Below are 72089 nucleotides of genomic sequence, written 5' to 3'. Positions count from 1 at the left end.
GACCCACCGTTTTTCTTGGCCCCCACTTGACGAATCACCCTGAAACGTTCACGACAGAAGCTGAACTGACTGTCATATTAATTGTAAGAATTTTGTGGAGATTCGTCAAACAGCAGCAAAGTTATTGGCAAAACAAAAAATGCTTTTCCTATGGAAACTAGGTCCTAACTATAACCACCCACTGGCAACGCCGGAAGATGCATGTACGTGTATATATAGATATATATAGATATATATACATATATATATATATATATATATATACAGTATAGATATATCATCATCATCAAAGTTTTATTTTGGTTAAAGACCATAAAAGCACATATAAAAATACACAATAGTAAATACAGATAAAAATAGAAAATCATACAAAATACCGAATAATAATAATAACATTATAGGAAACGTTTATCCAATTTTAAAACATCAAACCTCTCTTCTTCCTGATAAGAGATACAATATATATCTACTAACTCCATATATTAAGGGTTTAGATGAATGATTGTGCAAAACCCTTTATGCTTCTGCGTACATTCTAAAACCCAGATTGCGACAAATTGGGTGTTAAACAAATTCCAAGAAAACGTGTTGATTCTGAGGTTTTCTCTTCCAGGCAACTCGTGATATGACATGGATTTTTCTGATATAGATGAGAAAACTGTCTTTTCAACCCAAAATTAAAAACAAACCTATCAAGGTTAGTTTAATAAGCTTTTTGACAAAATGATTAATGTGGTGATCTGCAACAAATCCAGAATTAGAGACCAGATCATTGTCTTAAATAAAACAAATATAAAATAAGAATATATTACCTTTGGCAAATTATAGTTTCTGGTCTTTCTGTGAAGGTGATTTCTCTGAACTTTATTTCCGTATGAACATTAAAAATCCCACCAATGAAGATATCTCTGTCTTGTGACAGTCCAGTCACCTCTGATCTTTGCAAATGACATCCCGTTATTGGGGTCTGACAGACATGTTGCGGCATCAGAGAGACCACTATCAGAAAAGGAAATATTCTTTGGTTTGGAGGAAGCTTGATGGATCTTTTTAAAGCCATGAGCTTCACTACATTGAGTAACCCTTTTTCAGTGTCATCAGCCACAAGGTTTTTATCCTTAACTTTAGCACGTACCATTCCTAGACAAACACAGCACATTCATTTCAGTAACAGCATTAAAATTAGTTATAAAATCTAAATTATCATTTTAAAAACTATATTGATAGCTTTGCCCTGAATTGCTAGGCCCCCAACATGTTGAGCCCTATTTTTATTGTTGAAGTTTGCTCTTACACTTTAATATCTTTTTTCTTAAAATGAATCCATACTACGTGTATGACCTTTTCCCTAGGTTGAGTGTAAGAAATTGGGGTATTTGTTGAGGGAGTGGAAGCCCTACTCCGATAATGGCCATAATCTTTGTCATAAACAACAACAAAATCAACTAAATTAACCTGGGCCCAACCCTCTGGTAGCTTGTTTCAAAAAGCAGGCAGGCTTGACTCAGAGGCAATGTCTAAAGTATTTATGCAAGACACAAACAGTGATAAAGTGAAAACACAATACAAACAAATTTTCTCAACCGATTTGGAGACATAGAGTACATTTTAATTGATAAAATGATACCAGAACAACAAAAATCCAACCAACAATAGTGTCAAAAGCACATAGCACCCACTGTGGATATCTAGTCATGCTGGAGTAGAACATTGGCACAAGTTCAGGCCAGCTGTGATAGAGTATCGACTGAATACAGGGACCAAGTCTGTCCTACAGAGAGTTGTACCTTATGTCCTTTTTGTGAGGATTTAGGATGCTCTAAGTCTTTCCAATCAGGAGCTGCCTGGTGCTGAGATGCAAATTCCTGCTTTGTGCTGCATCAGTTCCAATGAGGAACTGTGAGGGCTGCAATGTAAGGTCCTACATCGTGCTGTCATTTCCGGTGAGACTGCTGATCAGGAGCCGCAAGGGCCTGCGATGCGAGGTCCGATGTCAAGTTGCATCGCACTGCATCTGTTCCAGTGAGGCCATCGATGAAGAGTTGAGAGGTCCTTTGTTAAATTGTATCACACTGCATCAGTTCTGCTGAGGAGCTGCGAGTGCTGTGTCAAGTTGCTTTGACTGTGCTGAATTCTATGGAACTCACAGGTAGGGAGGAAAACACTCCAATGCCAGACATGGGTCCAGGACCTGAGCAGGCATCTCTTGGGGAGCCGGGATTCATTCCAGCAGAGGCCAGCAGGGCTCAGACAGGTCCATTTGCAGGCCCAGTGCAGCAGGCTGGCTGAGCAGTTGCAGTGCGGCCTCTGGAGATTGTTGTGTCTCTGTACCTCCCACTAGAGGTCAGCTAACTGACTGTTGGAGTCAGTCAAGTTAGACTAGTATGAATGTAAGCAGGGCCAATCTCCGTTGTCAGATTGCAAGGCAGTCCTTCAAGGCAGCAAGGCAGCACTCTGGCAGCAGGGCAATCCTTCTTCTGAAACTTCCATAGGTCTAGGAATGTTCTGTAAAGTGGTTCTGAGGGTCCAGTATTTATACCTGATGCCAACCTTTGTGTTTGGGTGTACACCCTGCCCTTTCCAGAATCCTGGTTCTAGAAAGTTCTTCGCTTCCTTTGTCAAGGCTCCAAATTGTCTGGGGTGACAAAGGCTGGTGTCAGGTTCCTTTGTGTGTGCAGTAAGCAAGCCATTTGAAGTGTAAGTGGGGCAGGGCGCAGAGCTCCATCCCCAGTCGTCTTGGTAGGATGGCCCGTTCTGTCCACAACTAATCCCCTTTGTGTCACTGTCTGGGAGGAATACCTAAACCCCAACAGCAGACCCATTCACAGTCACATGACCCAGGACGCTGGCAGAAGGCACAAATGGTATGGACAATAAAATGCCAACTCTCTAACAGTGGCCTTTTGAGAACTGTTACTTTAAATCTGACTTAATAGGATTCAACATAACAATTCATTTGAGTCTAGACAGTATATCTCCATCTACTCCCAATCTAAAGGTGATACTATTTCATTTAATAATGTAACCCAGTGTTAACCAATAGGAGAGACAGGTCTTACAATAGTGAAAAACAACTTTATGAGTTTTTCCATTATCAGGAAATGTAAAATCTAAACACATATGTCCTACTTGTTAAATACCAGGCACCCTGACTTAGACGCTTTTAGAGCCTAGCTTAGGGGTGGCATATAGGTATTATAAAGAAAGGTTTACTCTAGGCAGAGGGTATATTAGGCCAGGTTAAATGGGTGGTTTAAAACTGCACCACAGGCTGCAGAAGCAAGCCTGAAACATGTTTTAAGAGGCTACTTTAGTAGGTGGCACAAAGAGTGCATTTAATTTACAGGTCCTAAGCGGTGAATGCAGTACCATATACTAGTGGCTTGCAAGTCCATTAAATGTGCCAATCAGATGAAGGCCAATTTTAACATGTTTTAGAGAGAGAGAGCACTAGCACTTTAGCATGCGTTACCAGTGGTAAAGTAAAGAGTCCTAAAGCCAACAAAAATTAATTCAGCAAAGCAAGAGGGGTGAAGGCAAAACGTTTGGGGTGACCCTGCAGAGAGTGCCAGGTCCAACAAAGGACATTATAAACGTACCCAGGGTAAGAGATTTACTGAAGGTGATTGAGAAAATATCCAACATGTGGCAGGATGTTATTTTTACAAAAATGGGAATAAGTCCTGTGCAAGAATCTGTAATTTTTCTAAACATGGTTTCAACAAACTATTGCCCTCTTTTCAGCTTTCAGAAACAGGCAGTTTGGAAAAACAGATTTTTTTCACCGCAGTGTTTTGTATTTATAAGTGGTGGACAGTAGTTCCTATGTTTCCTGTTTGTACCTACATCTAGTTTTTAGAGAAAATATGTGTGAATCTCATGCAGGAATTTGGAAATCTACTCATTTCTGAGAACTAGAGGCAACTCTAGATTAAGCAAGGAGTCAGTTGTTTAGATTGCTCTAGTTTTTGTCAAAGAAACTATTGAATACAAAATTTGTGAAAGTAAGCAGTAGGAAAGAGCAGGATACAATGATTTCATCTTTGAGTTTTTGCACAAGATGTGGATCTGCAAATGTGTTTGACCATTACGTCATTCAGACTCTTCTCATTGAAAGGATAAATGGAGTACGTCATTGTTCAAAATAATGCAGTACACGGGGCCAGCAACTAAGTTGAAGCTTATAGTGTCTTTTCATTTTGTTTTGACTATGCAGCAATGCATAAGGAAAACTCAAATGAATAAAAAATTGCTATAATGGAAAGATATACATATTTGAAATGTGCCTAAGAATATCAATTTAGAAATGGGGGCTATTCTTTTCAGTATGAATTTGTGATTACCCGTAAGATCAGGTGAATCTAAGTGAGCATGTCAGTGTGTGATTTCTGGGGCACATTGACTTGCAAGTCAAAAATATAGAAAACTTCAATGGATAATAACAAATGTCTTACTGTTCTGTGCTCCCAATCCTCTCCTATTGAAAAAGGTACCCCAAATGTATAAATTGGTCCCTCACATATGACAGGAATGACACAATAATTTAGCCATGTAAATAGAGGGCATGATGTTTGGATAAGATAGACTTTTGGGGTGGTAGTTCTACGTGGTATTTGGGAGCAGGACTGTCTAGTGTCCATGAGAAATATGCAAATCCTAGATATTTCATAAAATTGAAAACCCGGAGTCCAGGATGGTGTCGCAAGCATGGTTGTTGTCTTGTTTTCTTACCCAGAGTATCTTACAAATGTCAATATGTGGGTAAATTTCCAGAACTTCCTTAATCTGCATGGAATGGCAAAATTCCTGCTGCCCTGTATTCCCACACTTAAAATAAAAATGGCACCCCACTTGTTTGGTTGGACGGGTCTGTGACTCAGAGCAGCGACAGTCCAAAAACAAGATTTCTCTTTTGAATTACATTGATTCTTGGGATGGGGAGAAGCGCAACATTTCAGTGTGAGTTCGCCAGGCACAGGGGTGTATCTTCAGGGCGGTGGTTTAGGGTGGACCCCTCCCTAATATATTTGTCAATCGGAGCCCGACCCAACTGGTCGGATTCTTTCTTCACATCACTGCCTGGCAGGGGGGCTGTCAAGGATAGAATGTCATATGCTTTGTGCTATCAGAGCAGACAAGGCAAGTTTAATTTAAAGTTCCATGCCAGCCGTCTCGCCCAATTATACTGAGCCAAAGCATATAGTAAAGGACTTGCACCGATCCTATTTTGGAGACACACCAAGGTTGGTGTCCTACTTACTTGTCGCAGCTCTATGAGCTTGTGACATTTGGAGTGATATTAAGTCATGTGTCTCCCACTACTACCGAAATGACTTTTTTTTAAATGTACTTACATCCTGTTCAGAAGTGGTTTGTGAAATAATTGTGATTTTTTTCATTGGCAAATATTTAACTCAGTAGTGCAATTTTATTCACACATGAAAAAATTCACAATCATTTCGCAAACCACTTTTGAACGAAGAGTATGAAGCATAACTACAGGAACCTTTTTATTGTCAAACAACAAAGCTTATGTTCCTTACTTGTGTGACACATTGGTATTCAGCTAACCTTTATAGATCCCAAGTTGTTCCTGTCAGGTTGAATGCTCTTAGGCAGTCATGGCTATTTATCCAACAGCACACTTCATGCTTTGATAAAACTCCATGTTTCAGAATGGAAGTAGATTTTTAAAATAAAATACTAACTAAAGTATTCCATGTGACATGAGACCCAGCTGTGATCCTGCACCTTCTCTTCAGACATCATGACATTACCCAATCTGTTGGCACTTTGTGCACATCAATAGTAATTATTTGTATACACTGAACATGTCTGTGAGAAATTGGGTTGTTGGTTGACTGGGTGTGAGCCCTAGTCAAGCAGCAATCACAAATATTGCCAGGGTAAGGCACAGTCAAATCCCAAGTTAACCTGTGCTTACCCTCTGGTACCTTAGCCCAGAGTGGCCAGGCTTAACTTAAAGGCAATGTAGAAATTATTTGTGCAACACTTCAAACAGTAAAGCAGAGAAAACACCACACAAAAGAAATCCCACATGGAATTAGAAAAATGGATAAAATTTAAATAAATAAAACAACGCCAAAATGACAAATGTTCAATTAGTATATTTTGAGTTATTATTTTTAACAAATAAACAGTAGTATAGCGCTAAAAACTGACAACCGGGGATATCTGGTCACACCAGACCGTGTCAAACTCAAAAGTTCTGACCGGCCGCGATGGAGCACGGGCCATGCTACAGGGACCCAGCTCTGCCAACTGAACAAACGACTTAAATCCTGGTTGCTGCGTGCTATGTGGATCCGAGTCAAAGAGCAGCATTGAGCAGCTGATGTGATCAGTTGGTTCCAAGATGTGGTGAGGATGAAGTGCAAGATCCTGTTGTGTCAATGTGAAGGATCCCCTCGGCAGAGCGTGCAATGCACAGACCAGTGTCAGGGATGCGTTGTGCAGCTGAGGAGATGCATCAGTTCTGATGAGCGGTGAGGCTGCAGTGCAGAGCTGTTGTGTCGTAGTCGAGGCTGCTGTCGATGAGGGATGCTAGGACCTGCTCTGGAGAAATGTTGTGCAAGGGTGTTTCTGAAGGCAATGCATCAAACCCAAGATGAGGGGGTGATGTGAGCCTTTTGCGCCAGGCCCAATCCACGCAGCAGCAGCGATGTGTGAATTCTAATTAAGGACATGCCACTCAGCCGAGGAGATGCATCGCTTCAGCAGGGGGACGTGCTGCTCAGCAGAGAGGATGCACTGGTTCAGCCAGGAAGCACCTCGTGCTCACTTCCAAGGGTCCGGAAGTGGGGTGGCACAACTTGGCAGAGTAGATTTACAGTCCAGGTGTAGAAGCAGGGTAATTGGAAGTCTTTTGTGCCCCTGAGACTTTAGATCAGGAGGCCAGCCAACTAGACCTTGGAGTCACGTTGGGTTCTGGGTTGGAGAGATGCAGGCCCAGTCGTTCTCACTCCCAGGCAAGAGGCCAGCAGGCAAAAGGTCAACACAGCAAAGCAGTAGTCCAGCAGGGGCCAGGCCAGCAGAGTGGCAGTCTGCCAGCAGTCCTTCTTTGGGCAGGGTCTCCACAGGTACAGATGTGGTGGTGTCTGAGGTACAGTTCTTATACTCATGGTGCCTTTGATGTGGGGGAGACTTCAAAGACATGCCTTTGAGGGCCACATATATCCTCCCCACCCTCACCTGGTTCCACACTAACTAGAGGGGGGCATGCAGCCCTTTCTGTAGGGACAGGACACAGTCTGCAAGGTGTAAGTAAATCTGTTTCCATCTCCTCCTTCCATCCTGCCCATAATGGCCCATCAAGTCATATCTAATCTCCTATTGTGTCTGGCTATCTAGGAGGAACACACAAAGCCCAAACGAAGGGGCTATCTCTTCCCATTTGGAAATTACACTTATACATTTGAATAAGGCAATTCCAATGTTAACCTATGGGAGAGATAGGCCTTGCAGAGGTGACAAACTAATTTAATAGTTTTTCATCACTAGGACATGTAAAACTAAAAGGTACATGTCCAGTGTTTTGTATCCATAGGACCCTGCCCCTGGAGCTGTCCAGGGTCTACCCTAGGGGTGACTTATATGTATTAAAAAGGAAGGTTTGGGCCTAGCAGAAGGTTTATTTTGCCATATCAGAATGGCAGTTCAAAACGTCCCACACAGGCGCTGCAGTGGTAGGTCTGAGACATGTTTAAAGGTTACTTAAAGGTTACTTAAATGGGTGGCACAAGCAATACTGCAGGCCCACTAGTAGCATGTAGTTTACAATCCATGCCCACACTTACGTCACTTTACTAGAGACTTATAAGTAAATTAAATATGCCAATGTTACCATGTTTTCGGGAAAGAGCTCACTGCATTATTTAATGGAAATAATTATTGTTTTATTCATGTTAACAACAATGAAAAGAAATACAGTTGGTATACATCCTGTGCACAGTCTCCCCATCCCTTGCATCTCCATCCAGTACCCGACACTCAGAGTCTATCAGCCCCCACTCATAACCATGCGGTACGTAGTGTGTCCACCATTTTCTCCAAATGTTCACATATTTATGTGGCTGTCCCCTGGCTGTGCATTTCCTCATTTTAGGCGCACCGGTCCATGCCATTGGTTCACCCTGCTATAGAAAGTTGCCTGCAAATCCATTGCCTGCCAATACCTTTTTTGGCCACTGCCGTGCCTGTTCCCGCCAGTGTCCTGTCACTGCTCAGCCCTCCCATGTCCTCCAATATTTCCAGCATTGCGATCTTGGGGTGTGTCTCAATGTGTGTCCCTACTACCACGGATAAGGAATCAATAATGGTACTCCAGTACTATTGTATAACTGGGCATAACCCATGTGGTAAAAGTCCTCTTGCATGTCCTGGCACCTATTGCATGCGGGGGAGGTACGATTAGCAGCCTTCCATAGCCGGGGGTGTGAGGTATCCCTGATGCAGGTATTTAAATTGCACCAGCCGGAACTGTGCAGATATTGCTAGGACATGTGAGGCCACACAGTCTGCTTAGCCCTGTGTTCCCACCCACCCCTCCCATTTCTCTCTCATTGGCCCCAACAAGTCAAAGCACACACACTTTTGCACTGGTTGGCATTGGCAAGTGCGAAGAATCCTAAGGCCAGCAAAAAACAAAGTCAGAAAAAAACAGGAGGTCTGAAGGCAAAAAGTTAGGGCAAAACCATGCCAAGGATGCCAGGACTAACAATGTCAATGCCTGTACTTTTGTCTTGACATATCTCTAGAGCCAATACTGTCACTTGATTGTCACTATAACAAAGCATTGTTACAATTACAAAGGCATTCAGGTAATACTTGAGTGTGCCACAAGTGAAAAATTGAGCTGTTGCTGTTATTGTACAGCCACAACTGAAAACTGGCCCTATTCTAAATGTGACGATTTTTAGCAACTACAGGACTACATTCTAGGACATGCAATTTAGCTTTTACCAATAAAATATGAATTAAAAAAATACCAGCCTGAAAAGTGCGGCTAGCTTCAATGTTGACACGATCAGGAACAAATATCGCATTGTGTAGCAGGGCTGTGTGAGGCTGCAAAGAAGCATTGCCTCTGTGATTAAATACCTACTTATTTTGCACTATTACTGCTTCATCCAGGCTGGGGCTGGAGTAGTTTATAAATGTTACCTATTTATCCTGGTAGAATTTAAATTTCACTTTTGTTTCTGGAAGGATCATTCATTATTTTAGCATAGTTCTTTGGTTTGGGCTTTACATTTTAATTAACCGGTTGAAGTTCCATTGTTCCGGCCTTGGTTACAGGGGCCAGATTACAAATAGATTTCCAAAATCACCTCTGCCTGAATAGCTGTAAGTAGCTCTGTGTTATCCATGACACTTAGCCAGTCCTAAGTTTTTAGCTAACTGCACTATTGATGATGAAAAGGAGATTTTCAAAATAACTACAAATATTTGAATACAACTTTTTGTTGCTAAAGAGTTATGACTGGTTAGATTTATCACATATAAAAGTAGATATTTAATAGCTATATCAGAGCCTTAGAGAGCCTCTGATAATCTCCGGTTCAGTGTCCTTGACCGTGTCTTTCCAGAGATAGAACAGTTTGAGTTGGATGTCGACACAAAAAGGGGGAGAAGAGGTAATACAGAGGCCACCTCAGTATTAAAACTGTAATCAACTAAGAGCAGGACAGGATATCCTTCATGTTTGTGATGGAGTAACGTCATTCACCAAACTCTAAATTAGACCCATGATGTCCAGTAAGGGAATTCATACTTCCATCCCTGTGTTTGCATTTTCAAATAGAAAACTGTTTTTTTTTAATCTGCCTGTGTTCCTTAATAGAACCAGTTCTTAAAAAAAAAAAAAAAGGTTTTCATCTTGAAAAATAGCAGATGGAGCAGGAAAACCACTGCCTATGTCCGCCTACAACCCCCCACCACCAACATTTTCCACTGCACCCATGCTCCTGTGTCATGTTGCGTGTGCTCCTGTCCAACCTCCAACCTCCTCTCTGCAGAGCCTCATTGTTTGACTGTCTACCCTTTCACTGAACCTCTGAACTGCACAGAGCCATGCCATCGCTGCAGCACAGGTTCCACCCCTCAGGGAGCCATATGTGGAGCGCAGCTGAGTGGCCATGGGTAAAGGGGGAGTGGGGTAAATAGGTGTCGCATAGCATGCAAACACTTTGCAGCTCTCAGAGCGGTGTGCGCTATTTCCTGTTTGGCCATCATCTGACTCCGTTTGGCTTCTAGCTGCAAACAGCTGGGCCTAGCAGGTGGTAACTTCTTGCTGGGGTTGGGATGTAACAAGTGTTTTTCAACCCAGCTAAAGTGGTGTCCTCCTAAAAGAGAAAAGTTTTTTCTCTGTGACAAGCTATTGAAGTGAGTTATGTTAGCTTGCTTTGATTTTTTTCTGTGACAAAAAGACGTCCCTGCCTTAACAGCTAACCCTCACACAGTGTTGCTCGTGAATTTATTACAATTATTTGTGACACTTTTTATACCCTCCTAGGCTAGAAATATGATTTCCAAAGGGGATTCAGTTATTAACTAATTTGAGGTGTCAGTATTGCGTCAGTGGTTGCAAACTATAGCAAATCGCAATTTGCAAGGAACACTCATTTTACATCACCCTTCCAAAATTGCAATTCTTATGGTTTGCAAAACCCATTTTACAAGTTGGAAAAACTTTTCCCTGCTCATAAAAACGGGGTTTGCACATTACGAAAATAAATTGTGCAGTCGCAAACCCAGATTTTGTGAATCACAAAGTTTGCAATTTTAAATTCCTTTAGCACGTCTGACCCAAGATGTGGTGTTTGAATTCTCCACCTTTTCCAACAGCTTCTACACGCTGTGCCTCGAGACATATATATTTTTAGGTTGAGCGTAAGCATACAACCTCTGGTATACTTTTCTGTGGGCTTCTAGCTATTTCTTTTGTTAGTTTCAGTGTCATTTAAAAATCCTTGCTTGCTAGTGGTCAGTCACACCTCTTTGTCCCTCCTTCTTTTCTGTGGGAGCAGGGACCTACTACTGTATAATTATGCTTTGTCCTCTTTATCCGGTCTGTACGGGACTTGTTTTTTTACTTTGTTTCCTGATCCTGTCCAGGAAAGCTTCCCTTTTCATTTGCAGTGCATTTTGCTCTGAGCTTAGCTGTAAACAAGGCTATAAATTAGGCTGTTATCTTGGTCACATTTGGTCTTTATGTGCTCTCTGCACCCTTACTTAACTTCCTGGCTCCCGCCCTTCCTTGGCTTGGGTTTTCTTTAGCAAGTGTGCCTGCCTGGAGGATCACTTGTAATTGCTTATAGCCTAAGCACCCAGCTATATCAGGGCTCCGCAATCCTTACAGACAGTGCCCACTTCGGCTCCATACTTGGATCCCACTTGCAGCTCCATCAGTGCACCTCATTTCACACTCTCCAAGCCCTCATCCATGCCAGTGCCAGAAACCCCACGCACGCTGTCTGCCAGAGCAGTTCAGTTCTTGCAGTCAGTACACACTGCTGTTCCGTTACTGAGACCTTGTGCACAGCTCCATCAGTGCACCTCTGTTTGCCTGCTCCATGCCCTCAGCCATGCCAGTGCCAGGAACCCCACACACACTGTCTGCCAATGCACCTCAATTCTTGCAGTCGGTACACTCTGCTGCTCCAGTACTGGGACCTCTGGTGCAGCGCCATCAGTGCGCCTCAGTTTGCATGCTCCAAGCCCTCAGCCATGCCAGTGCCAAGATCCACACACACACTGTCTGCCAGAGCATGTCAGTTCTTGCAGTCATGACACTCTGTTATTTCAGTACTGGGATCTCAGGCACAGCTCCATCAGTGCACCTCATTTCTTCCCAGGTGAGGTCACCTCCTTTCCTATACTGGGACCTGCTCACATACAGTTCCATTACAGCATTTCAGTTCTAATATTCAGTCCCACTGCCAAGACAATACTGGACCCAAAATGAGCAAAACACAGCTCAGCCAGTGTACCTCAAGTTTAGCATCCAACGACACTATTGATGGGAACCAGCACAGCTCTGCCAGACACTTGGCAACACTGGCACGCCAATACTAGGTTCCACACATAGCTCCAATGACATAACTCACTTCTGACTTTGTGAGCCCGTTACTATTCCGGCACTGCAGCCCACATACAACTCTGTCAGTGGGCCTTAACCCCTACCTGCAGTGCCCCATTATTCAAATACCAGGACTTACACAGTGCTCTGTTTCTCATTCCTCATCCGCTTTCTGTTATTCCAGCATTGGGCCGGGACACAGTTCTGTCTGCACCCCCAATCCTGATCTGAAGAGCTCCAATATTGCTGTATTGGAGTTCTCATACAACTCTGCTAAAGCACCTTCTGCTGTTATGCAGTGCCCCCTGCTGTTCCCCACTCTCAATTCTGTTTGAGGACGCGGGGAAGCCAATTAGATCAATTTTTAGCTGCCATCTTTATTTGGGAGGGTCTGTTTCACCTATGTCACTCCATTATTTCCTTTACTCAGTTTACTCTCAATGGTTTCTTTCTCCCCCACTTTTCTTTTTCCAGGTCTCAAAATCCACAAATTAACAGTTTTGCTCTTTCTTTGAACTGTTTATTTCAACTCCTCTCCTTTTTTTATTTCCCTCTTCCTCTTGCTACCTCCCCTTTCAAACTTGCAAAAACATGTTTTTTTCTTTTCTTGTTTTGTTTCTCTCTTTTTTCTTCATCAGGCATTCATTCTTTCACTGTTTTTTTCATCTCCCCTTCATTCTTTGTCTTTTTTATTTGCTCTTTCCTTTGACTTGGTATGCGTCTTTTCACTTTTTGTTTAAAAGATCTTTCTTCCTTCCTCTGGTGTTTTTCTTATCCTTATCTGTCAAATTCACGACTTACTATAAATCCCTCTTTTTCCCATCTATATGTGGAAGCCACAGGTTACTTGTCAGGACCTGAATTGTCAAAGTGGTTTTCCCATTTGGTGTCAGTGGGAAATGTCAGTGCATACATGCCCTGGCTCTTTCGCTGCTTGTTCCTCTCACCATCTCTTTTTTTCTCTGATGTTCATTTTTCTCTTTCACATGTCATTATTTTTCCCTCTTTGTCTTTTGTTCACCAGCTTCCTTTCCTTTTTTCTTTTTGTCTCACACTCTACGTTTTTGTCTTAGTTCTGTGTTCATTTACTCGTTCTTTCTTTCCCTTTCTTTTATTTCTTTGCAACCCCTTCTCTTTATTCCTTTTATCTGTTGTATTCCTTTTGGCTTCTCTTTTTCTGCCCGATCCGTTTTCTCTCCTGATGTCTAGTTATCGATGGGGCAACAGGTGCAGTGGCACCAGGGCCCAGAGGCCTACTGACCTCACTCAACACTAATTACTGCTGTATTTTCCTACTGAAACTACTGTCAACCATATTCCTTTCTTATTCCAGGGCCCATGACACGATTACTACACCACTCGTCCCCTCCATCTTTACTCCTGACTCTCTCTTTCCTTTCCCCCTCTAATCCGTTCCAAATTATATTTTTGTTATGGTGTTTTGAGCATTACACTCTAATGGCAAAAGTTTATTTCTGATAAAGGTTTCTATGATAAGTGTATATGTTTTAAGATACAGGAAGAAGGTAAATGGAAGTGCTTTAAATGCTGAGCCACTGGAATTATATGGCAGGAAAAGACGAAATTATGAGGCAGGGTTGACCAATTTATGGGGCAAGAAAAGTTCAGTTATGAATTTACAATGCTAACAGCTCTAACTCAAGAAAATGCGAGACCTATTGCATTGCAAATGCGTGTTTAATCTGCGGCCTCGAAGCGCATTTGGCAGGCTGGGAAACCTCATGCTACGTCTTGCGTGAAATACCCCGTTAGGGCCGACATCATAAATGCTAGATTCATTGAAAGCAAAAAGGCTGTTGCAGCAAATTGCAAAATACCCCGCGTGCAACGGCATGAAAAACAAAACGATAGAAAGCTATGTCAGCCGTGCGAATCTGCGGAAAGTATGCCGGGCGATGAACTCCCCTACATACAAGCCACGATGGCACATGGTCACACTGTACAGGCAAAGAGCATCGTTGTAAGGAACAGGCCCGCTGGTGCCCACGGATCCAGGACAAGCATTGAGAGAGCTGCCTGGAGTTTGCAGTTTCATCACCTTAAAAAATAATAATTTTAACAAAAAAAGATGAATCTCGAGGCGCGCTGGTAAGGGGTTATCGAGAATCAGTGCATAAAGATGACGTGCGAAAAAACGAACTTCATGATGGAATTGCAAGTATACGGAGGCGTGCCATGTGGGACAAAATCCATGCTCAGCCCAGTAACCAATCACAGCAACGGAATGACTAGTCTGTAGAGCAAAATCTGCTTGTCTCACCTGACAACCCCGTGCTTCGTCGTTGCATGGATTGCGCTCAGTGCTCAACCTTTGCCTCAGAAACCAGCTTCTGGGGTTACTAAACGTCCAGACTGCCGAATACCAAGGCAGCTTATTCCCCATTCCACCTCATGCCCCTTTCTGCCTCCGCCCCACTCTCCCTCCACCTTTCTTCACTTTAGAGTTTTAGTTTGTCTTCCATTATTTCTCCCTTTTACGAGTTCCAACTCTTAAATAAATGAGTGCTGGTGGGGCACCGGCACAAATTAAGCACTGTTGTTACTGTCACCACATGCACTGGCACACGCTCTCAAAATACGTTTGTTCACAGAAGTTTGGCCTCCTCTCAGGCCACACGGTGGCAGCCTACACACCACTAGTCCTTACTGGCACCGGCAGTCGCACAACAAGGACCTAGGCCATCATAACGGGGAAGGTATCAGGGTGTCTTGTTTGCTTTTCATGACTAAAAGGAGCCATCACGAGAAACTGCACTTTCCCAGTGATGTGCTGAATGGCACAGAAATGTTGAAAGGTCAGTCTGTTTTGTGACAAGGCAAAAAACAAAATGGGTGTTTAACATCACGCTCCGTGCAGAAGGCACAGACCCTGCTAGGTATTCTCCCCACTCTGCTCTCAAGAAGAATATTTTGCACAGAAAGTATTTCAGCCCGTCATGCCTCTTTCTGAAGTACACCAACCTGTTCCCTATTACATGCATGTATGAGGAACCATACATACACAAGTTATGCACCTCTAACATTTTCATTTGGTACTTGGTACAACCCCTTAAATCATGACGATGCATATCTCACCATATCCCCACCCAAAATATTTCTTATTAGCAGGGCCACTGAAATTAGGCAGGCAAGAACCAAATCATGCAGCAGCCGTGGCTACATTTTGTAGGAGAATACAGAAATTATGCAGCATAAACAGCACATTTGGGGAACGTATTTTGTCATTTATACAGTGGCCTTTGATTTATTATGAATAGTACCAGTTTGACACACACATACAACACTAAGCAACCAAAAGGTCCATATTCAATCTTTACAAAGTGCCTTCCAGTGCACAGAAGCACGTGTTGCCGCACTGTTGATCTATTAGAGCAGGCAATTATTTATTTGTAAACATCTGCAGACTGTCTAGCAGATGGGGGGTTATGTGCACAAATTCATATTTATGCAGAAAGCGCCACCGCCGCACAATTGCATATTTCCAGCGGCCAACACAAAACATATATACTGCCCACTGCAAATGGGATACATTGTGAATCCCTGCTTCTAAAACCAAATGTCACAGTATGTGGCAAAAGTAGAAAAATTAAACGCATTCTTCTTTGGTGGTGCACATTTCTAATTAATTACACATGCACTTAAATGCACAATTCATCAATCCATATCACATAAAACTTGTAACAGTCTGATTTGAAATGAAAGCATTAAGTGGAGTAAAGTTTGCCTTTGGTAGCCGTAAAGACGCCTCCTAACCGCACTCGTGATTTCTTACTCACAGACTGCTGGAATGGAGTCCAGGAAAGCACCGGCTTGTGCCTGAGTGAGACAGAAGAAAGACTTCACTCTGTGCCCTCATGAGCCGGGATTCTCTAACCCTCCTCAGGTCTCGGCAGAGGGCGCTCACAGCCTGGGAGCAGCAGGGTGATAACTCCATCTCATGGGCCTAGCAATGATCACGAGCCAAGAGGAAGGAAGACTTTTATATCTAATCAGGGTCTCGAGAGGAGGATACAGTGGCGAGGAGGGGCTGGTAGCTGCTTAGGTTGATGGGATGTGTAAAAGAAAATCAGCGCACTAATCACCTGAGGTTTATTTTGTCTTTACATTGGAGCACAACTCTCCGAGGCACTTAAGAGTTGTGCATAGTTCTGAGAGACAATTGTTTTCAAAGTTCTGTAAGGTCTGCAGTTGGAACAGCACTTATTTCAGGGCTTTGTGAAGTGCTCCCCAACTTTTCTAATTTTTCTGAAGAGCCCAGGGTTTTCCACTGTTAACTTGACAGTCATGCAAGCCCACCAGAGGGCCTCCATGTACTTACCATCATGTCAGGGGAACGCCCAACGTTTACAACAATGTAAATTAGAGAGTCTGCCCCACGTCAATCCAGGCTGTCCAGAGTGTCTCTCACACTGGTGGTAGCATTATGTAGTCAGGAACACTACCACTGCTATATATGCTCCTGACAGGAAACCTGTGTATGAAATCTACCATAGACAAGACCCATTCACTATTAAATATCTGGAATATGTTGATGGCTGCCTGATCTGTGAGTGCCTGGAGTCGATTGGACCCCACGTGTGTATGCTTCACAAAAATGGAGATGTTCTTTCAGTGATCTGGTGATTTACATCTCAGAAAACCTGCAGTAAAGGTCCCTTACCTTCATAAAACCTGTTTATAAGTTGGATAGGGGCGGCCCCCAGCCCTTTGTCTGTACATGTAGTTTAGATTTACTCAGTAAAACCCATCACTTCCCCATTTCCAGTGCCAGGGACATCTCTCCTGACAATAAAGATGGAGAAAGAGTGCAATATTTATTGTACCAGAGCCAGCTAAAACTGTTCTCAGTGTGGACACTGGCTGGGAGCAAATGCAATTTCACCTGAAACAGAAAGTGGAAACTTCTTCAGGATTGGAATAGGTGATACATTTTCATAAGTTGCAGAAGTCCAATTTGGCCACCAGGGAAGAGATGCATTAGCACTGGTTCCTTTATCCAGCACCTTTGTCTACCTGAGGAGACTTAAACACCTTCCTAAAAAGGAAGAGGATGGAGCAGTTGTGTAATCTCTCTCTATGAGGTTGCAATTCTCCCTCAAGACTGTGTCAACATGTGAGAATTGTGGAATCACCTTGCAGTTGTGACCTGGGCATATCCGGAAGACCCACTTTCCACCAGAGGATCTAAAATACACATGCTGAATGGACCAGATTCCCAAGAATACTTTGATAAAGCCCAGCTGACGGAAAGGGCCATCAAGAAGAACCAAATCCAAACCAGGTAGCAATGTATTAATTTAAAACCCTCTTTAATGGTAAAGTTGGATTTTAAGTTACAATTTTGAAAACTCCACTTTTAGAAAGTTGGCATTTTCCTTCCAGGGCTGTTTGGTGCCTTCAGACTGTTCCTGGCTCACATTACTGAGTGTAGTTTCCACCTTCAGGACTGCAACAACCGAAACACCACTTCCCTACTTGACAATCTCGCCACCCTCAGCCACAGACATCTGATCACTGCACCCACCCACATCGCAGGACACACACTAGACCCCATTTTCACCTCAAGCAACTGAATTACCATCAAGAATATCTCAACCCCGGACTTGACAGACCATCACTGCCTACACTTCTCTATCACTGCACCCAACAGCCACCACCGCATCCCGAGGGCACCCCACAGGAAATGGAACAAAATCACTGATGAGCAACTTACCACGACCCTTGCAAAATCACCCCCGCCCCCACCGATGACGTCAATGCAGCAGCACACAACCTCAACTCCTGAATCACTGAATGCACCAACACCTTAGCCCCCCCTCCGATTAACTTTGGTCAAGCACATCCTAAAAAAAGCCAGCTGGTTCACCACCGAACTCCAAGAATCCACACGTACCTTCAGGCGCCTGGAGAAGAAATGGAGAAACTGCAAAACCAGTGAAGACCGCGCCTCCTTCAGAGCCACCACTGCCACTCATCACCAACTCATCAAGAACACAATAAAGCCACACTCCGTGAATGCATCAACACCTCCCTGCACAATACAAGGGAACTCTTCACAGTAATCAACAAATTCACCAATCCTCCCTCCGAAGCCACCAACATTCCCCTGTCACAAGACCTCTGCGACAAACTGGTCACTTTCTTCCACCGCAATATTAAGGACATCTATGACCGCTTTCTCCCACAGAACCCGCCCAGCATCAGAACCTACGACCAACCCAGCCCCCCAGAACTCACCCATACCGTTCATAGCTGGTCCACTCTCACCACAGAAGAGACTGAAATCATCATAAAGAGCATTCACTCCAGAGCTCCCCCAGACCACTGTCCTCACCACATCTACAACAGAGCCAGTGCATCCATCGCCCCCGAACTCTGCAAGATGCTGGAAACACGCTGAAGTCGGCCCCCTCCTGGAGAAACCCACAGCCGATCCATCAGGGCTCAAGAATTTACGGCCAATCTCACTGCTACCCTACTCCGCCAAAGTCCTGGAAAAAGCTATAAAATCACAGCTGAGACAATTCTTTGAGGGCAACGCTCTGGATACCTCTCAGTCTGGCTTCCACAGCAAACACAGCATGGAGACAGCTCTTCTTGCAGACACAATGACATCCACATACTCCTCGACCGTGGCCACACTGTAGCACTCATACTCCTCTACCTCTCAGCAGCCTTCGACACGGACTCGCACAGCACCCTGTGCAGCAGACTCCACGACACAGGAATCTGCGGAACAGCCTTGCAATGGATTCACTCCTTCCTCACCGGAAGAACACAGAGAGTCAGGATCCCACCCTTCATATCCAAACAAACAGAAGTCAGCTGCGGTGTCCCTTAGGGTTCCTTCCTGAGCCCAGCGCTCTTCCACATCTACATGGCCCCGTTTGCAGTCATCCTCAGAGACCATGGAATGAACATCGTGTCATACACTGATGACACACAACTCATCATATCCCCCATTGAAGATCCGGACAAAGCTAAGAGGAACTTTTACACTGGAATGAGAGCCGTCGCCTCCTGGATGAGGGAGAGCTGCCTCAATCTCAACTCAGACAAGACCAAGCTCATCATCTTCGGAAACTCCACTTCAGCCTGGGCTGACTCCTGGTGGCCCGCACCGCCTACCCCGACTGACCACGCCCGCAACCTAGGAATCATCCTCGACTCCTCCCTATCAATGACCTGATAGGTAAACGCAGTCACCTCTTCTTACTAGCACACCCTCCGGACACGGGCTGACCCCTGGGGATCTCAAAAGAGTATAGTTTTCCCTGGGGGGGGCAATCAGGCCCCCCCAGGGAATATTTTTTTTAAAAATAGAAAATGTTGGGAGTCAGCCCTTAGGCTGACCCTCTATGGGGCCATTTTGTTTTTATATATGTGTGCTTTGCCAAGGGAAAGCATACATGTATGAACAAAAATAAGTGATGTAGAGAGTTAGTCTCTCTATCTATCTATATATATATATATATATATATGTATATATATATATATATATGACAAATCTTTATAGATATGTGTGTATATATATATATATTATTTTTTTTCTTGTGTTTTTTTTTCCGGGAGCCACAATTGGCCCCCCAGGGAAACCACACACATATAAAAGTGATATATATATCTTTATCTTTTGTGTAGTGGCAGTTTTGATGCCATAAAGTAGCGAAGATGGTTTATTGTCCTGCTGCAAAGGATATACATTTATATGTATTTAGCTGAGTGGATTAGTAAAGGCAAGCGTTACCTGCGCTTTAAAACAAATGATGTGCGAGGGGGACTATGGGGATATGAGGGGCACTTTTGCTGGGTGGTACTGAGGAAATTAGAAGAGGAGGTAATGGGAGGCAGAGCACCAAAAATGACTGTCACACTGGGTGCCACCAGCGCTAAAGGCTGTGATGATGGGTATGTGGTAAGGTGAAGTAATATTGGGGGTTATTACAACTTTGGAGGAGGTGTTAATCTGTCCCAAAAGTGACAGTAAAGTGACGGATATACCACCAGCCGTATTACGAGTCCATTATATCCTATGGAACTCGTAATACGGCTGGTGGTATATCCGTCACATTTGGGACGGATTAACACCTCCTCCAAAGTTGTAATAACCCCCATTGTGTCTTTTTTTATTTTTTCAGTGTCTTCAGAGAATCTGCCAAATCGGAGAAGAAGCGAAGGTAAGGTGACGACATTTCCTATTGGACACACAAACACACCCACAAGCAATTTTGTGACTATCTGCCTTCTACATAGGCTAGTAATTTAGAGGGACAGTTTAGCCAGTAGCAGAGATGGCGTCTTGTTGGATGACTGCTGCTCAAGCCCTAATTCAGGTTATGGAGGACAGTTCTAATGTAGAATCACAGACTGAGACAGCAGATACTGAGACAGCATCTGAGGGAGAGGACAATGGGGCAGAATCTTGGAGTGATTTTTCAGTCGCCGGAGTCCCATCCGACGACACCTCTTCCAGTGATTCTGAAGGAGACAATGACGACAGCCATGCTGTCCATTCGCAAGCACTATCTGTGAGTCGGGACAACGTTGGGTTAGCTGAACCCAGAGAGCAGGTGCATGCGGCCACAAGCACAGAGAGAGTGCTCTCTTGGCAGCCCCCCTGTTTAGTTCAGCCCCAAATTCCACCTGTTACTGGTGATGATGGATGTAAAGTCGATACAGCTAACTTTTTGCCAGTCTACTACATCCATCTATTTTTGGATGTTGACTTCCTTCAGGAAATTGTGCAGCAAACAAATTTGTGTGCAGACCAATTTCTGAGGGAGCATGGAGGCACTCTAGGGCCCCGTTCTAGGGCACACCAGTTGACTCCCACTTAGCTGGCGGAATTGAAGATATTTTTGGGCCTTACGCTCAAAATGGGGTTAGTGCAGAAACCCACACCTTGCAGTCCTACTGGACGACTTGCACGGTTTGGGTAACCCCCATCTTCGCACCATACATGAGCAGAGATCGTTTTTTGCTACTGCAGCGCATGCTGCATTTCAGTGACAATTCTGCTGCATTGACCCGGGACCATCCAGACCATGACAGGTTGTTCAAAATTCGGCCTGTCGTGGAACATTTGTCTGCCAGGTTTCCAGAGATCTATACTCCTGGAAAGAATATAGCAGTCGATGAGTCCTTGATCCTGTACAAAGGACGGCTGCTCTTTAGACAGTACATTGCGAGCAAAAGAGCTCGCTATGGCATAAAGCTGTACATGCTGTGTGAGAGCTCTTCTGGCTATGTGTGCAGCTTGAGAGTGTATACAGGGAAAGATTCTACCCTAAACCCGGTAGGTTGCCCTCCTGCGTTTTGGGTTACAGGTAAGATTGTATGGAACTTGTCCAGCCACTTTTTCACAAAGGTTATAACCTTTATGTGGACTATTTCTATACAGGAGTAGAGCTGTTCAGTGAGCTCTGCAAAGCTGGCACTGTGGCCTGCCTACAGTTTGTTGTAACCTCAAAGGATTCCCGCAGGAGCTTGTTTGCAAGAAGCTCCAGAAATCCCAGAGTACTGCATTGCGTTCTAACCAACTGCTCGCAGTCAAGTTCTTTGATAGGTGTGATGTATACATGCTCACTACAATTCATAACAAGAGCACTTCCCCCATCACGGTTTGGGCTCAGATGGCCGAAGTCCACAAGCCCATCTGTATACTTGATTACAATAAGCACATGGGTCGAGTGGACAAGAACGACCAGGTTCTTCAACCATACAATGCGTGTCGTAAAACTCACACTTGGTACAAGAAACTGTTTACCCACCTGATTCAGATGGCAACATACAATGTGTATGTTGTTTACCGTCAGACAACCACAGGAAGACTCATGACTTTCCTTGACTTCCAGTTGTCTGTAATTGAAAGCCTCACTGCTGTTACAGAAGCAGCAGCAGCCTCTACCTCATATGTTCTGGAGGATGTGGCCAGGCTGCAAGAGCGACACTTTGCTGATCGCATTCCTAAAACACCCAAAAAGGATCATCCATGTCTCGCTGTAAAGTGTGCTCGAGGCATGGAAAGCGGCAGGCGAGTTGGTATTACTGTCCCCAGTATCCATCACAACCATGCCTCTGTATTTCTACTTGCTTTACGTTGTATCATACTAAAGCAAAGTTCTGGGAAATCGACTGAGGTTGAGCTGCCGTTGGGTAATCCTTTCAGTGACAGTGCATGGATACTGCACGTCCATGGGCCACTGCTTCGTTAGGCAAGGAGCCACAGAATTGTACTTAATCATGGACTTCCTTATGGACTGCTTGAGAGCTAAATCCACCGTCAGAACGTGGAAGGTGTTCTGTTCAATTAACGTGCATTATATTCCCCCTACTGCATATACTAGTGGACAGAACATATGCCACATTGTCACGGAGTACCCTTTCTTCACCAGCATGTCTACCTTAGTTTCAACGGTAGATATGCTCACTAAGTTTGTGGAATCGCTTTGTATGGCATACTTGGACACCCCCAACTTGCATCCACAAACTAGTATCAAGACTCTGATGAGAACAGAGACATGAATGGGTAAGGAAAGCTTATGGTAGGCGTGCCTTCACAGGGATATGGCACAGGTAGAAGACAGATAGTAAAGGTAGTACAGATGTACATCATCTACACCTATGGATTCAAACCCATTGGTGCCACCCCAGCACTGAAGGAGAATGACTTGTATAGGTCAGTGTTTGACCTACTTTTCATGTTCATCCTCCATCAGAACTCAGTTTGCTTTATAAGTGCATTACAGTCACAGCACTGCACATAATGTTGGCTGGGGCATATGCTATGTTCTCATGGACTCCCCTGTGTGCCAAACACTACCCTTTTTCATAGTCTATGACCTTCTCTTTAGGGAACATCACGAGAAATCCCCTGCATGTCTCCCTTAGTTTCAAAGGTAGATATGCCTACTCAGTTTGAGGAATCACTTTGTACGGCATACTAGGACACCCCCAACTTGCATCCACAAACTGGAAGGAGTTGGATTTAGCACAGTGAGTGCGTTAAAGGCGCATGAAAAACATGTCTTCCTGAGCCTCCGGTGGCTGCCACAGGAGTCATTAGTAAACGTTTGTTAGGCATGCATTTGGTAATGTTAAGGAAGAAGGAGGCAGTTTTGACAGGTGGTAAAATGTAGTCAAACGTATTCCGTTCTGTGGTGTGTGAATGTGATGGGCCCTTGTCTGGCAGTGGTAAGTTAATGTGAGTGCAGTGATTGGTTGGATTGGGCCAGTGGGCGGTGGTATGAAAGGGTTGTTTGTTGTGCATGAATGCGGTGTGAATGGACCATAAATAGGTTGGTGCCTGGACGCGGCTTTATGGCCCACCTTCAGAAGGCTTGGTTTCAATATTCAGATACTTTGATAAGTAATCATGCTTTGAAACCATAATTTCTGGAGGTGCTAAAACCAACCAATGTGAGTGGTGGGTTAACTTTAACAAACTAGTACCAGGGAAGTCCAAGGGTGCAGCACGTGCATGGCTCTCACCAGTTTTCCTTCACCCAGAATCCCCTTGAAATCACAAAATGCATGGTCTGACTACAAATGTGCTTGTGAATGTTGTATAAATGCAGAAGGTAACACTCCACACCGGCTAGCATGCACTCACGCAACTTTCTCATGCTGTGAGGTGGCAGTAACTAATTGGTGATGCTGTCGGAATTTGGATGCCATAAACTCTGTTATCTTTTGGATTGCATTTGGTAGTTAAATCATACCTTTAAATGATGCCAGAGATTAGATGGCCACTCACACATAGCAAAACTCCAGTTCTGTGCTGTGTAAATGCTCAGGCCCGAATGCGTACCGCTTTATGTGGTGTGGGGCAGTAAACCAAAACTGATAGCCACATATCTTTGTCCCAGGTGGTAGAGGTCTTGGTTGCTATATGGATCAACATTTTGGTGGAGTTACGTTACAGAAGTTGTTTGTCCTTCCAAGGGTTGGGAATGTTACTGTTTGAGACAGCAGATGCTGTTTATGGTCTCATTGCTTCTGAGTGGAGTTGGTAGGAAACTGGAAATAAACTGGTGTCATTAGCATTCATTTGAAAACCATACTGCTGGATGATGTAGAACTTAGCCAGTTGTCGATTGGCTTTATTAAACAAAAGGTGATATAGTTTGAGCCTTGTGGGACATCGCACCTTTGTGCATGTAAGTGAAGCCAACTGGTCGCTGTCCTGATAAAGCCGACTCCCTCTAGGTGTGTTATTAAGGTGGTATGGTCGATGGATGGAAGGCTGCATAGAAATATATGCATTATTTGACATAGTCCTCTCCGAGATTGCATTTAGTAGCACATGAGGAGTCATCTGTATCTATCATTGCTGTTTTCTTGTATTAATGTGCATTGATGCTTTTTTTCTTTTGCAAAGAGGAAAGCAACTTAGATGCTGGTGGCAAAATGTCATTTTGGTATGCATTTTCTTCTGCTTACAAGAAATTAATGTATGTTGAAAAGAAGGCTTGGAAATTAAATGCCAACACACGTGACAATGACATTATTGATGGCATAACTAAATATACAGCATTATTTCTTTGTTTTGATATTTGTTGTTATTTAATTATGTTGTGGTGTAAATTATTGCTATTTATTAGTCATGCCTCGTGCTAAACTGAAGGGAGGGAATTAAATTAAATGAAAAATAATTTAAAAGAAAAACAAAAAAAACACATACCTTACTGCTGCTCCGCTCCGCCGTCTCCTTGCTGCAGGCAGACACAGGCTCCCAGACTGCCCTGCCCCTATCTGCTTAGAGCAGTGTCAGGATTGGCTGGGATCGCCCAGCCAGTGCACTCCTAGGCAGACTGGGAGCCTGTACCCATAGGGCCCAATATTATCCAATGAGGAATTTCACGGTGGTTCACAACCACCTACTGCCACAGCGCACAACGTCAGCAGAATTACCGCACTTCCACCTGTCCCTCCACACAGGACAGGTGGTCGCCATGTCAGAGGGGGGTGAACAGGCCTATCGATAATTGCTGGGATACAGGATAAATAGCCACATACTTTTAAATTACACTGTCCCAAAACATGATTGCATGATGTGGACTGCTGTTGTGGTATAGTTGTTCAAATTGTGACAGCGTATTCACTCTTGTGTCCCTTAGATACCTACCGCTGCGGATGAATAGGAGATGGAGACATACCCCCGCATGCAGCCCCCTTGTGGACTTAGCTATACTGGAGGATAGGCACAAAATACTCACCTATAGACTGGACAGGGCCACAATCACAGAGCTGTGTACCCAGTTGGAGCCCGACCTGATCTCAGCTATCCTTCATCCGACTGGGATCCCCCGTCTTGTGCAGGTTCTAGCAGTGATTCATTTCCTGGCAACAGGTTCTTTCCAAGTGGCAGGGGGCTTGGCAGCAGGAATGTCACAGCCAATGTTCTCAACCGTGCTGGCAAGAGTCTTGTCTGCCCTGGTAAAACATATGTGCAGCTACATTTCTTTCCCCTAGGTGGGAGATTTGGCCACTGTGAAGGCCAGATTTTATGCAATGGGACATATCCCCAATATTATTGGGGTGATTGATGGTACACATATTGCGTTTGTCCCCCCCGGCAGAATGAACAGGTGTAAAGGAATGGTATGAATTTCCACTCCATGAATGTGCAGATGGTGTGCCTGGTGGACCAGTACATCTCCAACGTCAATGTTAAATATCCTGGGTCAGTGCATGATGCCTTTGTCCTGAGGAATAGCAGCATCCCAAATGTAATGGCCCAACTACAGAGGCACAGGGTGTGGCTTATAGGTGAGCCTTGGTCCCCACCCAGTGTATGTTGGTGTATGCCTCTGCTGTTAGCCAAATAGGATAGTGTGTGGCTAAATGTTGTCACTCGATACTTGTAGGTGATTCTGGCTACCCAAACCTATTGTGGCCGCTGACCCCTGTGAGGAATGCCAGGACAAGGACTGAAGAACGTTATAATGAGGCACATGGGCGAACCAGAAGGATAATTGAGAGGATCTTCGGTCTCCTGAAGGCCAGGTTCAGGTGCCTCCATCTGACAGGTGGATCCCTGTGCTATTACCCGAGAAGGTCTGCCAGATAGTAGTGGCATGCTGCATGTTGCACAACCTGGCCCTCAGACGCCATGTACCTTTTCTGCAGGAGGAGGAGACTGGAGATGCCCCTGTGGCAGCAGTGGACCCTGAGGACAGTAAGGATGAGGAGGCAGAGGATGAGGATGTGAACAACAGAACATTAGTGATCCGTCAGTACTTCCAATGACACACAGGTGAGACAGTACAGCTTCACATTTTTATGACTATTGTTGTATTCTGTGTGACAGTGGCATGCTGGCATTACCCACTTGTTACCTCTACTTACTGTTACCTATGGATTATCATTTTACAGATGTTGGTGATATGACAACAATGTCATGGTGTGATAACTACAGCCAGCAACAGGTCATTCATTCTATGCTCTCACTATGTACAGTTCATTTGCAATGGATGTAGCTGTTTCAATCAATACAAATTTGCAATACATGAAATACTAGTTGTCGAGTTTTATCCAAGGGTATTTATTGTGGTGCTACAAAATAGAGGGGAAAGTGCAATGGAATGGGGTGATGATAGAGGAAAGTCCAGGGTATTTTTCCAGTATGTTTGTAGCACAGGTGCAGTGTCCAAGGGGACATAGGAAGAGGAGCAATGGCAATTCAGGGTGGACAAGGTGACTGAGTGGGACACAGGTGGGACAATCAGGAAAGTCTAATTTCCTGGCTGTGGTCTTGGCAAGTGTCTCTGGCTTCTGTCTGGGTTGCAGGGAACGCTTATGGGGTGGTTCACCTTCTGCAGGGGGAGGGATGCTGGTGGTCTGTGGGTCCTGTGGTGGGGCATCCTGGCCACTAGCGGCAGCGGAAGTGGAGGGCTGTTCAGTTTACTGGCTAGTGGTAGGGACCGGTTGATGTGCTGTTGCCTCCCTCATGATGTTGGCCATGTTTGCCAGCACCCCTGCTAAGGAGATCAGGGTGGTGTTAATGTCCTGAAAGTCCTCCCTGATCACCTGATACTGTTCCTCCTACAGCCGCTTGTTCTTCTGCACGTTGTCAATGGTCTGGCCTATCGTGTCCTGGGAATGTTGGTAGGCCCTCAGGATCTCGGAGAGTGCCTCCTGGAGAGTCGATTCCCTGCTCCTGTCCTCCCCCTGGCAGACAGCAGTCCTCCCAGTGTCCCTGTTGGCCCGTGCCTCTGTCCCTTGAACGGTGTGCCCACTGCCACTGACCCCAGGTCCCTGATTGTCTTGTGGGCGATGTATGGCCTGGGGTCCCGGTACAGGTGGGCACACTGTTGATTGATGTATCCTGGGGACAGAGGTGTGGGTACATTGAGTGGGTGCTGTGGCGTTGGTTCCTAATGGGGGAGGCTCTGTGGTGGTCTGTGAGTGGGCTTGGGTGACCGGCTGTCCAGTGGTCCCTGATGGGCCAGGTAGGTCCTTCAGATCCAGAAGTCCAGAGCTACTGTCATCACTGGGTGCCTCTTCTGTTGGGGAACTGGATAGTGGTGGCACCTCCTCTCCACTAACATTGGCTGGGGTACCTGTGGGGATGTAAGTGATGTATTATCCTTCAAGTGTATGACATTTGTACTTCCCTAGCTTCCCTTCTATGGTTGGTGTTGCCCTGCCAGCTTTTGCTCGTGTGTGGTGATGTATTGTGAGATTGTTAGTTTCCCTATGCTGTGCATGCTTTAGTGATGGGTGTCCATACAGGTCTGTCCGCAGACGTTTCCTGACCTTCCACAGGAGAAGACCTACACTGCATGTGCTGCTGTGACCTGTGTCTGGAACCTACCATGGCCGATGTGACCAGTGAATGGTCCCCAGCCTTCACTTCGGAGGAATTGGAGGGACTGGTGGATGGGGTCCTACCCTAGTACGGTCTGCTGTATGGGCCTCCAGACCAACAGGTGAGTACACTGTGGGCACGATGCATGTGGCATGGATGCATGGAGATGTGTGTGAATGCATCGTGTAAGGGTGGGTGTGGGGATTGTCTGTTGGCGGTGTACATGTTGGGAGCTGGCCTATGTGTGTGCCAATGGGGATGGGATCGGGTATGGTGGGCCATGTGTGTGACAGGCTGATTGTTTGTTTAATGGAGTTCTCCTGTATGTATTACCTCTGCAGGTCAGTGCCTTTCAAAAGAAGGGATTATGGCATGCCATCGCCAAGGACGTGAGGACCCTGGGGGCCTATAGAAGGTGGAGCACCCACTTTCGGAAACGGTGGGAGGACCTGAGACACTGGGCACGGAAGGCAATGGAGGCCCAGGTGGGGATGGCCTCCCAACCAGGAAGGGGTGCCCGTCAGACCCTGACCCCCCTGATGGCCTGCATACTGGCGGTAGCGTACCCTGAGCTGGATGGGCGCTTGAGGGAATCACAGCAGCCACAGGGGGGGTGAGTACAGTGGGTATCATTACAACTTATGGCTGGTGGGGTGGTATTTGGGTGGTGGTTGTGTGTTAGTGGGTGCCCCTAAGGCCAGGCCGGACATTGCAGCGTGGGTCCTCTGAAGGGTAGCATAGCAAATACAGGTAACTTAGCTTGTTAGTATTCACTTCTAGGCAGGACTACGTGGGTCCCAGGTGTGATGCAGTTGGCGGTGTCTGCTCCCCTCATGTCTTGGTGACTAGCCATTTCGCTGGTAGTGCAATGCATAGTGTGTAGGCCTGTTCCCTCTGTGTGAGGGTGCTGTGTACACCAACAGTGGTGTTGGTGCAGTCATTGACCTATTGTATCCTTTGTCTCTCTCTCCCCTTTTTTGTTTTGTCATCCTGTCCTTGTGTCCATTAGCATCATCTGGCGGAGGAGCAGGGGCACCGGCAACAGAGGGAGCTGCATCCCACAGGACCCTGGAAGCAGAGTCCACCGACACCGAGAGAACAAGTGGGACAGAGGGTGAGGGGAGCACCATGGCAGATATTGGAGGGGACAACACAGACTCTGATACCTCCTCTGATGGGAGCTCCCTGGTGGTGGCGGACACCTCTGTGACCACCCCAGCTGCAGGTACAGCCGCCACCCCCCATACCAGCACCGCCCTCCAAGTAGCCCCTCAGCGAGTTGCCCGTGTCTGCTCACCCAGGAGGGTGGGCATCTCCTTCGCCCCAGGCACATCAGGTCCTGCCCCAGTAAGCCCTGCTGCCCTGAGTGAGGAGGCTAGTGACCTCCTGAGATCCATCTCTGTAGGGCAGCCAACCATTGTGAATGCCATCCAGGGGCTGGCATCCCAGATGCAGCAATGCAATGCATTCCTGAGGGCATTCATGGTGGTTTGGCGGCCCAACAAAGGATTCAGGCTCTGGCCTCCTCTCTGATGGCAGCCATTGTCCCTGTTTCTACCGTCCCCCCTCCAACTTCCACTTCCCAGTCCCGTTCTCCTCAACCCCAACCCATCCCAAGCACACATACAGACGAGCATGCACACAGGGCAACACACAAGAGTGGCACAGCCAAACACAAGCACCACACTTCATCCCACAGGCACTCACACAAACACCATACCATTGCAGACACGACAACATCCACTGTCTCCACCTCCTCCTCCTGCTCCACCTCCCTCCCAGTCATGTCCACACTCACACCTGCATGCACTACATCTACATTCACTATCAGCATCACCACACCAAGCAGAACACACACCTCACTGGCAGACACCTCCACAACAGCCATGCACGCCTCCCCTGTGTCCTCTCCCACCGTGTCTGTCCCCCCAAAGGACACAAACGCAAACGCTCTGACACCCAACAGCCATCCACCTCACATCAGCATACAGCCCATGCACCTGCACCAAAATCCAGCAGACATAGACCTCCAACAACCACCACTCCCATTACTCCTCCCTCCCGCCCCAATGCCCCTAAAAACCTTCACTTTCCCAAATTGACCTCTTCCCTACCCCCGTCCTGCACGTATGGGCAGGGTACCAAGGACACAGCCCAGCATCTCAGCCAAGCAGTCCACTGGGACAGTGGTAGCACCACCTACTCGTGGTGGTAAGGATAGCAACCCTACGACATTGAAGGGGAAGGAGCCAGCACCAACAGGGATGAAAGGGAAGAGTCCTAAGGGGAAGGGGAAGGAGCCTGCACCATCTGTGAAGAAGGGGGAAGGAGCCTGCACCAGCTGTGAAGAAGGGGAAGCAGCCTGCACCAACAGGCAGAGAGGGGAACAGCCCATCCGCCCCTGCCAGGAAGGGTAAGGGATCCCCGAACCATGAACAGGAGGTGACAAGGCACTCTACGCCGGCCAAAGCTGTCAGGCTAACACCGCCACCACCACCAGCTGTCACGTGACCCCCACCGCCAGCTGTTGATGTGTAGCCATCAGTGAGTGCAGGGGCTGCCCAGGAGCCTCCTCCAACCTCCACCACAGTGCAGCCATCACTGTCGGAGGACGCTGTGTAGTCCACTCTCCAGGGGCTACTGTGCGGGCTGCCCCCTCCATTACCAGTGGGCAAGTCACCCACTTGAGAGACTGTGGCCTTGCACTCCCCAGGATAAAACTATGGGCATTTTGCCCCCTCCAGAACCAGTGGGCTTTTTCCTGCATCTGGCTGAGGTGCCCACCTATTTGCAAACTGATGCCCTTGCAGTGTACTATCCAGATGTGGTCAGGATTCTAGTTGAGCCTTAGACTGTGCCCTGTGGCCATGTGGGCCCTTTGAACATTGGACCTGGCAGTTTCCCTTTGTGTACATGTGTACATATCTGTTTCATTGAAAAATCAAATTATTAATTTTGAATTTGATCTGATTACAATCATGTTAGTCTATTCCTGTTGTCCTTGCATTATTCTGCTGTTTTTCGGGGACGATTGTTTTTCGTGTGCAGCTGGTTGGGGGTATGGTGTGTGTGTGTGTGTCGGGTGTGTGTCGTGCATGTGTGTGTCACTATTGTTTTCCTCCCACCCTCCCTTGTGTGCTAGGCGGCTGTAGATAACGTAGAAGATCATCGGGAAAACTTGCAGTTCGGGTTCCATGGCGGCGTGGTTCTCCTCTGTGTCTCCAATGGTGAGTTCTTTCACTTCTGAGCTCTGTTTCCGCCAGGCTTTTGTTGGCGTTGGTACTGCCCCGGAAAAGGTGGCGGATTGCAGGGTCAAAATATGGTGAGCAGCATTTTGTCTCCCGCCTGGCTGTTGGCGGCTACTGACGTGGTGGCTGTTGTTTCCTCCATGGCGGTTGGTGTGGTACATTGGCTGTCTATAGGAGTCATCACCGCCATGGTCATAACTTGACGGTACTTACTGTCAGCCTGTTGACGGTATTACCGCCACTTTATCACCCACCGCCAGGGTCGTAATGAGGGCCTTAGTGCCATAAATTCCATAAAAGGTCTCTTTAACAATCATGTAGTTATACATGTATTATTTTCATATCATCCATAAATGAAGTACATGAAGCGACAAAATAACTTAAAAACATGAGTGATAAAGTGCAGACAATGCACTAAAAAAAGTTTGTAGTGTGCATGGCATAAAGAGATGAAAATAGTGTCAATCACGTGGTAGCCTGAAAACCAATAGTATATAATACAAATTCCAATGTTTTTCTTTACCAAGGTATCTGTTAATTATGTCAATGTTTGGACCCCAAATGTGACAGGGTCAGGACCTCTCCTAATGCCAGGTCCTGCACCAGCATACATACCTCTGAGCCAGCTGTGTATGGCCTTTAGTCGTACCCTCTGGTCCCTGGGAACAGGGCCTGGCCTTTTGACAGGATATGAGATAGTGTCAAAGTTTGCAATGTTTACTGTGAAAGGCCTTTCTTCATGCATAATGGTGCTGTGATTTTGTTGTTGTTTTAATTTCAGGATTTAAACAAAATCACTTCCATGAAACGTTTAAAAAAACGCAGGTTTATTCATGTATCATTTATCTGCTAATAGATGTGTGACAAAAAACAGAGGCCCATATTTATATGGAATGGTGTAGGCCAGTGCAGCAAATCTCTAATCTTTCACTCCAATTACAACTCCAATTACAACTCTGTCTTGAGTTGTAAAACACATTCAGATGGAACAAGCAGAGTTAATCCTAGTCATATAATGTCTTGCTCTATTATTCATAGAGCAGTTTGTAAATTCCATCGCTCACAAAAGTTAGTACTTTCCGTTCTCTTCAGGATCCAGTTTCATTTGCTTCTTTTTGTCTACATTGTTAAGAGGTCCATCGGGCTCTCTTAATTTATTTAATTTATATCTCAAGTTCCCAGACAGTAGAAGCACTTTTAGTTAAGTTGGGTCAACAAGAAAATAGGGGAAACGCCTTCTAAAAGTGCTCTGGGAAAATGAATATGTATTATGAGGTACTCCTTTGCATAACATTTGTTGTGCACTAAATGGGACTGGGCTGTTCCTGACACATTTCTAAATTATTCAGGTTGTCAGTGGTTGGGTTTTCTTGAATTCTATTTGGACGAGGAGTTGTGAAGTTGGTTAAAAATTGAATTATGATTTAGTAACATTTTCACTGTGGTGCACAATAACAATGTGGCTTTCTCTTTTTTATTAGCTTGGTAATTCTTCTGTTATTAGCAATGGGACAAAGAAGTCATATGAGATGACAATGTTCTTCCCAGTCTTAAGATGTCTCTCTCCTTCAGGTTTGCTTCCCTTGCAGTTTAGTATTACAGGATATGACAAGTGTCTAGAAAGAAATTTAAAGCCAAGTGGGATGGTCTGGCATAAAAATGAAAATAAAAAACATGAAGGGAGCAAGCCTGTAGTGTATCTTCAGCTGCAGGCTCTAACTTATTTGGTATAATTGGGAAAAGAAAGTCTAGACTCAATAAAATGACAATTACCAGTAATTGATTGGTTACATGACCTTTTGCTGAACATGTCCAGGCTGGCACTAGTTTCTGCTGAGGATGTAGATATTAGTTGTGCTTATTGCTGGGAAGGTGAAGGGTTACTCGAGGGCTATCATCTTGAAGGTTGGCTTGCCTACCACAGGATGTATGCAGAGTGCCAGGAAATGTTGGGCATGGTGTGTAGCAGTGTCTTCATTTGGATATATAGAGAATTACATTTTCGGTTGTCAGGATTATGGCTATTCCATTTATCTATTACAGGACATTTAGGGAAGATTTAAAAATTAATAACACAACATCAACCAAAACAAAGTTGCTGCCCTGGATTGTACCAGAAGAATACAGCGGTTCAGAGATATATTTACTAAAAATGGCCTGCTGAAACTCCCTTTCCATGCACTTGTGCACAAACAGGATGCCTAGCACCGCACACCATTGAACCATAGTGCATAGTTCTGTGCATGCTATCTAATTATAACTACTCTATCAGTACATCTTATGCTTATACAATTTTTAACATACAGGTACAGTGTGGCACTCATCCAGTGACTGAAATGTTTATAGAAATTTAACTTTTCTCCTGCTTTACCCCTGGTGGACGTGGCCCTCTCTGCAGGACAATCCCCAAACTTTTACCCTTAACCCTCCTGTTTTCTGAACCTGTTTGTGTAGGTTATTAGGATTCTGTAAACGTTTCCACTGCCAACCAGTGCTAAGGTGCTTGTACTCTCTCCTTTAAACATGGTAAAATTGTCTTACACCCAGTTGGCATATTTCATATATTTCTAAGTCCCAAGTAAAGTGGCAATACATGTAAATTAAATGCTTTTAGTGGGACTGCAGGACATATTGTGCCACCCACTGCCATTTTGACATGGCAGAATAAACTTTTTGCTAGGTCTAAACTTTTATCTTAAATATATATATATATATATATATATGTGTATATATATATTTCACTTGTAAGGTACGCCCTAAACAGCCCTTAGGGCAGGGTGCATTGTATCTAAAAAGTTGGGTATGTACTATTGCATGTCCTGATAGTGAACAACTCAAAAATGTGTTTTTCACTATTGCAAGGCGTGCCTCTCCCATGGGATAAAATTGGGTTACCTTATTACATTTATTAAATGATAACATTTGTGTGGGAGGGGGCAGGCTGGTCATGCTTGGTGTCTGATGAATTGCAATTTTAAACCCTCTTTAATGGTAAAGTCAGATCTTAAGTCACAATTCTTAAAATGCCACTTTTGGAGAGTTGACTTTTTCTTGTCCTAAACATTTGGTACCTGCAGCCTGTTGTTGAGTCACGTAATTAGATGTAGTTGGCAGTTGGGCTTTGTGTATTCTTCCTAGGCAGTATCACAAAGAAGGGTCAGGTGTTGGCATGATGGGAGATCTCTGACTTGATAGGATGGCAGAGCTGTCACCTACCACACTTGCACTTCAAAGTCAGTGGGCTCAGCTCACATACAAAGACTCCACACTGTGCCCCCAGATAGGCTGGGACCAGGGAGAGGGAAACTCAAGAAGCCTCTACCACTTCAAATTGGGCATCAGGTCTAAAAAGGGGACACTCATACCCACTCTTCAAAACACTCCTGGATCTCTGGATACTACAGAAGAAGGACACCTTGCTATCCTGCTGCTTGAGGCCTTTCCTGCTTGCTGAGTAGAACAGCTGGACCTGCTCCGATCCTAGGCTGATGTGGTTCCAAGGGTCAGCGGGCTGACGTCCTATTCTGAGCTACAGGAATATTACAGGGTCCATAGGCTTCTCTTCAACAGACCAGCTAAACCTGCTGCAACTGGACATGCAATTGAACCTGCCTGAGCCCTGCTTGACTCTGCTGGAGTGAGTTCCTGATTCGCAAGAGTTGTCCCTTGTGTCCTGGACCTTTGGTGTGGCATCAGTTGAGCTCCTGTTCAAGGAACAGCTGAAATCCTTAAGTTTTAGGTTCTTTGTGACCATGAACCAGCCCATTCACACCAAGATCTTGCATTATCACTGAGTGTCAACACAAAGGGCCTTCCACTAGAGAGGATGCCATTACCATGCTTTCTTTAATAGTGTGTCCGTTACAATGCATATGCCTTTACCATGCATGCATTTACCACACAATATTTTACCCCGAATATGCCTTTACCACTCATGCCTTTAAATGAAAATGTTAATATTTTGCAGATAAGTAAAGGAAAATGGATGCATGGTAAAGCTATTGCAAGGTAACGGCCACGTTGTAAAGACTGTTTCCCCAGAGGAACACGTGTTGTACATTTTAGTAAGTTTTGCTTGATTCGTTTGACCTAGACACAAATTTTGTTTTCCGTTTATACAGCAGGTGATGAATTATGTGGCAAATGCAGCAAATCTATAATAATGCCGAAAAGACGCAGCTGCAGAATCTTACAATTACAGTGGCCCTGCCTGTATGGCAGCTGTTCTGCTTTTAGGGAGGGGAGGAAGACAGAGTGGGAAAGAAGAAGCAAAGTATACAGCATTTCTTCTTATATTTGTATTTTATTTTTCAGAGAACAAATAAAGTGCAGCCATTCACCTTTATGCCTATGCATCCCTTCTGTCCCTCTTCAGCAAAACAATCTGGACTTTCAGACTTATGTTTAGCAAGCTTGTGAAAATTTAACTTCTCTGTTTTCTTAAAAATCCATCTTGCTGTTAAACTTACAATTTTCTATTATTGACTATTTTTCTGTAAACAAATCTATTTTGTGAAATATTGAAAGGTGCATTTTTCTCTTGCTGGAGAGTGGAGTAGTTGAATATGCTTATTGCCAACTGCCTTGTTTGTTCTGTGTATATTTTATGAATTAATTATTGTTGTTTGATTGGCCAAATGTATGCATTAGGTCTCGCCTACCAAACAGCTTTTAGCTGTCTAGTATGTGAAACTTACAATGGGCTTAGAACCCGCCCACTGCTTACCCATGTTTGGCTTTATTGTCAATGTAATTCATGACCTTCTTATTGGATTGCTAACCTTCCTCTTCTTGCATTTGTCTCTTCCCTGGAGCATAGCTTGTTTTGTTAACCATGCTTTGGATTTTCTGACTTGTATCCTTCAAATTCTCACATCACATTCAGGGAACCATTTTTGTATTTTTAATTTAGCACTCCATGACGCTGAAAATAATTTCTGTCTCTCTCCCTCTTGTGCCTCACCTGCACCAAATTCCTTCCTCCCACTCAGTGTTTTCATCATTGCTCATATTGCCTGAATTCACAGACCTTGGCATACAAAGGCTTTTATGGTGCTGGATGAGGGGCTGGCTGTTGCACTCACTCACCTGGCCCTTAAAGTAGCAAGTGTACATAACATGTCTGAAAAGTAGAAATCTCTTCTCATAGAGCCCATTAATCTATTGCCTGGGTGCAGCAAAATGCCTCTTTTCACATGATCACCTCCTTGTCATTTTGGACTGATGCTGTTGGATTTTTGACTCTGTGCACCAGGATTCTTCTAACCAGGGCCCGTGCATGGACTCTGACCCCTGAAGACATGTTATATTACCTACACTTCTAATCAAATTAGGCCTTAAATGCCATAAGGAGTGGTGTACGCTATTTAAATGTAGGACTTTTTAATTTTAAATGTAATTTAATTTTATTGTTAAACATGTCCTTACAGTGACAATGCACCAAAAGCTGTTAATACTGTGGCAGGCTTAGCTGTACCACAGGAAAGCAGTGAAGTACTTTTAGAAAAAATTTAATAAGTTATCTCCACTTGGGAGCCAGATAAAAAGTTAATTTTTTGACTTTTTAATATTTTTATTGAACATCCAAATCATTGTAAGGGAGGGTGAAGAACTCCGCTCCGCCGGCCGAGTTCACAGAGTTTTGCCACTCCGCCTGTAGTGCAGGGTTCGGCAAAAACTCTGGCAACCCCAGACGTAGCAGAGTTTGCTGGTGCGCTCTGAATCAGGAATCCCCCGGCCTGTAGAATGAGCACCTAACTTGACTTATTTGACCCTTTGTAATTTGTATACTTCTCTGTTTGCTCCAGCCCCCAAGGCAAAGTGTCTCCTAAACTATAGTCTTTTGCCAACTGAAACTCCTTAAAAGAAAAGTGCTCACTGAATACCCAATTACTGAGGGCAAAGGGGAAAGGGTTTGCCACGAGTTGCAAGAAGATGGGGCCCCAATGGAGTCATTGGTGAAGCCACATAAGTTTGACCTTCTGGCCTTGGCTATCCTTTGCGATGATCCAGAACTCATTGATGGCGCTGTCAAGGGTGCTGTGGGATGAAGATGAAGCGGCCTCATCATCAATGGAACTTAGAATTGTGCGCAGAACATAGAGGGAGCTACAGCGAAGTCTGGCCCACTGGAAAGGGCACCCTTGGTGGATCAGCAGGCAGGTTGGGCCTGGTTCCACAATACTTCATGTGAAACTTAAGCAAAAGTTTTTAAGTCCCAGTGTTTAGAGCTAGGCAGGAGGATACTCTGACACTAGCCAAGGGTCTTAGGAGCAGTACTCGGGTGATCAGGACTCGCACTGACACATGTATACATTGTATTTTATTGTATTAGGCACTTATAGTGCGCATAGCTACCCTAGGGCATCCCATCGCTATAGTGTACTACACATTACACAGAGGTGACAATGTTAAACATCTGCGATCAAAGCTAGGTTGATCAACAGGATTGTGCGAACGGCCAAGTCTTTAGCTGTTTGCGGAATGGCAATTCCAGTTCAGCAGTCCGCAAGGTAGTAGGCATAGAATTCCATAGCTTGGATACATTGTAGCAAATTTGTAACATCTAACAAGTTATATTTAACATGTTACAAATTTGTAAAATTGTAACATTGTAACATGTAACATTTGTAACAAATTCAACTTAACCAATGAAGTAGGCCTGGGTGGAGCTCGCTGAGTTTCACTCCGTGGACCCGAAAACTCCGCCAAATTCCCTGGAGTTCCACGAGCGGGTGGAGTATTGCTCAGTCACCCGCGGGTTTGCCCTAATGCGGGATTCCGAGTTCTGTGGTAAACCATCTTTGCCTGTGTTTTCTTCTTGCTCTTGCCCTGCATAGTAATTAATGACCACAGAGGGGCAGCATTTACTTGTATATGGAGTGACAATGCGCTTTCCACCAAGTATCCTTTTCAACCAGCGTAACCCCTTCGTACATGGACAGAAACAATGTGACATTTGCAATTAGGAATGATTACGAGATGTTGATAATGTCTTATACAAATTTGAAGTTAGAAAACCGGGAAGTGGTTAAAATGTCAGCCCTAATAAAACCTAGATGGAAAGCATCTGTGTTTAGCACTAGCAGCAGCTCCAGTAAAAGCTTGGTGATTTATATAGTTCAGAATATCAGCATTTGTTCTGTAACAGACTTTCTCAGGCTCTGTGCGCACTTTTCTCCACTGTTCACGCTCATCGGACTGCCTGGGGCTCTGTACCTCAGTACGGACTTCTTTCCCTGCCCCCCTTCTCTTCCAGAATGTCTATCAGTGATGCGCTCCTGAGATCTGTTCTAGGGTCCCGTCTCTCTAGAGGAGGTCGATGCCTGGGCTTTGTACCAAGATTATGTACTTGTGCACCATTTTAGACACTGCACCTGTGTTCTCTCTACATCCCCCTACATCGGCCACATCTGTGTACCTGTGTGATCCATTTGGGCTCAGTATTTGGGACCAGATGTATCAAGACATTTTGCATTCACAAATGGTGCAAATCGCAAGATTCCACGGTTTGTGAATGCAAAATCGCCTTTCACGATGTATGAAAGGCATTGCAGTGCAATTTTAGGGAATCACATTTTTTTGTGATTTCCTAAAATTGCGACTCTGAATAGGGAATCGCACTTTGCAATTCCCTAAATAGGAAATCGCAAAGAGGGAATACCTATTTGCGATTATCTATGCACATGTATCATGCATTTCCTAAATGCGAAGTGGATATTTAGGAAATGCAATTACCACCAACTCAAAGTTGGTGGTCACCATGTGCAATTTTAAAAAATACATTGAAAATGTATTTTTTAAAGTGCCATATAGCGCACACATGCCCCTGGGGCATGTGTGCTCTTTGCATGAGCACATTTTTTTTGGGGGGTGCATCAAATGGGGCCTTAGGCCCCCAGAACCCTTGGATTTGCATTACCTAAGTTGCACTACCTAAAAGGAATTCTCAAATTAGGAAATGCAAAAACATTCTCACCTATGGGCCTGAAGGCCCATAGGAACGAAAGGAGTTGAATTTCTTAATAGCGATTCCCTAATAGCGATTGCGACTCTGTGGGAATCCCTATTAGGGAACTGCTATTTTCTTACATGCCATTTTGCATTTTTTAAATAGTGATTTCTTAAAATTTGCTATTTAAGAAATGTGAAACCGTACTTTGATACATCGGACCCTTAGACTCTAGACAGTGTATTCCAATATAGAACTGAAGAAATTTCCGAAGAGCATCACACCAATGGCCCTCTTTACGAGCAGCTCAGTAATGTTCATGGTAATTTCAGCCCCTGGACATGCCAAGACAGGGATAGTGTATCTGACAGTCAGAGAAACCAGCCTATCAACAGCTGGAAGTTTGGAGGTCTTGCTAGAATGTGGACTAACCAGAGGTCCACTTTACCACATCCAGTGGCCCTGTTTTTTTTTCTAATTTGTGGTCGACTTTCGCCTGGAAACTCCAGCTTCTTCTGGCATCTCTTGTAATGGGGCTCTCCCTGGTGTACAGAGACTTTTCTGAAAACTATTTCCTGCATTTCGGGAGAAGACGGTGGAAGATACATGTGCTAGTTATCGAGTTGTCCTCTCTTTATTTTGTTAAATCGTGGTCCCTGTGACCGCGGCCTTGGGTCAATGATTTCATTGACTTACTCACTGGTTCACAGTAGTTCTGACATCACCGGTAATAGGAGATACGACCACATTAGGGTGAATGAATTAATGATACTGTTTCTAGAGCACACGTCTATTCCTAGGAGCGTCTCACCTCTGAAAGTCACCAAATTCTCATGGTGAAACAGCAGCATCAACATGTGAGAGTGGGCACTCAAACATGAATTCTGCATGATATGCCCCAAAATGTTATGATGGGGAGCATTTCCAGCGCCCCTGAGTTACTGGTACCCACAGTATGGGTAACTCTGCTGCGGAGGGATACATAACAGGCTGAATTTCACGTGCCTTGGAAGTGTGACTCTCTTGGGGTTCAGAATGCTTTTCTGTTGGAAACTGTGAAAGGCCATAATTATGGAACAGATGCTGTACTCCCGTATGCCCTCCCCAAATAAACCCTCCTAGGCAAGACTGGTGTTTATATAAGGGCAAAGCACCTTCATATGCTTCGGAAATACCAATGCCACTGGCAGGAAACTGACATAGTGCCATGCCTCAAGGTTTGTACATTTACAAGCACAAATAAAGGGCACACCTAAGAAAGGCTTTGGCATCTGAAAGACCTGATATTTTCTTTTACCCAATCCAGCCCCCGACTTTGCCTTTAAAGGGCCTTGACCAATTGATTATGTGATGATGTCTGGATCAGTTTCTTGAGCAAAAGAAAAAGGATACGGGTCTTGGCATTTCCATCTTGGTTTATACTAGCAACAAAGCCGCCTAAAAGACCCACAGGTCACACAGCCCTCGCTGATGTGCAAAGCCACAACAGCACGTGTCATTCAGAATACAAAACCAATTTAATGTCGTCATAAGAACAGAGTAAGACCCTTTTCCCCTTGGAAACCGATCCAGCTGTGCAGGATGTGCAGTTTCCACCCGATCACCACGGATGACATTTTCGCACGAAGCCACCGTGTGTGTTTTATTTCTCAGATCTCTCTCTGCGTGCTCATCCACTCTCTGATGCCAGCATCCGTGGCCCAGAAGATGGATCCTTCCTGCCAGATTCCCACCCCAGAGGTCAACCGGGTCACGTAAGAGGGGGGCATTCTGTTGGGTGGCATATTCCCACTCCATGATAATGCAGAATTCCGCGAGGCCACGTTCGATGTTAAACCTGCTCCTGTGACCTGCCAGAGGTACAAATTATGTGACAGCAATCTCTGCTCTTTTAATTCAAACCGGCGAGCTTTCCCTGCTTTCTTTAGACTCTTAATCCCTTTAGATAATTTTCAGATGTGGTTTTCATAATTTCAGAGGTTATGGAAGATTATTTTATTTCTATGTTAGGGGTCAAAGGGGCGATTTGAACCTGTGCACTTAGATACTTGGGAAAAGATGAAATGAAAGATATGAGGAGGATGTAGAACCAGGCGGCGCCCTGTGCGACAATGATGGTTGGCAACCTCCCCCCCCCCCCCCATGACCACCTCCGTCACAGATTCCCTCCCCACCCCGTTTAACAGTGCCCCTCAAGTCTCCATAACTACTTTTTTTCAGATGCTTTTAATTTGCTTTGTAGCGCCACTCATTCCAGTGTAGGGTGTCAGAGCACTTTACATCACACACACTACACAGAGTCATTCAATCATAATTCTGTAAATCAGTGTATAAGAAATGATACATAAGACAGAGCACTACAAGATGTACAAGTCACGTGTCATCCATACTGGAAGGCTGTATGGTTTAGGAGTGCCTGGTCTGGAGAAGCACAAACTCAGAATTTAAAGTATAACACCATGGTTGGGGGGTCTCATTAATACAAATAATTGATTTCTACCCAAATGAACCCCTTTTGCAACATTAGGATAATGAAAAACAGGAAAAAATTATAGTTCTAATGTGTGCCTTGAGGAAAGCACGCAGCTCTTTGATGACACTTAATAGCTAACTGTTCTATATCAGGAGTTTAACTTATAAACTGTAAGTAACAAAAGGACCTCTCTGACAAAAGCAGTGACCCGCTGATCCATTTGTTATATGCTCTTTGTGATCTGCATGGTACATGTTCTTTGCAGGAGACATATTAAAACTTCCACTAGAGAAAACTCCAAACTCTCTCCAGGCAGAACATTAATCACCAAAGTTATCTTGACATTTTAGTTGCTGCCCGAAAATTACTGAAAGCAAGGCATTCCGAAGCAGGGACTTTTAAAACCATAATATATTTGCAAATAGGGCGCCGACTCCCAGAGTCAGCATCCGGTGCAGTGTCACCGGTCGCCCCGCTGAAGAGCTGACCCTGTGAACAACATTATTTTACCGGTGTAAAGACCTACAGTTAGATAAATCACAAGCTTTTTAACCACTAAACAATGCCTCCCAATGTCCAAAGTGAACCTTGTGGTTCAGAAATGTCTGTTCGACTCCCAGAGTACAGTGCGCAATCCGTACTGACTTCCAGTTATGGACTTTGCCTCTCCTTTGTACAAAGTATGAATGATTTGTGACTGCAAAAACCATTGCTGTATCACTGATACCCAAAATGGGGTGACAGCATCTTTGAAACCTGTAATAAAGTGTTTAAATTGAGCCGGTGGTTGCTGGTGGGGGGCACCAGCGTTTATGTTTGAGGGCCGACACTTATTTTTCTGTATCAGTAATTTACTGCGAGCAAAAGACGCATATGGGAAATCGGCTGAAGAGAAGGACAGAAAAGCGTCACAAAGGAAGAAAGCTGCAAGAGTGAGGGGGCAGGGAGTGGCTGTGCATGGATTAAAGAGGCCCAAGATGGTTTAAGGATTATGCTGCCTCGGTATTCCGTGTTCACACATTTAAATCTAGAAGCTGCGTGTTTCAGAGGAGAGCCTTGGGCATCAGCACGTTTTTATTTATAAATTAAGCCCTGGTGTCCGGCCGTGGGAGAGCAGACAGTGGTCCAGATCTCCCTAATGTCACTCACTGGAAGACATGGTTAAAAAAATAAAATAAAAATCATGCTCGGAGTTTTAAGAGCAGGCTCTGATTTAACCAGAAGGGCAGCATGCAGTGAATATGGATGCAATGACGTGTAAAAGCATGACACTCTTCAAGATAGGATTGGGGTACACTAGCAAAGCTTTTTGCGGGTTCAGGGCAGGAACCACAATAGCAAAGTGGGATGCAAGCCACGAATTAGTTGAAAGCAGCAGTATGTGTTTTTCTCAGTACTGGACAGGCGGGGGGAGTTGTTGTTCCCGAAGATCAGTATCTCGGTTTTGTCCCTGTTGAGCTCCAGGCTGTTGTTCCTCATCTAGTTGGTGACACTGGTCATGCACTTGTGGAAGCTGGTCCTAGTGGTGGTGGAGTACTTGGAGAGAGAGAGGCAATTACAAAGTAAAGCATATCTCCACAAAGAAACGGTAGAACCAAAGAATTCTTTGGTCACAGTATGTCACAGAATGTGTACTGATGTCTGATGATATCCTTTTAATATAGTACCAAAAAAAGTGAGTTTGAAGTTTATTAACCATATGTCATGGTCTGATTGTGGTTCCACCATTGGTTTATGAACCAAACACACACTTCAACAACTTACCCTAACCAGGCCTAAGTGAAATTTGGTTTACCCCGTCACAATCTTGTGTAATCTGTGGCATTTTGCATTATGGTTGTTACATAAAGTGCCTAAGATTATGTCATTATGCCACATAGTATAAGTGAGATTCAGGGTGGGAATAAACCTATAACAGGTGCAATCGAACACAGCCAATGGACTGAATATGAGCAACATCCTTTTGTGTCACGTAATTTCATTTTTTTTATTTATTTTTTAGCGAGGCTACATTTTGCATTAAAAATAGCACAAAATGCACTTTATGTACTTTTTGCAAAGGAAATTATGAAAATGTCATCCAGTCTTAAATATAAAATTGACAGGCTGGTGAACCTAGAGAGGGGAATTAATAGCAGGAGAGACCAGATGGGGCTATTTTGAAATCTCTGTAATGCATTTGTATGCATTAGGGATTCATTTAATGGTAAAATATTGTGGGCAATGCAATGCTCATGGGATGTTCCATGACGTGTGGTATTCATTGTGTTTAGTTAATTGCAGAATGGCTTGAAGTTTTCTTAGTGAGGGGTTGTGCTGAAGTACTTGGATAATTTTTATTTTCTAAGGAATTAAGGATACACTATTTGATGGTTGATAACCACCCTAAACATGGGGGTTTGCTGCCTCAAATACAACTGAAAGTTTGTTACTAAAGTTGTAAAAAAAAAGATGGCAACATTTTAGTAGGACACGTCATTTGGGACCCTTTTTAAACATGTTGACCTCTTGAGACCAAATAGTGCTCTACCTTTTCATGGAGATGGTATTACAGCCCCCCATGATAGAATCTCATGTTCAGAGCAAAACACCTTCTGGCTCTTGGCAATCCTGTACCTGGTGCTTTATCTTAGTAAGAATGACTGCAATTTGGTGGTTTAGCTTCAGAGCAAAGAGGGATGACATCTCCGGCAGTACAAGGTGAAACACTCAAAAGGACCTATGTATGAGAGAGTTATTAGAAAGATGGAAGAAATAGTGCCTTATGTTATACGTATTCCAGAGACCGCAATATAGTGTAGGGGTGATATATTGTATAGGTGTATATGCACTATGTAGGGGGTATAAATGGGTGTAGTAGAGTGTATGTGTACTATATCGGTCTATACTGTACACCACTAGCCGGTAACGTGGGGCATTTATTTGTTATATTTATTTAAAGTTTTTACATAGTACCTTGTCGCCAGACAAGTATTAAGGTGCTTTACATGAAGCCAAAAGTTTTACATGAGTAAGTCAGAGAACACCAAGAGACAAGAGTAGGTGAGAGAGGCTGGCAGGGAAGGGGCAGTATAGTGGAACACAGTGAGGCCAACAATATTAAATTTCCGGATACGTCTTATAGTCTCTTCAGGTGTGAAAGTAGGAAAAATATGATGGCGTGTTGAAGGTGGTGTTTGATGGGGGCCGCCAAGAAGGTTGTTTAGTCATTGAAAAGTTACGCTTTAAAGCAGTACATCTGATGCCTTCTTGAAAGAAAGGGTAAGATGGTTGTGTCTTGAAGATAAAGAGGCAGAGACTTGCTTCAGTGCTAAAACACACGTGATTTTAGGTGTTTTTAAATGTAAGGAAGTCTTGCTTCTAGATAACCTTCTCCCTCTAGACCAGGGTTATGCAAAGTCGGTCCTGGAGAGTCAGGTCCATGCCAGATTTTTAGCATATCCACATTTAGAATAATGAAGATTTCGGACATATCTTTTTTCTAAATGTGGATATGCTAAAAATCTGGCATGGACCTGGCTCTCCAGGACCGACTTTGCAGAACCCTGCTCTAGACAGAATGAGGAGGTTGGCTAAGTATGCAGGTATGTTGCAGTGCAAGATTTTGAAGGTGATGCAGTCTAACCTGAACTTGAGTCAGCCACTGGTGGTCTCTCAGAATCTGGAATATATGGATGAATCATTTTTTCTCTGAGATGAGTCTGACGGTTGAATAAAAGATGGCTTCGAGCGGCACCAATGTTGAGGTAGGAATTCCTGCTAGGATACAGTGGCCTGCTTGAGATTATGACGGCAAGGGTTGCTAATTTTAGCTGGTCAGAGGAGACAAGATGTTGCATTTTTTGAAGCTGGTGGTGGTGGAAGCTGGCTTATTGTGCCATTTTGCTCACGTGTGCTGACAAAGGGAACAAGGAAGCCAGCGTAAAGCTAAGAGATTTGGCTGTGTTGCTCTGAACTGGTTGAACTCCCATAAGTATATTTCAGTGAGTACAGTAAGATTGATTTTGGAGGAGGAGCTGCAGGAGACTGGGAGAAATTCTATTTTGACTGGTTCAGTTTCCCTGCTGGAGGAGTTACAAAACAGTGACTAAGTGTGAACAAAGAAATCTTGACTATGCGAAGACACCAAAAGTGTCTGGCCAGGAAGGGACCTTCTCTGACTGCGAAATATAAACTTCTCTCTCTTGGAATTTTCCCCTTAGCCAACAACTTCACTAGCACCTTTATCTGATTGCAATCCGACTACCCCGTTTCTAACAACTATTGTAACATAATGTTCAGAGAGGTGGAGATAATAGGAACAAGAAACCGTGTGGAACCCCTGCACAAGCATACAAACAATGGCATACCTAGAGGCTGTGAACAATTGTTCTAGGTACCAAGGAGGTGATTAAACCAAGGACCCACCAGCTCAGACAAATACTGCTCCGAAAAATATATCTAGAGGTACTGGAAGACTAGCAGGAAAAAGACTACTTTTTCAGCTATGGCAAAACATTTGTTTTAGACATCCACAGGGAGCTCATAAGACGCTATAATGGAACCCAGTCACAGGTGCGATAGGAAAGTTCATCATTAATGTAAAACATTCTTTAGTCATTTTTTAGAACATCAGGCATAATGTAGATGGTGGCCTATTTGCCCGGGGCTGCAACATTTGGACACATGTCCCCAAAGATTACTGTGAGTTGTAAGGTAGAACACGCCCCCTCATATTGCATTGTTGATGGTGGGGGAATTGTGCCAAAAAGGTCATCAATATCTTTCTTTGCCTCTAATAGGTTCACCTGCAAGAATTAACTCTTGGTTTGCACTGGCCTAATCCAGCACCAATATGTCTTTGGGGAATAGGCATGATATAAAGATCTGTACTTCAATATAGCTTGGATCACAATTTTCTTTACAATTCAGTCCTGCTAAAAAGTACTACTTAAACAAATTTGTTTTTTTAATTGTGAGTTCTTTTTCTGTACTTTCGTAAAGGTGCCATCAGCCACAGATCATTAGTCTTGCAACATGTTTGCTAAATATTGGGATATATTAACGGAAACAGTAGCTTCAGAGGTGGTTTGTCTCACTTTCAAATAATTGGGGACAGAGAGCAATTGACCTTTGGAGGCTGCATACTGATTAATTATTTGGAATAAATTCACAGGTAAAGCAATAGATGTTATGAACTTTATAGATGTACGGCCTAAAGCTATCCAAGAAGTATTGGGGCACTGAACAGAATAGTGAAGGGGAAAGGGTACCTAGTGAGGATGAAGAAAGTGTTAAATGAAGAGATGTGTCTTCAATTTCTTTCTGAGTTGCAAAAAGGGTGGGGTAATTTCTGCAGCAGGTGGGGCTGGTGGTACCGGTACTTGGTGTGTAGAGCAAGTAGGCCTATCTCCTGTTATGTTTTCTCCCTGGGTTTCCTCGTTTACAGTCTGGTGATGTGTTGGCTTCTAGTGATTTATTCTTCACCTGAGATTGCTAGCTTCTCAGCCAATTATGTCTGTTTTATGGGCAAGGATTTCTCATGATGAAGTGAGATGCGGCATGTAAATAATTTTCACTGGTCCCAAAGGAAGGATCGGGGCCTTTGCCAAGTTGGAGAGAAGACTAATGAGTGGATTGTTGCTCTAGTATTTGTTTTGGGTAGGAAGAGTCTTAACTTTTACTGGAGGAAGAACTGATACCATACTGCATTGGTTTTCTTTGTTGTGTGTTCCTTGAAAGTGAGCTATTTGTTGAGTTGGGTATGAGCTGGGGGGCCTTAACATCATGAAAGTTCATGTCTGCTCAGTTTTACTTTGCACTCTTGGAGAACAGGAGATATTTTGCCTTAGCTGGGTTGAGAGTTGGGAAGTTGCTGAGTTCTGAATTATTTTCTGTGGGCCAGGTGAGTGTTAACCTTTTTGTTTTAGAGCAGTGGTGTGAAGCGAGGCTGGTTCTTGATCAGCTGAGCATTGAGGAATGCCACATCTCTTCCCACGCTGCACTCTGAGTGCACCTGTAGGCTGGGGCATTGCTGCCTCTGTTATCTCAGCAGAGTGCTAGCAGGGGAGGCTGTTTCCTGGTTGGCTTGATGAGAAAGGATTGTCACTGCTCAGGACTATTTGCCTATGGGGAGTTCTGAGAGACTGGTGTACATTGGTTGGTCCTTTTGTCTCAGTAGAGTGGTGGAAGGGAAGCCAGTACTGATTGGCTCAGGAGTGAAGAGCATTGGTGTTCTGACCATGCAGTGATCTATGGGGATCTTTTGTTTTCTTGCCCAAAAGTAACCAGTGCTTTGCTCTCAACATGGACAGAATCGATTATCTCCAATTTTACGCTAAGTAGAAGATGCATGCTGCATTCACTTGCTACACAAGCCACTAAGAAACTGTAAAGTCTGTAAACAAGTGATCTCTCTATTAATATTTCAGGTTTGTCTCCAGAATTACGAATCACTGCAAGCCATGGTTTTTGCTATTGAGATCAACAAGAACCCGAATTTCCTACCAAATACCAGTCTGGGCTTCCGTATCTATGACTCCTGTCGGGTGATGCAGCGGTCTCTTGAAGGCACCCTTTGGTTCTTCGCAGGGTGAGCACAGCCTATTCCAAACTTTAGCTGCCAGTTTATGCTCCCACTTATGGGTATCATTGGTGACGCTGGATCCTCTTGCTCTATTGTCATGGCCCGAGTACTGGGCTTGTACAGGTTTCCTCAGGTAATTTTCAGAATAAAAATGTATATTGTAAATAAACAGTGCTGTTGGTAGCTGTTGGCCCACGTGGTAAATATAGGACAGAGAAAACACTTTATTTAGAGCAGGGAAGTAAAGGCCATACGTTGAAAATTGGAATGTTGAAAGTCCTATTCACCTTGTACAAATTGTGGAGCATATGGGATATAATTATTCTCGAATATAGATTCCGTCTATGAGGGTATGGTACATGAATTAATAAAAAAGATAAGAGATCCAGCACCTCTGCTACACCAGATATACCATAGATGGCACCCCAGGGTTTAAATGAGGTCCAACGTTAAAGTTGAAATTCACTTCTGCTAACTTCAGGAGCTTTTCTTTTTCAGTTTCAGCATCTTCACAGTGTTGTACCGTAAGATGTCAAAGAATTTTTAAAAAAATGGAAAGCTTATATTTTGAAGGGGATGTCACTTGCAAAATATATTTTTGCTCAGGAAAAACCTCTAAAAAGTTGACAGATTTTGCAGTTGTGCAAAATCATGAGAAGATGTTAACCTTATACACATCTATACAACATTTTAGTTCACACTTATTTAAGGCAACTGGAATACCTGAAATACATTTTGAATATGTTGTACTGTTTCAGGATTACAAGCTAATGCTGTGATGTCTTGCTTCCCTTTATAATGCTAAAAGGCATAATCCACTGTTGTCTGAAAACACTAGCCATTGAAAATTGGTTTCCAATGGGCAATCTGTCTGGCAAAATAATCTTTAACTTGCTATCCTTGGGGGCAGAGTTAATTCCACTGATGGATATTACTCATAACATAGGAGTTAGAACTTCCTACATAAGGGTTTTCAGTCACTACCAAGTGTCCAAATGAAAGAGACTAGTACACGCAATCAAAGTAGGGTCAAATTGGAACATATTTCAATCAGTAATAGGGGCATTCTAGGATGTAACCACAACTAGATGTATTCAATTTAAGTTGGAAAGCATTTATTTTTCTAGTATCTGTTGTTTAGGCATTTCAAGTATGTTCATCTTGTTAACAGTAATCAAGTTTTTGATGCTCCATTATGCTCTTTTACAGATCAGTTTCGTTTCAACAAGTCCACTCCTGAGTGACCGGAAACAGTTTCCTTCATTTTTCTGCACCATCCCCAATGATGACTATCAGTCCAGAGGATTGGGCAAGTTGTTAATACACTTTGGCTGGACGTGGATCGGTCTGCTGGTAGAAGATAATGACTATGGCCAACAAGGTGCACATGTTTTGAAGGAAGAACTGGACAAGGCCGGTGTTTGTATTGCCTTCTCTGAGAATATCATTCTGAGCCAAGCCTACAGGAATGCTTTCCATATTATACAGGTGATGAAAAGCTCAACAGCCAATGTCATTGTCATCTTCTTCAGTGATGCTGGTCTTGGTCCTTTAGTAGATGAGATGATGAGGCAGAAAGTGACTGGGAAGGTATGGATTGCCACAGAAGGCTGGTCTATATCTGCCCCATTAGCTATGGGGATGTACTCCGGTTTTCTTGTAGGCACCATTGGGTTAGCAAGCCGCAATGGTGAAATGCCAGGGCTTGAAGAGCATCTCAACAGTGTCCATCAGTCAAGGTCAACAGAGAATGGGTTTCTCCCAATTTTCTGGGAAGCAGCTTTTGGATGCCAGTGGATAGGTCAAAAACACTTAAGTGCAGTGGATAATGCATCAATGTGGTGCACAGGAGACGAGAGACTGGAGAGTGTTCAGAATGACTACAACGATGTGGCTAATTTACGAGTAGCTTATAATGTCTACAATGCAGTTTATGCCACCGCTTGGGCTTTACATGATTTAAATTCTGAACGGGCAGTACAGCTACAGCTCCTTAATGGAACCTGGAAAGATATTGCTGGTTTCAAGCCATGGCAGGTAATATAAGACGTTTTAGTTGAAATAGTTTTAGACTTTAAATGTAATCAATAATGAAATATATCACTTGGTGATGTGAATCTAAAATGAATGCAAAGTGAAAGAATGGGCAATTTACATAAATTGTTAATGTGCACTTATGTGAGAATGCATACAGAATAACACTTCTCCCTGGAATGTTTTTGAGAAAGACCAACATCAGACAATTATTCATCTCCCTTAAGGATCGTGTCGAAATATGAATGTGTAGGAAAATAATGAATGATGCACAAATGGAAATATGACTTCCAACACACATATACCACTATCATTATTGAATATCACTCACTGTGAGATAGGCAAGGAAACTTAGGTTTGAAATGGGTATATTTAAAACCTTTGACACCTATTAGTACATTTCTCTGCATGCCCATTTTAATTCACATGGGCCCTCCTGCTGTCTTCAGGTGGCCCAGACTTTTCAAGATTTGGTGATCCAGGACAGTCTGAAGTGCAAATCTTTCCAAGACTTCCATCTCTTCCAAGATGTGCGTGAGATTTGGTGGCACTATTGGATGAAGTTCTATTTAAATGACACCAAGGACCCTATGCACGGCTTCTAACCTTTGGAAAAGAGAGCCTTGTTGCTTCAAAGCCTGGTGCTCCTAGAAGACTCCTGTGCAGTCTTAATACCAAAGGCAGTTGTATGAAATTTTGTTATTGGTTGAGGGGATTAAAACCCTTCTCAATTTACTACCACAATCCTTGTCGAGGTGAACCACAAAAGTCACTAAATTAACTTGTGCTTAACTTTTAGGTAGCATGCCATAAAAGCAGTCAGGCTTAACTTAGATTTACTGTGTTAAGTATATTTGCAGCACACAAACAATAATAAAGTGAAAACACAACACCACAAAAAGCCCAAACCAATTTAGAAAAATTGAGAAAATTTTAGTAAATAAACGGACGCAAAATAACAAAAAGTTTTTGATGATAGTGTTTCACTTTCGTTGTTCTACCCTGATTCTCCTCTGTGTGGAAGTACACATTCGAGGTTTCTCCAGCCTAGCGCATGTATTGTGAGAGTGCACCGAGATCCAGTGGGAAGAAAACTTAAAAAAATTAAGGCACTTCAGAAGACAACACCATTCCCTGTCCCTCACCCTGCCCTGTCACCATCAATGCCCACAATGAGCAGTGTGCAGTGGTGGCAGCAGGATAAATGTATGGTGGAATACACTTCACTTCCCATTTTACAAGCAGCTTTAGCTGGACTGGGCGTGACATTAAGGGGGTCATTATAAGTTTGGCGGACTGAAAAGGCCATCCGCCAAAGTCCCTCGATCAGGTTGCGCCTGAGCGGCCCTTTCCCGCTGGCTCCTTTACAAGTTCCCTGCTGCATCAGGGGGTGGAAATAGTGCATGGCCAGTGCAGGGCCCCCCTCCGAGTTCCCCCTGCACCCCATCTCCACCAGCCGTTACATGGAGGTGCTACCACCATGTAAAAGCTTGCGGAGGTGGGGGGGTTGTAATCCCCAGGGCAACGCTGCTTGCAGCACTGCCCTGGAGGATTAGGACCACCAGCACTGCCAAGCCCGCTCCTGTAGAGGTAAATTGACGGTGCTGGCATTCTAACTATGGCCCAACCACCACGGTCATAATGTGGTGAGACCACGGCCAAAGTGGTCAGACCACCGCTCTGGCAATGGTCAGACCACTACTGTGACCCTGGAGGTCTAAAGACCACCAGGGTCTTAATGAAGCCCTAAATGTCAAGAAATTTAAAACATATGTTAACAGAATAAGGTAATCAGTTGACCATTATTTTTATATGTATACATTGCAGAATTAATTTTGGAAGCAACAGAACCTATAAGATGATAAATCACATAGCACACGTCAGCTCACTATCAACCACTGGAGATATCCTTTGTGTCTTATTTGAAAGTTTTTGGAATTAACAACTTCTGAAGTATTATGAAAAAAGAAACAAAATGAAAGCAGGTGAGGGTCAGTACAGCATAATCTATTGTTTATTTCTTCCACCAATGTAAATAAACATAGCACATTCCACCAACAAAGCATTCTAATGCGACAATGCTGCATAAAGGCTGAATGAACCAATACACACTAAGTGACAACTATTTCGTTGGAACAAAGTATTCTCCACCAATTTCAGTCTCATGCTTCCAACGATTTAAAAGATTCTTCACCTGATGGTAGAAGTGCATGTTAATGTAAGTTCTAGAAAGGCAATGTGACCCAAGTCCCCGATAACAAAAAAAAATGCATTCTTAAATATATCTGTGACGCACAAAAACTTATATAGAATTCAGTGTCCCACATCTTTATTTTATATTATGTTCCAGTGATAGCTGGGGACTTTGATGCAAAAGTATACAACTAAACAAATCCAGCACTTTGCATTACCATCAAAAGCAAATAACAATATTAAAGACATTATAAACCAAGAAAACATATTCACAGAGTGAAATACACATTGACCATGCCAATAGATGACTTGCATTTTTATGGGTATGTAACAATGATTGGTGCTACTTGAAACAATAAAAAGAAAGTTCTGGTGTTATATATTTATTTAATTGTACAATATATTTTCATTTAATAGATAGTTATCTGTACTTCATAAATGATAACATTGAATTTTAATGCTTTCAAAGGGAATAGAACACAAATTAAGGGCCTCATAAGGAGTTGGCGGTCCAACTTGGCCCCCAATCCACGTATTGTATTAGTCCCACTCTCCATCGCAGTCGACCATATTTTGCGAATTTGACACGTTCTTGTGTGACTAGATGTCCACAGTTGGCGCTTTATTCTTTTCGGTGCTAGCTTTTAACTTAAACTATACAAATTCATAATTGAAGTTGTGCAGATTGGATTTTTGTTGTTTAGATGTCAAATAAGTTATTAAAATGTACTCCATCTTTCTAAATTGCTGTGGATTATCCTTATGTTGTATTTTCACATTATTTCTGTTTGTGTGCTGGAATGGAGGCCTTCAGTGCTGCTTATCTGGATGATATAGCGGTCTTCAGTAGGGAGGGCCACCTCTTTCACCTGCAGGAGGTTCTTCAGGCCCTGCAACGAGAAGGCCTGACTATCAAGGCCAGTAGGTGACAGATATGTCAGGGTTCTGTGGTCTAATTGGGATACCTTGTTGGCAGGGTCGGCTGCAACCCCTCCTGGTAAAATAGAGACTACCCTGGCTTAGGAGCCCCACAAAACACAGATTAGAGTGAGGGCCTTTCTGGCCCCGTTTGTTATTATGGGAGGTTTGTCAAGGGATATGGCAACATTGTGCCCCCTTGACTGAGCTGACTTCCAAGAAGCAGCCCAAAAATATGATCTGGACAGAAGACTGACAGAAAGCTTTTGACACTCTCAGACAGGCAATATGCACAGCCCCTGTGCTCAGGGCCCCTGGCTTTTCACAGGAATTCATTGTATAAGCAGATGCCTCAGAGGATGGCATAGGGGCATTCCTATCACAGCTCTATGAGGAGTACCTAGACCAATCTGAAGCTTTAATCTCTAGGAGGCTGCTTCCCAGGGGACAGAGGTGTAATGTTATTGAAAGGGAAGTCTTTTCTGTAGTCTGGGCACTGAAGTAGCTAAGACCACACTTGTTTGGGACTCACTTCTGGGTTCAGACAGACCAAAGGCCACTCAGATGGCTCATGCAGATGAAGCGTGAGAATCCAAACCTGTTGAGGTGGTCCATCTCCCTACAGGGAAATGACTTCATGGTGGATCATTGTCCTGGGTCAGACCACGCTGATGGTTTGTCCAGCTTATTCTGCCTAACTAATGAGAACTCCCATTAGGTTGGTAGTGCTCCATACTTTCAATGGGGGGGGAGGGGGCATTTGCATATTAAACATGTCAGCCTTAGAGGGGTCTTCCCCCAAACATTTTTCCTTTGCCCTTCCATGTTATGGCACAGGTGACCCTCAGTTCCCATTAACGTAGTTAGCCTTGACTCTGCTCTCCTGAGTTTTAACTCATGATTGCCTACCCTCTCTATATATATTTTTAATCCCAAAGTAACTTAATTCTTTTTGGTTACTTCTATGCTTCTCCCAGAAATGCTTTGCTATACATGTGCCCAATGCTCTGGTATGCACCAGATTGTTAAATAGGGCTCATCGGCGCTGATGGTAACAGGCACCCCCGCCTTCAACTGCGCAGGGTACACTTGGGCCTTGTAGTGCTGGCCCACACTGCTCACTCCACTCTGCAAAGGATACTCCGACAATGGGGGGAGCACCAGACGGTTATCTAGCGCTCACTGGCACTGATGTTAACAGGTTCCCCCCCACCTTGAACTGCACAGGGTACACTTGGGCACTGTACTCCTGGCCTGCACAACTCACTCCACTTTGCAAAAGAGGCTCCCGTGCTGTGGGGAGCACCAGGTAGTTAAATAAGTCACCCAAATATTCTACGTTCCTGTAGGTAATTTGAGGGTGGCCAGTAAGAACTTCTCTGAGATGTTCATCCATTTGTTGAATTTTCCAATTCTTCCTTGTGATTTTGTTCAGTTTAGAGTGCTTGATATTGTTGTTCATGATGAACCTAACAATATTTTCCTCTTTCGAAATCTTATTTCCAGTTACTAATAATTCCTCCTGTGTCTTAGAACAAGCTTTTTGTAAATTATTCTGAAGAACATCGAATGGATAATCTCTTTGTGCAAAGCGTGCTATCATTTCCTTGGCCTGAATTTCAAAGTCTTTCATTTCTGAGCACTAGTAGTTCGCCAAATGGCAGACTCCACTTCAAGCTTTAGGGTGCCTACAGTTGGCATGCAAGTAAGTTGCTGCTACAGGATGTGGCATTGTGATGATTTTTAGTACAGATGTTGTTGTTTTTAATACACACTTCACTATCCATAAAGTCAATTTTGTTAGCACTGATAGTGTGGGTACATTTAAACTTGTATTCATTATCATTTGGGTAGGAAATAACCAATTCAAGGCTCTCTGTCCCAAATATTGTATAGATCATCAATTAAACGAGTCTACAGTTTCACATATTACAGAAAAGTTAGAGTTTTCTCTGTCCACATGTCTCCTGCTTCCCACCAACCCATCATCAAGTTTGAATATGTTGGGGCAAAATAAATGCCCAACCCTGTACATTGCTTGTGCAGGTACTGGGTGCCATTGAAGATAAAAAAAAATATGATTTAACCAACTTCAGCATATTTGAGGGTACCATATGGCTCACAGATCTGGCTCTATAAAATACCTGCATGCATTTAGGCCATCAGAGTGTTGGCAACCATCCATGTGGTATCAGATCCATCCAATAGGTAATTATCCTTCCAGGGTATGTCATGGATTTTGTTTAAATATGTCAGTTGAACCTCTCAAATAAGAAAGGAGTACTGTCACATATTGAAAGAGAAAAATGTCACCAAATCTCAAAATCTTTTCCAGTAAGGAACCTACAGGGTTGATGATTGGGCACCCTGGTGGATTTTTGATATTTCTATGCTCCATAGGAAGAAAATAAAAGGTTGGTGTCATTGGATAATCTATCTCAAATATCTATATTCTTCCTCATCAAACACATCCAGTTCTGCCCATCTTATAGGTTTATGATGATATTCAGTAGCAACACCATTAGTTGAATTCTTTTCAGCTTGGTTTAATGCTGTTGAATCTTGAGTTGTTTTTCAGCTTCTAATATATACCTGATTCCATCTTGGATCACTATATTGCCCCCTTTATCAGAGGCCTTAATAATGTATTGCTTACTTTCTTGAAGTTTCCTTATTGTGTGCAATACTTTAATACTCATTCCACTTTCCCTTCTAGTTGGCCTTTTATTGGTCAGTCTATTAATTTATCCCACCATGATTTCCTGAATTAGATCAATTTTATTGCCAGTAGGAATTTGAGGAGAGAGAAGCGAGCAAGGTTTACATCCACTTTTGCCAGATTTTCAAGTGGTTAGACCCATCTTTCATTTTTAATGTGTGCCATAGCTTCCCAGGGTTGAGAGAACTGTGAACTGGTCGACGCAGATTATTATTAATTTAGCAGGAGTTACTCTTCCGCAAATTAGTAACCCAATTTCTGACAAGCAGCATTTGGTGACATCTCTAAAGTAACTTATCACATAAGAACACGACACAAGGTATCACAAAGCACAATAACAACATAACAAGGTGCAAAACAATAAAACAGTAAATACAGAATGCAGCATACCAACTTCACTACAACAAAACAACACTGTGCAATAATGCAGCACCACAAACAATTTCAACAGAGTATATGTGTAGATACATTCATGTCACACATTATCACCTCCGGAATTCTGCTTTAATAATATGATGGTAAAAGCAGGTTTGCTCCAAGCACAGAGTTAGTTACCAAACGCATGTAAGAGCTGAAGTAAACATGTTTTGTGGCCCAACCTCTGAAGGTGATAGACAACGTTGAAGCTATTGGCTTTCTGTGGCACTTTATCAGTCTGCGAGGTTAGCTACAGTGTGTGCTTGCTCATGCACGAAATGTATATGGCATTGCATAATAAGGATGTATTTTCCAAATCACTAGTGGAACAATATGAGCTGAAGTTCCAAAAAAAGTACATGGGCAAAGTTGTATATTATAGCATGACTGATTATTGAGTAACTGATGCTAGAATAATTGTATGTTCATCTTTATGAGCTTGTATTACGCTTTGAAATGTCACGTCATACAAGTTACTTAGTCAATCCAAATATGTTTTTATTTGTAATGTAGCTCATTCATTATATTAAGAAAGTGCGATTTGAAAATAAAGGCGGTGGAGAAGTGATTTTTAATCGGAATGGTGAAGTTCCTGCTCAGTATGACATCATAAACTGGCAGAGCGGCCCTGCTGGCCGCATCAGCCAGGTAACAGTTGGAAGATATGATCATAGTGCCCCTCGGGGTAGGAATCTCATCATCAACGTCAGTGCCGTTATTTGGCCTTCACAGGGCTCTCACGTAAGTTTTAAAATTAATTGTGAATATTTTTATGGTCTGGATTGCTTTTTTCAGTTAGACGAGATGTCACACGATCGCAGGAAGATCAGCAGGAAATGTGTTCCTTTACCATTACTTATTGTCAATTATTACTCATTGAGTGACAGCTCAGTATTGTGGTTCAATCAGTGTGTCTCTTTTTTTTTTTTTTTTTACCAAGAGAAGAGGGCATCGGTAATAGCCTTAATGTCCTTTTCGTTGGGCAATAAAGGGTGCCAATTACAAGCCCCATATTATGAGCCTCGGCTAGCAGCAAAGATCTTTCCTTGCACCTTAGCTTTCACCCTTTCTTCCTTTTATCATTTTTCCTTTTAATCTTCCCTTCTTATAAGTCTTTCTTTCTTTTTCTCTCCTCTTTGTGTTTTCTTTCTGATCTTTTGCTTCATCATACACTATTTGACTCTCTCTGTCTGACCTTTTTAGTTTAAGTCCCTTTGCATGAACAGGATAGGACATAGGACAAAAGAATAAGAAGGGTACGTGATGCCATGGCACCCTGTTTTCTTTGCAACAGATTTGCTAGTGTATGGTTAATTAAAATGGATGAAAGCAGTTGAAAATGGTCATGGCTGAGTGGGAAGGAAAAACATGTCCAGCTATTTCCTCAACCTTGTTGCTATAAACACTAGATCCTAGGATGCAGACACTTGACACTACTTCCAATTGGTAAGAAACTCATATGGATTCAGAAATGTTTTAATCATCCAGGAGTGATAAGCATGCCGATCCTGAAGATGCGATTGAGAACTGATAATATTACCGCCTTTGGGAGGGCATGGGATGTTGATATCAGGCCCCTCTGTTGGGACTCCAAACTGGCAATCCTGCAAATAGAATCTGTATAACGTCTGGAGTGAAAAATGTACTGTTTGTTTCTCTGAATGAGCCTTATTTTCTTCACCTGACCTTGACTGGTCCGAGACTCTCAGGGATTGAGGAACGTGCCGATGAAAACCTCATGCTGTTTCTTTTCTCCATAGCACTTGTAGTTTCTTTTCCTCTGATTCTTTTCTCTTTTTCAAGTCACAGGAATTAGATCTGTATCCTCAAGCTAGTGAGGAAAAATAATCCCGGCAATAGTGTTTTCTATAACTCCACTGAAAACAACAATGTGGTCTACTGTCAATAATAGGTGATATAGACTTTTGGATAATGCTTTCAAATGTTTCTCATCTGTCAAGGTAAAATGTGTCCCCAGAGAACCTAAAATACTGCTACAGAATACAGAGAAGCCATGATTATTATTGGAGGCTCAAGCCCAGCTTGAGCTTCAGTATTCATCCTAGAGTCTTGAGCCCCACTTACGACATTGGTGGTCGCACCATGGGATGACCAAAGCCGCTGGGGTGATGCCTCCGCCATGCCGGTGACACCTCCCGCCCTATTACAAACTTGCCACCAGGTTGACCGGCAAGAACGTTGTAATAGAGCATTCCCGCGGGTCAGGCCGGCAGGAACAGTGCTACGGTACGGGTCTCTGCTCCCTTAAGGGAATCTGGTCCTAAAATGTAGCACAGAGGGGGCTTATGAGCACCCTCGGAATGCACACTGTCTGCAAGGTAGACAGTGCACATGTTGAGGGTGCTGGGCAGGGGGCGCACTACACACCCTTACTGCCAGACTGGGTCAGACCGCCATGGAAAGTCTGGTGGTATGGGGAGTTGTAATCAGCCAGGTTGTAATGGTTTTGCTATCCTTCTCTTTCCCTGTGTTTCCTCTCTGTTTTTTTTTCTCTATTTTGAGCTCAGTAAATATCTCATGAAAAGAATTTGCCAGTTCCCAAACATCGGGTCAAATTAAGTACTTGTTATAGTACACATGGACAGAGTAATGCTGTAGTCAGTGTTGTTTGAGTTACCTGACTCAAAGTTGCATTTTTCTTTAAATCCGTTGTAGAAAGCCCTGCATTATCACCTGCATTTCTGCTACAGATATTAATACAAGGCAGGGGATATTTTTCCCAAAATATTAATATATAATTTTTGGTGCTAAAGTTCACTTTCTAATCCCATGAGCACTGGAAACATCTATTAAGGGCTGGTGCTCTCTCCCTGATAGGAGCGTCCTGCAGGTTAGGGCACGTTGGGGTGATGAAGAACTCAATAACCAACCAAAGCACAGAACAGAAGCACTACAGTACTAATAGGGATTTCACCCATTCAGTGAGAATGTTATAAATTGAGTAAAACCAAACAGAAAAAGAAGCCCTAAAATGTTTTAACAGAAGGACTGTCTGAACCACAATTGACTTTGTCACTTGTCTGTTTCAAGTGGAGCTTTCAATATTCCAATGATTTGTTTTATTGCTCACATTTGTGGACAATAACAGTTGTTAATTAATCTTCCTTGCAATTATGTACCGATGCAGCAGGTGACTCCCCATAAGGAGGGGGAATAACTAAATCCTGTAAATTCTCTACATGTAAGGGCAATGTCACCATTAGAACATCTGTTGAGAATTGAATTGAGCTCATAGTGGACAAAGGAAAAATTAGTATTTTTCCCTGATGAGAGTGCAAGTGTCATTAACAAAGGACGAAGTGACTCCCTCTTCACGGTGAGCATTGAAACTGGGCATATCGTACTTTGAAAACAAAACTACAGATTGCACAGTAAAAGTCTTTCCTTGTGTGTGCGTGCTGATCGCGACTCCTGTTTACGCCAGCCTTTCCATGGCAGGGACCCCACCAGGGAAACGCTTGTGGAAACACAGTGCATGGGCCACAGGACAGCCACTGCACTGCTTATGCCCTTGGAATGGACACAGCTAAACTCGAGACACTCGCACCTTTCACCAACTTTCACACAAAAATCTTTCAGGCATTTCATTGACCAGGACCTACTCAATGCACAAGACCTCTTCTCAAGCACAATTATCAAAATCTGGAATTCCATCTCCATCTGCTCTTCAGACATTCCTCAGAAAGACAACTATCTTCTACCATTAGCATATAATATATGTTCAACTTTAATCGGATATAGGCGATCAGCTGAATATGATGATCAAATAAATTCAGCCTATTCCCTTTCATGCTGATATCATTTCAACTTCTACCATCATTAACAAATTTAATCTATCCATCAATCTATGAATGTTTCCTTTGACAAGAGCATCATTCCTAACATCGTTCCAGACTTGAAAAATCCCTACACTTCTAGACAAAAAGCACAGGATGATCCAACCTAACTTGTATCTACTGTCACGCAGTTAGTCTACAATGGATGTGCAAAGTTATTGAGAAATGTGTTGCTAACAAAGTTGCTACACCCATTGATCAACACAAGCTTCTAGCACCATTCCAATCTAGCTTCCACACTGGACAGAGACTGTTAGACTTAAAATCCTGAAAGACAATCACTGCATGATGGAAAATGGCCATGACTGCCTTCTTATCGTCCTAGATTTATCAGTGGCATTCCACGTTAATGACCACAAATAGCTCATCACTATCAATGAATCCTGCATGGGCTGCAGAGTTCAGGTCCGTGATTGGATTTCGTCTAGCAACGGGAAACGTCAAAGAAAGATTGCGCATTCACACCTCTCATATAGTCCCAAAGAAAAAAGCAGAGTAGTTGGAAACTATTTGTCTACATTGTTTCCTTGGTCGACACAGTTTGCAGTTTTAATTTTTTTTTTTAAATGTCTACCTTATATTTACAAGTGATATATGGAGTACCTCAGGACTCTATTCTCCAACCCATGCTGTCCAACTTTTATATGGAACTACTAAGTAACTTTAAGGAGGAGGTGGGGGTTGGGATTCACCTGTATACAGGCAATAAATGAATAAATTAATTAATGCAACCTATACAGAGCACACCTGCCGCAATAGAAGTGTCCTACCTCAATAGAAGCGTTCAGGCAATGCTTTACGAAACCTTTCACAGCTCACACGTATCGGAAAAGAAACATTTTCAGCTATGTTTTAAAATTAGTCTCAGAAGTGGTCTTCCTGAACTCAGTGGGAAGCTAATTCCCGAGTTTAACTGGCAGGAGTGAAAAAGAGCAACCACACTTTCTAGAAGTTTGGATCCTAGGGATTGTCAGAAAGTCCTGATTTGCTGAACAAAGAGATCTTTTTGGCATGTAGGCAGAACCCTATCACTAAGATAACAGGGTCCTATTTGTGGACTGCTTTATGTGTCATCACCTGGACCTTGAACTGAATTTGATTTTCTGCTGGGAGTCAATGCAGTTGTTTCAAATTGGAAAAGATTGATTGCCATCGTGGGACATTAAGAATTAACCTGGCAGCCTCATTCTGGACCTTCTGCAGCCTACTTTTCAAAACTGCGGACAACCCTACATATAGCTAATTTGGGTAATCCAATCTGGAGGTGATCAATGAGTGCACTATTGCTCTACGTGTAAGATCAGGGACCAAATGTAGACTTTTCTTTACTGATCTTAATAAAGAGAACAGGTGGCCGCAATAGCTTGGATTCATGGTCAAAACCAGAGCTGCTACCATATTTGACTCTGAAATTCCTGACTGTAGCAGAAAGGGTGATAGACTTGCTCAGTTTCTTTGCCCACCAGCTATACACTCATGGCAATAGGGTGTTGCTGAAGAACAGTATTTCAGATTTCTCTCATTTAAGATTTAGTCATCTTTGTTTTATCTAACTTGCTACTACTCTGAGACAACTCTGAAAGCTTTTTAGGATCCCTTAATTGACCTGGTGGGATCTCTCATCCTGGTAGTGGCAGTGGTCTCCTGTTGTTCTGACCACCAGGATCGTAATCTGGCGTTTGGACCACCAGGGATGCAGTGGTCGGACTGCCACAGCTCGTAATAAGGCCCTAAGAAAGGCATTTAGTAGAAAGACTTATAAAATCCAGCCTGTGACTTTGAATGGGATTTAAATGATCCCAATGCTAATTCAGCATTATAATAAAAATGTCTTTTTAACTAGGAAATCAGGACAAAGATTTACCATTTCTGTGAACTTTAAATATCATATTTTACCCATTGTAATACGGCCCAATAGATGAAGTTTGAAGGAATAATTTCCCATGTTGGATTCAGACATGTGACCTGCAGATCATACTAAGATGTCAACAGAGGGCCATTCTGGGCGGACCCATTTTCTGATTGAGGCAATTTCTAAAGCGTGACTGATCCTCCAAGGAATCTCCCAGTACTAACAGAACAAGGACTAATGTGGCGAAGTAAGGTGACTCCAGGCTTTGTCAACCAGGAAGGAAAAGTAGTGCCCTCCCATTCTGTAACTTCTGATCCTAAGAATCTGGAACAAATAAGCACCGGATGAAGGCACATGATTGCAAGGGTCTAGTTGGAATGTAATGCTGAGATCGTTCTGACAGATATTTAGGAATTCAGAGCCAATGTATTAAAAAATATGATATAACCCACTTAACATTTTAATATTTTTAGATCCCTGACTCTGTGTGTACTCAAAGCTGTATGCCTGGATTTAGGAAAGCTGTTATAGAAGATGAACCTACCTGCTGCTTTCTCTGTGTTCCATGTCCTCTGGGAGAAATCTCTAACCAGACTGGTAAGTGATCATCAGCTCTGCATGTGTCATGGATATATGGGGCCAGATTTATCAAAGGATTGTGTTGCATTTGAGTCATGCAAGGTGGCATAAGGGCAATAAAATCCTTAAGTCAGATTTACCAAGCCACGGAAAGGCACCTTGTGTGGCCCTGCGTGGCTCGATAAACCTCGAGTAGCGCAATGCGGCGCAAGTCACTGCTGTGCCTGAGTCTGCATTGGAAAGAAGTTACATGTTCCCAAACACCCACCCATCCTTTTTGGTGTTTTCCTATGTTTACCAGAAACAAGTAAACCTTCGATTGTGTCAAAAGTGTGTGTCTGCCTTCCCATTCTGTGTGAATGTTTATGTGCAGGAAGATGTCTTTTTCTGAACAAAAACAATCTTGCCTGCAATGCAAGCACCCTTGCGTTATTCCTCAAAGGTGCCTGCTTTGGTGATAGGCAGCACATAGTGCACCTGCATAGTGACAGAACGGGAATGCATCCCGCAAATATGGCACATTCCTGCCCTCTCCATTTGTCGCAGTGCAGGAAGTTATGTTGCTGCATTGGGCTGCATCAACTATTGATAAATCTGGCCCCTGATTTCTAAGAGTTGCTATCAGTGTAGAGTACAATGCTGTATTTCAACAGCATTTGTAATGTCATGGTAAAGTAGACTGTTAATTAAATCTGGAAATGCATTCATATCTTCTCCACCAGACTCAGTGACTTGCTTGAAATGTCCATGGGATCAGTGGCCTGACGAGAGTCAAGAAAAGTGCATCAATAAGGTTGAGGAATATCTCGCCTACAAAGAATCTCTTGGAGCTACCCTGATAGGAATTTGCCTTGTAATGTCTTTGCTCCCACTTGCCATACCGGGACTCTTCATACTGCACAAAAACACTCCAATCGTCAAAGCGAACAACCGCCCGCTCAGCTACCTCCTGCTTCTGACTCTCACCTTATGCTTTCTCTGCTCTTTGATTTTCATTGGTTATCCTACTCCAGAGAAGTGCCTCCTCTGACAAGCAGCCTTCGGGATCACATTTGCTCTTTGCGTCTCTTGCATTTTGGCCAAAACCATCATGGTGGTCATCGCCTTCAATGCAACCAAACCCAACAGTAACTTAAGGAGGTGGGTGGGACCCAAATTTTCATACATCCTAACTAGTGTCTGTACACTTAACCAGTCCCTTCTTTGTATGTCATAGTTAATTATATCTCCTCCTTTCTCAGTATATAATATCTTTGCCCAACCTGGAAAAATTATTGTGGAATGTAATGAGGTTCTCCCTTGATGCTGGTTTATCTTGGAATCCTGGCTGCCGCCAGTTTCATTGTGGCCTTCCTAGCTCGAAAACTGCCTGACAGCTTCAATGAGGCTAAGTTTATAACCTTTAGCATGCTCGCCTTCCTCAGTGTCTGGCTTTCATTCATCCCAGCTTATCTCAGCACCAAGGGCAAGTATATGGTAGCTATGGAGGTTTTTGCCATCTTGGCTTCCAGTTTGGCTTTGGTATCCTGTATATTGTTACCAAAGTGTTATCTTATTCTGATGAAACCAGAACTGAACTCAAAGGACCATCTAATGAGAAGACAAAAAGGACATGCCAACTAGTTTACAGATTCTGGGACTCCGGAAGAGTTCTACTTTGAAATTGGACATGAATCTACCTTGGGTATCTGCTGTATGCACACCTGTGCCTGCCTTGATGATTTCAGAGAACAAATATACAGACATCATCAGACATCTCCACTCTTTAAATAAATGTACAATATAAAAGCAATGTGGATAATGTGAAGAAATAAATGCCTCAGTGATCAATAGCTTGAATTGCAGAAAACAGGCAATAGTGTACAATTTGTCTTGTTTAACAATGTGCAAACATTTGAAGTTAAAAAAACTTCTTACAATGGTAGCATATCCTGAGATCGCAGGATAAACTAAACCCTTAGCACTGATTTTCAACTTTCTTATCAGAAAAAAGAAACTAATGATGGACAGAATGCTGTTTTCATAAACACTCTTATCTAAAATCATGTTTGAAGGGTAATATGCATATTCAATTCTAGAGCTGGTGTGCTGTGTAAGTGTCAATTTTCAACTTTGTCATCAGAGAAATTAAACTAAGGATGGACAGAATGCTATTTTTGTAAACATTATTTTCTAAAATTGTTTTTGAAGGCTAATAAGTATATTGAATTGTAGATCTAGCAGGCAGTGTTGCAGAAAGTGAGCTTGTCAAGCGATAATTTATAGGCTGGTTAATACCATAGGTTTGGGCTGATCTGTTTAAGAAATGCTGAAAAACTAGACAGATGGTTATTAATTTATGTTATTTATTTGCATGATGCACACTACAAAATCAATTGTCGCTAGGCAACTGGAAAGGGAAATATAATTAGTCTGATACTAAGACGAGGAAGCCAGAGCAGGACTACTGTTATTTCAGAAAAAGAGGAAGTATTTAGGCTTTTCTGGAAGATGAGTAATATAGGCTTCTGCCTCCCAGCCAAAGGCAAGTGATTCCAAAGGAGAGGGCCCAAAATAGAGAACCTCTGTTTACTTTTCATTCCCAGGTGTGTGTGGTACAACTAGATGACCACAACTATCACATGACAGCATCAGAGTTGAGCCATATTGGATAATTATTTCCTGAAGATAATGTATAATCGTTTCTAAAAGACATTTGAAGGCAATTTATACAATTTTGCAGTATCTTCAGAGTAAGAGAGAAACCATAAGACATTTTTTAGTTTCAGGGTCACGCAAGAAGCAGCCTTGATAATACCGATTGACACTGAGACAAAAAACTTAGCAAACTTGCTTAGTACCACCTCAGGTTTGAATTCCAGTGAAAAGAAGACTTTTCCTATAGGTCCTAGTCCCAGTCTCAATGAACAAATGCCATAACCAGCCCATGGCTCCCCATGAAGAGCAGGGCGTACATTGATTATATGATTTTCTAGCCAATAGGTCCGGCACAGTGGTCGCCACAAAGGCGGCGGCCACCCTGTTGGGAGTTTGATGGACAGGTTTTCCTAATCAGGCCCAAAGTGACTTGTGCCTGTTTTCGGATTCAAATTCAGTACTTTCTAAAAATAAAGCAGATAATCTTTTTCCTCTCACTCAGAGATATAGACCAGTTAAGTAATAAGTGCATTACAGAGTATTTCTTTTTAATTCTCTAAACAGTAACCATTATTTTCAGAGACTCAGCTCCTAAACCCTAGGATTCTCCAGCCAAGATCACGACCTGTGCAAAGGATTGTATGTCCTATTGTTTTATAAGGAATCCTAATTAAATAAGGAAACCCCCAGATTTATATTGACATTTGAATAAAGGCTCTACTGGTTGCCTCTTCTCTAAGTAGAGTCCAGCCCAAAGTACCGTAGATTTCCTGATACTATCTTCAAGTGCAGTCTTAAATTGATTTTGGGGCATTGACTCATCAATCTCAAGATCTCCATTCCTATTCTTAATTTGGTAATAAATTTACTAATAAGCTGGAAAATCTCTTAGGCACAGGACATTATGGGGGTCATTATGACCCCGGCGGTCGGTGGAAATGTGGCAGTAATACCGCCAACAGGCTAGTGGTACATACCGCCACATTATGACATTGATGGGTTGGCTGAAGCCAACCAGCCACTGTACCACACCGACCGCAATGGCGGTAGCAGCTGCCGGGCTGGAGATAACGATCTCCAGCCCGGCGGCCGCTACTTTTTCACCGGCGGCATTATGACCCTGCCTACCGCCATGGTTTTCGTGGCATTCGTAATGCCACAAAAACCTTGGCGGTAGGCCCTACCAGTGACAGGGAATTCCTTCCCTGTCACGTGTAGGAGTCCCCACCCAACAGTCCCCAGACAACCCCCACTTCACCACGCTCCCCTCTTCCAATCCTCCCCCCCATATAAGCACACTCGCAGGCACACACCAAGCATTCACGCACTCACTCACACAGGCATACACACATTCATACACGCATGCATCCATTCATTCTCGCACACATCCATACACATATCCAAACCTACACGCAGACACGCATTCACATTTGCATTCATACACGCATTCTCACACATGCACACACACATGCAAGCGACACTACACACTAATTTGCATGCACACACACACTCACACATTCATGCACACACCCCCACACGCAACATCCTCCTCCCCTGTCTGAAACCCGACTTACCTGAATCCAGGGGTCTTCCGGCAGGGGACGGGATGGGGCGCTGCTACCGCCAGCAGCGCCCGCCAGGAGAACACTACCAGGCCGTATTATTTTTCATATTATGGCTGGTGGCGGACTACTGGCGTGGCGCTGCTGGTGGTAGCAGCGCCACCTTAACGCCATCCACCAGCATGGCCACAGCCAGATTTCCACCCTTCTTGTGGTGGAAATCCAGTTGTGGTCATAATATGGCGGACGGATGTTAGACACGGTGACGGTCTTTTGGCGGCTGTTGCCGTGGCGGTAGGTGGTACTTACTGCCACATTTATAATCAGGGCCTATGTCTTGAACCATGTAAGAAGATTGTGGCTTCATTACAATGTTGTTTAAGGCCAAATAAGAACTTTAGAACACAGGATCGGGTTAATAGATTTTAAGCATAAAGGTTAACGCTCCTCAATTGAGAACCTGTTGGATAAGCTTACCTATTATGACTTCCATAGAAGGATCTGATGAGTAACCTCCCTTAGGAAGTGTCAACTCTTTAAAAAAAAAAAAATAACAGTAGCCAGTAGTGAAACTCTTAACTTTCCTATATGCTTATCCCATTGCATATTACTTGCAAATTTAAGGCCTATAGTGCAGTTCAATTGTTTGCTCTGGGTACCTTAGGTTCTGGGACAACCTAGCAGACGTAATGATATATTGCATTTCTCAATCTGCCATTATGACATAAAGTTACAGATTAAAATGTCGTCACAAATGCCCATTTTTTCCTACTCATTTTTTCAACAGGTCTTTTTCTTGTCAAAACTTTGAGGGAGGGATCCATACATATGATCCCTTGCTAAATTTGGAATTTTGTCTACTTTTCGGAAATCAGAGTCATTCTTGTGGTGTGTACACCCTGGAGGTATCTGTGGCCGTCAGAGTCTTGGAGGTCTTGTGCATCATATTGGTATTTATAGACGTCCCAGAAGATGAACGCTACCTGGGCATCTCCCAAGACATCAGTGCTGTCTGGGCTCAGAAGAGAACTGACCCTCTCAGCCTTCGCTTATAGCTTATGGGCAAGCAGCCTGTCACATTTATATCCCCTCATGTAACATTTGTGTTGTAGATGCAACAGTTTATACTTTGCCCTGCCTAGATCTAGGTGTCATACTTGGGACTAAACTGACTCCAACTGTTACCATATACATGGGGCTCCTGTGCGTTTAGGAATGGCTAACCTACGTATCTAACTCTGCCCTCTTTTCTTTTTGCAGTCTGTTTCAACTGCAAAAGTGGCCACTACCTGTCAAAAAAACATTCTCCTGACCTGTCAAGGTCATTAAGCATCACCACATTAAGGTCTCCCCTTATCAGGATTTCTGGGTTGGGGGATTCCAAAGCCTCCAGCACTGCCTGTTGCAGAAATTGCTCCTGGCTCTTGTTCGGAAAATAGATGATTGCTATGGTAAGTGGAAACCCTTCTACTTGAATGCAGTATGCTAGCAACCTGTCCTTTACTGCAGCCACTGTATGGACACTAGCCCCTTAAAGGAGCATGAAAAAGAGTAGCTACTCCCACTTTCTTTAATGGGTAGGAGGAGATGTGTTGGTCTTATTAATGGTGGGATTTCTCCTATGCTGGTCATTGGTTAACAGAAGCATCATTTGGAGGAGAAAAATGTTCCCATTATTCTGTTCTAAGAAAGACAGCACCACGGCCCTCTTAACTGGGCTATTGAAGCCCCACACATGGAGGTTAATTACCTTTGAGTTAATGCATGTGAGGGTGCAGGTGGGCATGTGGTGGTGTCTTCCCCCAAATGTAGGTAAGCAATTGTTGTCTTGGCTAATTAGAGGGTGAGTATATCTCTGTGTGAGTGCAAATTGTTTCACAGTCTGGAAATGTGCCCTTGTGATAGTGTGAGTACTACCCTCTTGCCAACTTAGAACAATAACACAAAAATTGTGAACACAATAGTCCAGTTAACACTTCTGGTAAACAAGTTGATCCTAAAGATAGATCCTGGACCAGGGGTGGAGCAGTCTACATCCAACAATGTACCAAAAACGCTTGCCACTCCTCCACCACTGCCATCTGCTAAAGCGGGGAGATGGATCCCTAGGCAATGTGGTGAATCCCCTATGTACAATACCAACCTGAGTCCTGGGTTCAGCTTGTATTCTGACAATCAGTGTCTCCTGTTCGGCTGTTGAGCTGTCCTTGTTGTTCAAGGGCGATAGTTGTGGGGTCAGGGCAAAGGCCCTTTGGCAATCTTGTGACCCAATGCCATTGGCATGCTTGTCTATCAGCCATCTTGTGGGGCCTTTGTGGTGAATATTTTTTGGCGTCTATTGTAATGTTTAAGAAGCGACATGCTTCCATCAGGGTTCTAATTTAGTGAAGTTTGTTTTTCCAGTGAGAGATGGTGCAGGATGGGTGACCCCAGCTGCATGCTATTACTTTATTTCTGAGATTTTCTATGACTGGCAAAAATTCTCTGCGTTTCTGTAGTGTCAGGACCGGGGGACCTTGAAGGAATGCCAGTTTATGATCATTGCCTTTTGGAGAATAGCGTCTTTGATTTGAAAGTCATGGACAAATATGAGGATATCTGGCGAGCGCCCCCCCCCCCAGCACTCGCACAACCTACCCTATGTGCTCTGCCAATCTGTATGGTGGTCTATCCAGTCAGTTCCTTGATCTGGACAAAGAAGGCATGTAAGGGATTATGACTCCCATGTCTGACAGCTTTTGCATGGAGGTTCCATCGGCATGCAAAGGCTGGCGGAGACAGTGGGCCCTGGCACTGCCCAGACACTTGGCATGGGCAGTGTAGGGGCCCCCATGGACAGCCCTGTCACACTTTTCACTGTCTGATTTATAGACAGTGAAAAGCGTGACGGGTGCTGTTGCACCTGTTGCACCACAACATTGCTACTGGCTCGATTACGAGCTGGCGTCAATGTTGTGGTGAGTTTCACGCTGGGTCAGCAGGCGGAAACGTTGTTTCTGCCTGCTGGCCCAGCAAGAAACTCATAATAGGGCCAGTGGGCGGAAGACCGAACATGCAGTCTTCCGACCTAAAGAGTTTGGCGGGCGGTCTCTCCGCCACTGGTCAAACTCGAAATGAGGCCCTAAGTCCCGATGATGGTCTCGTGGACCTCGTGGCCTCTTGTGGCTGAAATGTCAATGGTTCCTCCTCCTTAACACCACTCAAAGCATTATGCCCATTGATCAGTCCTTAAGATTGTGTAAAAAGAAGGACTTATTTTTTGGACTGTGAGATTTAAGTTAAGAGGAGTTCATGTCTCTCCAAGATCCCTGGATTCAAGCCTGATGATTTATATTGATGGATAATCTTCTTTTATTGGGGGGCAACGGTGTTGATTGATTAAAACTATTTTCACTGATTGATATTTTCATGTTTTGATTTATTGACTACTGTATAACTTCAGTAATATATTTATGTATAAAAGCAAAAGTTTCTTGCTTCTGTTTAGGCATTATATTTGGATCATTTGACCAACACTAAAGTAATTGATGAACAAATACTCCAGCAACATTTTGTTGCTTGATTAAATTTAACTTTGGCAACAAGTCAGTTTAATACCACAATTAATTTGATACCGGGAAGTACCAATTTTAGTAGTCCCACTCAGAAGTTAGGCAAGCTGAGGAGTTAGCCGTAACTCTGTATTAGCCAATGGGGCTACTAAATTCTCCACAGCTAAAAGGGCAATATGGAAGTTTTGCTGTTAGGACATATTACAGTACGTGTCCTACTTAATAATATACAGCTCCCTGACCTAGGGCCTACTAGGCCTTACTTAGGGAAGAGTTACATATATTGTTAAGGGAAATGGGGGTTTTGCCGTTGGTTTAAATAACAAAATCGATCTAATAGTTTTAAAACTGCCCTTCCAGGCTGTAGTGGCAGGCTGGGTGCCATTTTGTACGTGGTCACACACAGGGTGTCAGAGCCAGTGCAGTGTTCCTGGGGGACACACTGTCCTACTTGCCTTGGTACCCTTGGTACCAAGTGCTAGGGACTCATAACTAAGCCAGATAATGCCAATTAGGGTTAGCCAATCCAAGATACATTTTATAAGAGGTTAGAACACTAGCACTGAGGGCTGGTTAGCAGGCCTCTGTCTACTTTCAGAATAAAAAAAAGCAGCAGCATCAGTCCAAAACATTGGATGTGATGATGCAAAAAGATGCATTTCATAACAACAAAATGTATTACTTAATTATCCTCACAAATACCATTAACTTGTTTAATAATTGTGTATAAGTGGCAAACTTTTACCCATGGTTGTGTGTCGCGGAAAGATACCGTTGTAAGCACTATAAAACAATACAGTGCTAATGATAAGTAATCTTTATTAGATGCCCCCTGAATAGGTGGCAGACTTATCTTAACCTTTCAGATCTAATATGCAAGGCAATGAACCACAGGCAAAACATGCAACATGCTGCTTTATACCAATGAATGCCAACAATAGTTTACTAAAGGCCTTTACTCCTTAAACTTTAGGACATACTAGCTTTGCTTTGCTTCTGATACAATGAGTTCACAACAAAGGTAAAATTATGATAAATCATAAAGCAAAAACAAATTAGCACTATTTTGATAATAAATATTATTACAGGAATTAATGCAAGTCACATTTTGATAGATGACCTCCAGTTATCAGTGGACGACTTTAAATACCTAAACTATATTTTAAACAAACCCAATTAGTGTTCAAGTAAATAATAAAAATGATGGCAAATAAACTTAAATTTGAACATTTAAAAAATGTATATTTATTGATATTGTTCAAATATACCATTCAAAATATCCTTGAATCATGTTGTTAGTGATGGATAGACTTTCTTCAGTTACCTGCTGCTGTTTGTAGAAATAAAATGTGTCAACATTTCTGTGATCAGATCTGCTACTTTTCAACAAGTCCTCTCCTAAGTGACCAGAGACAGTTCCCTTCCTTCTTCCGGACCATTCAAAGTGATGACTTCCAGTCCCGCGGGCTAGCCCAGCTGCTGCTTCACTTTGGATGGACCTGGGTGGGTCTTCTTGCTACAGACAATGACTATGGTAAGCTCGGTGTACAGATCATAAGGCAAGAGCTCCTGAAGGCCGGGGCATGTGTTGCCTTCTCCGA

At 43.5% G+C, this 72089-nt stretch overlaps 1 pseudogene; it reads left to right on the top strand.

Moving 5' to 3' along the window:
• The first annotated feature begins 20412 nt into the window (after positions 1-20412).
• LOC138267164 (extracellular calcium-sensing receptor-like) lies at positions 20413-64361 on the top strand (annotated as a pseudogene).
• Positions 64362-72089: the final 7728 nt, after the last annotated feature.

This window comes from Pleurodeles waltl, chromosome 12 (assembly GCF_031143425.1).
Source record: "Pleurodeles waltl isolate 20211129_DDA chromosome 12, aPleWal1.hap1.20221129, whole genome shotgun sequence".
Classification (NCBI taxonomy): Eukaryota; Metazoa; Chordata; class Amphibia; order Caudata; family Salamandridae; genus Pleurodeles; species Pleurodeles waltl.
This window is presented reverse-complemented; position numbering and strand designations above follow the sequence as displayed.